The 72,089-nt window shown below is 41.6% G+C and overlaps 1 protein-coding gene and 1 long non-coding RNA gene across 4 annotated transcripts; one reads left to right on the top strand and one right to left on the bottom strand.

Annotated features, from left to right (window-relative positions):
• Positions 1 to 13,654: 13,654 nt before the first annotated feature.
• LOC120445414 (lipase 3) lies at positions 13,655 to 70,380 on the bottom strand. Of its 3 annotated transcripts, none has more exons than XM_039625828.2 (3): positions 69,795 to 70,380; positions 14,403 to 15,125; positions 13,655 to 14,342 (listed from the first exon to the last, which is right to left on the bottom strand). In XM_039625828.2, the coding sequence occupies exons 1-3, from the start codon at positions 69,960 to 69,962 to the stop codon at positions 13,956 to 13,958; spliced, it is 1,278 nt and encodes a 425-aa protein (XP_039481762.1). In that variant the 5' UTR covers positions 69,963 to 70,380; the 3' UTR covers positions 13,655 to 13,955. The 3 variants fall into 3 exon arrangements, with proteins under 3 accessions (XP_039481762.1, XP_039481764.1, XP_039481763.1); XM_039625830.2 differs by lacking the exon at positions 69,795 to 70,380 and adding an exon at positions 16,051 to 16,462; XM_039625829.2 differs by lacking the exon at positions 69,795 to 70,380 and adding an exon at positions 16,363 to 16,428.
• On the top strand, positions 63,441 to 65,194 carry LOC120445415. The gene is made up of 3 exons (XR_005615744.2): positions 63,441 to 63,604; positions 63,696 to 63,799; positions 63,857 to 65,194. It is a non-coding gene; the product is annotated as an uncharacterized LOC120445415 (long non-coding RNA).
• Positions 70,381 to 72,089: the final 1,709 nt, after the last annotated feature.

Here is a 72,089-nt window from a genome sequence, read left to right as displayed (position 1 = left end):
CTGGCTTAGTTAGAAGAAGGTAATATAGCCAACACACACTTTAAAATACAAGTGGGGCTCCTTCGTTAGATGCTAGCCAGAGTACCGAAAACCGTAGTTCTAATAGACACCATCGTGGTAGGACCCGTTCAGGTAGACCATTAGGTAGTCCGAACCATCGATACGCGTCGAACTCAATCGGTGGATTTCAATACAATTCAGGATATGATATAGCAAACCTTTAACAGGGTTTTATCGTGTTTATCGATCCACAATCTGCCAGCACAAAGCAACTTCCAAAGGCGTGTCATAGTACGGGATCAAGCCTCTTTTAGTTCGTCCTCAATAAGTTCTCGGCACACTGTCGACTGTCATGCAAAAATGTGGAGTACATTTCGATAGATCTACTGACAGACTTATTTATTTATAGAATAAATAAATATTAAGAACTTTCATGTATTGTTTACCCGTTACGCTACCCTGCATTTCCATTCATCAACCTTACATAAGTGTATCATAAATAATAAAAATTTTGATCGCTTAATCACCGCTCAATTTTTTTTAAATGCTTTTAACATTGGCATATTTTGGGAAATCATCACTAAGAAAAACATCACATAAACACCGCTAAAAGAGCGCAAAATCATCTGTATTAATTTCCGCTTTTGATGCACATTTTAACTGGCAAATCATCCCTATTTTATTACCGTTTAACCGTCTTTTCTACGGTGTTCTTCACTCATTCATCGCTCCTTTAGGGATTTCTAATGACCTTTTTTAACGTTTCATTAATGAAACATTAAATATTATTGTATTTTATTTTTAATTTGACCTATTATTTTAATTATGCATAGGAATTAAGTGTAAACAAAAATACGTATAAATTGTCTATAAAATTCCGGAGTCTTGAGCATCTTCTTGTCGTACTGAGTTCTAGTTTTAGTTGCGATGGGACTACATGTTCAATTAACCTTAAAATAAAAGCCACGAATTTGGGTCTCTCTTGGGATCGTATACCTAATCATTTGATGTTCTTATTTGGTGTTCTGCAGACAACATCGACCCCATATAGGCGCTCTGTATTACCCATAATTGCGAAGTTTTACGATCTCTTAGGGCTGGTTCGGCCTGTAATCTTAAAGTGTAAAATCATTCTGGGAAATTTATCCTGGGAGCTGCACCAGCTTGTCGCGTTGAATTCCCGCGTTTTGTTTTGGACTAAAATCCAAATAAGAACAGCGTTGAATTAACCTTAAAATAAAAGCCACGAATTTGGGTCTCTCTTGGGATCGTATACCTAATCATTTGATGTTCTTATTTGGTGTTCTGCAGACAACATCGACCCCATATAGGCGCTCTGTATTACCCATAATTGCGAAGTTTTACGATCTCTTAGGGCTGGTTCGGCCTGTAATCTTAAAGTGTAAAATCATTCTGGGAAATTTATCCTGGGAGCTGCACCAGCTTGTCGCGTTGAATTCCCGCGTTTTGTTTTGGACTAAAATCCAAATAAGAACAGCGTTCCAGCCAGTTACTTTGCTCAAAATCTCGTGTTGCTCCATTAAAGACCATTGCTGTTCCTAAGCTAGAACTTTGTGGTGCAGATCTCTTAGCTAGACTAGAAAAATAGCTAGAAAATATTTAACGGCCATATCACTGTTGGAATGACTCGACTGTGGCGTTGTCCTAGATTCGTAGCGAACCCTTGAGATTCAATGTTTGCTGACTACTTCCATGGTTTGGAACTATGATCCGACATTCTCTCCAAGGGTGCTTTTCCCTCTGTGCTATGCAAGTTCCTGGTCTTGATACCGTCCTTTCTAATAGGGTCAATAGGACGAGCACAAAGAGGACGCACCGTGAATTAACGAGACATGGGTTGGAGCGCCGTGCGCCGTGCGCAAAAGGGGAAATTCCCGCGAGGGTGCAATCGCTGCTCGGGGCAGTCACAGAGAACACGCGAAGAGCTATACCGGGGTGTCAACAAGAAATCCGCACGTGAGATCGGATAAGTGAACGATAAGTGAGCAGTCAGCGATAACGCGCAGGAGGACGACGCGGTACGACGGAAGAAGGACGACGAAGGAGCGACGCCGCGCATCCGACAACGAGGACCATTGTCGAAGTGATATTGGTATTAAATAATGCTATTCCTATCGGAAAATCTTTCTTGTCTTTGGTCGGGACGAACAAACAAACTCTCTAAGCTAGCCGTTGCAATTCTTTGCGGGCAGGAACTAGAAAAGCAGTTTGTTACATCTGACGCCCAACCGTGATTGTCCTGGCCAAAAGAACAGAGAAGATGATGGGGAAGTCGTGGCTATACAGCCTGATGATGTCTTTTCTGCCATAGCAAGTGCCCTAGGGATAAAGCTGGAGAGTTTGGTCGAGGAAATGAGGAAAACGCTGTCATTCATCGAACAGACCACAGACGAGCCCGAAATGGTCGGCATAATAGAGGCGATACAGAGAGAGTGTACGGAAGGAGACCGGCCGGAAGTGGGGGAACCAAGACCTTACCAGCATGTCGGAGGCCAGTGGAAGCAGATCCGAAGCCCAGGAGTTCGGACATGAACGGCGGGAAGGCAGCCGCAAGAGGAGGGAGGGCACAAAGCCGCAAGAACTGTTAACGGCTAACACACACAGTTGCGTGGGAGGCACGTACAAGGTGGAAGGAGAGAGCACGAGAGCTTGGCTCGACTGCAGGAGGAAGAGGACACCGCCGCCACCACGCACGCCGACACCACCACCACCACGGTCACCACCGCACCAGGCTGGGGAGTGGCCCCGGTCCGAGCGGCAGCAATCCAGGGAAGTGGACCCGGCGCACGTCGCGCATGAAAGCAGGAGTCGCTTGACGAGCAGCTGTGGAGGGAGCTGCCACAGGAGGAGTGACCGCTCCCAGTGGTCGAGGAGGCCGAGAAGCAGACGAGACAAGGACCACTGGGACAAGCGACGGCCAGCGGTACCGCTGCAGGCCCATCCATGAAAAGGTGGAGCTGAAAGGCGAAAAAAAAGGATAAATTAATACTGCGAAAATTTTCGTCAAAAACCGCAAAATTTACCTTCATTAAGCTGCAACACCGGAACTACATGTGTGACATATCGGGATGTGGGCGCTGCGATAGCGGTGTTCGATCGATAGTGAGAACAATAGGTATCAATAATAAACGAGGAAGCTGCCTATGCGAGGAGCGCCGTGAATAGTCAATCCGAGAGTGATAGACGCGCACCAGTCGAAAGGTTACCGGTCAGTAAGAAGGCGCAGGACGCAGAATGATATCAGTCAGCAAGTGTTGAACTGAGCAACGCAGAGATCCACGGCAAAAGCGATCACAAGAAGTTCTTGTCAAGGACAAGAATCTACCCCCAATGAGGTGGCAACTAGGTAGAGTGATTCAGCTGATACCCGGTATATATGGTGTCTCTCGAGCTGCCGTGCTGACGTGCAGCAAACAAGCTGTCCCTGCTGCCCCTTAAGGACACTGTTGAAGCCTGCCTTCCAACGGGGGAGTATGCTCATTTATCTGTTTTTTTATCTAAACAAACGTATACAAACGTATACATTCTTATGTTTAAGCTCATCTTTGTAGCGTTCGGAGAGCCTAACGCATGTTTAATCTCAGTCGTCTACATACTCCACTTGCATACAAACGTTATAGCGTTGGTTTGTCCCTTTTGCTGTCTAATAAACTACAATAAACCAAGAATATTATTTAATCAATAAGTGTTATTAATTCAAAAGTTATTGAAAAAGCTCATTGGCTAAACGTGGATTTTCTAAACTATCAGATACCCATTCAAAAATTTGTCTATGGCAAATCGATGAAATAGGCAAGAAAAATATTAAAATGAAAATAAGTCAAACAACATTTTAATAGTGTGGGCGTGGCCAAAATGTTTTCGCTATTCCTATAAAAATTTGCAAGACTAATAATAAAACTCAACGTTCGCAAACAAACTTCCACAGAGTGGGCGTCACTAGACTCCGCAAGCTAAAATTCGACTTTAACTTTAATTGATCTGTTGATCATGATCAGAAATATATAAAGTTTATAGGGTCGGAAAAGCTATATATCACTTGTTTCATATTTTTCAACGAATCTGGTATACTTTTTCATATTATCCAGCACGAATGAGTCTTTATATTAACCATTGTTACAGCTAAAAATATTTATTACCCATAAAAAAAATTGGAATCAATTTATAGGTTAATTGTATTCTCAATATCAAAAGTTATCATATTAAACATAACTACTTACATCATATTTACCTATAGGACCCTAGCAAACAAAAAAGAAGATTTTGTTAAATTAAAATCTTCTTAAAGAGGGTCGAGTGACGAATTCCCAAATTGGCTTTACAAGCTCAGCCAACTCCTATTATTCCATTTGTCAATAACATAATTCGAATCCCAATTAGTTAAACAAAATATGCAGCCTTAAAACCTTTTCATGAGACCAAAGTATTGACCAATCGAAATTCTCTGAGCACAAACCACTTTCACTGCTTACGTCGCTGTATATGATAAAAGAATAGAACGTAGCTTAAAGAAAAAGAGAGAACGCTATAGTCGAGTATCTGATACCTGTTACTCAGCTAGTGGAAGAGCGAAGGAGAGTCTTAAACACTGACAGTTTTTGGCGGTTTGTGGGAGTTAGAGTGGGCGTGGTAAAAAGTTATTTTGCAAATCGATAGTAATCAAAAAACTGGAAAAATATTAAAATATTTTTTTTAAAGTGTGGGCGTGGCAGTTTGCGCTGCGTCTATGTCTCTGGATTCTGCATGCTTAATCTCAATTTTTCTAGCTTTTATAGTTCCTGAGATCTTAACGTTCATACGGACGAACAGACGGACGGACATGGCCAGATCAACTCGGCTATTGATCCTGATTAAGAATATATATACTTTTTAACGCTGGCTCTAGAGCTCTCCGCTCTGTGGCTTTTGAACAATGTTTAGCTATTGAGCTTTTTCAATAGCTGTTGCGAATAATAAGTAGCCGAAGAAAGTTTGTTTATTTTTCGATGCTGTTTATTTTGCGAATTGTTTACGGCAGCTAGGGCCGACAAAGAGCGATTTCAAATGCACAAGTTGAGTCTTTGCCGAAAAACGAAGAAGTGAAAATTGGCGGGACAGACAGCCGAAATGCAGCGCCCAAGCTTAACGTAGGTAGATAACAAAGAGAACAAGGAATGAGCGCCGTACAGATAAATGCGTGCGAGAACAGCGGTTTGCACTATGGGCATCGCAACTGCGACCACTGACTACTTCGGCTTACAATATTAAAGAGTATGAGATTAGTCTACTGCACAGTTTTGGCGGCTGCGTGACCCAACATCCTCCCCCCGTTGGAAGCTTGGCTTCCAACAGAGTCCTCAAGGGGAAGCAAACACAGCTTGTTCACTGCCCGCCTTATTACTCCAGACGCGGTCCTCAATTCTGTAACTCGAGCGACGCCGTCTCTGCCAGGAATCAACTGCATGACTCTCGCCAAAGGCCATCTCATTGGGGGTAGATTCTCATTCTTAACAAGAACGACGTTGTCCACGGCTACGCCAGGCTTTCGGGTGCGCCACTTGGAGCGCTGCTGGAGCAACGTCAAGTACTCTTCCTTCCATCGCGACCAAAATATTTGCTGAAGAAAGGAGATGCGCTGCCAAGAGTCAAGCCGATTATAGTTTAGGCCCGTTATATCTGGCTCGTCAAACGACGAAGGCGGACCACCATTGAGAAAATGCGCCGGAGTGAGGACGTCCAGATCGGCAGGGTTCTCTGAAATGGGAACTAAAGGTCTGGAGTTAATAACTGCCGAGATGTGGCACACCAGCGTCCTCAGCTCGTCGAAGGTCAGAACCGCCGTACCCACAGCGCGGTAGAAATGATGTTTGGCCGTTTTCACCGCTGCTTCCCAAAGTCCACCGAAATGGGGCGACCGTGGAGGGATGAACCGCCAGTCAATCGTCTCCGAAAGGCAAAAATTCTGAACGGAGCCTTGATGCTCGCTGCTGAGAAATAACCTTCGAAGTTCTAGAAGTTCATTTTTGGCGCCGACAAAGTTGGTGGCGTTGTCTGACCAAATTTGCTTCGGTTTCCGCCGGGTGCATATGAACCTCTTGAGTCCGCACAGAAACGCAACTGTCGAGAGATCCTTGATCAGCTCCAGGTGCACTGGTGCACAGGTGCACACAGGACGCAGACGTAGCATTTAACCGCGGGCTTGTTGCGAGTATCCGACTTGTGAAAGAAGGGTCCACAGAAGTCTATACCAGCAACCTCAAAAGCGTGAGATCCTTCCAAGCGCTCCTTGGGACGGTCCGCCATTATCAGCCGCGGCTTAATCCGAAAACATCTGATGCATCTGTTCACGGCCTTGGTAACCGTCTTCCTCCCCCCAATAGGCCAATATTGGGATCGAATTGCACCCAGAAGAGCTCGAGGTCCGGCATGAAGATTGCTTTCATGGTAATGCGAAATAATTGCCAGAGTCACCGGATGGGACCTTGGAAGGATTTTCGGGTGGCGGCCATCAAAGTCCAATGACGAATTCCGGAGGCGACCGCCTACTCTAAGAAGTCCAAATTGATCCAGGAACGGCGAGAGCGAAGATATGGGACTAGACGAGGAAACTCTTCCCAGCGTTTTTAGGGACTGCATGTCCTCCCATAACTGCGCGCGCTGCACCAACCGCAGCATCATCTGAGTACCCTCTTGAATGTGTGCGACGGTGAGCCCAGGATGACGAATTCCATTACAAAATTTGTAAATGTATGCAAACACTCGTTGCAGTGAGGGGTAAGAATTTGCAAATTTGGAGCTAGCAATTACATCCACGTACGGCGACTTTACGATGAACACACTTCGACGAAGCTCAAGCACCGGTTTGTCAGGACAAACAGCTGTTGGCCAATCTCTTTCAGGCTCCGTAAGATAGGCGGGTCCATGCGCCCAGAGTGACGATTCGCTAAGCTCAGACGGCAGGGATCCTCTGGATAAGATGTCAGCCGGATTTAAAGCTGTCGGAACATAACGCCAAGCCGTGACATCTGTCAGCTCCTGAATGACAGCAACCCTATTTGCCACAAATATTTTGAACCTGGCGGGCTCATCTCGGATCCAGGAAAGTGCCACCGTCGAGTCGCACCAACAATAGTAGCGTCCTTTAAATACTTTCAAGCCAACTATTTCCCTCATAATTTTAGCCAGAAGATCAGCACCACAAAGCTCCAGCTTTGGTACTGTTATGGTCTTCAACGGAGCTATGCGCGACTTCAAACAAAGCAAATGGCTAAAACTTTGATTCCCTTTAGAAACCACATAAACGCAGTCTCCATAGTCATCAATGCTTGCATCACAAAAACCATGCACCTTAAGACCAGACTCTGCGCTAAGCACGAACCGAGGGAAACTAACATGACTTATTATTTCAAAACTGCGACATATATCAAGCCATTTCGTGTTATGAGTTTCCGGGAGGCTTTCATCCCAGGACAGCTTTTCCTTGCAAAGCTGCTGCAAAAAGATTTTACACCTTGTGATTACCGGACCGACCAGGCCGAGAGGATCGTAAAATGTAGCAATCGCAGACAAAACAGAGCGTCTGCAGGGTCTCAATGGCGACTGAAAGGCAGAGAACGAAAACAATAGCTGGTCGGAGGCGGGATCCCAAGCGAGACCTAAAGTTTTGGTGAAATCGCTACCATCTTCAAACTTCATGAATGACTCCTTGCCCTCGGCGGGCACACCCTCCAGCACAAGCGGAATGTTAGAGCACCATTTCCTTAGCTTGAGCTTGCCCTTCGCAAGAATGCCAGCCGTCTGCTGCATTATGCTGATAGCATCCTTTACCGTGCCTGAGCCGGAGATAAGATCATCCACGTAAAAATCGCGCCGAAGGATTTCTGATCCAATTGGAAACGATGCCTGCTCATCGATTGACAACTGCTGCATAGCCCTTACGGACAAGAAGGAGGCTGGTTTGGTGCCGTAGGTAACTGTGTCGAGTTTGTATACTTGAAGGTCATCGATCGGGGAGTCCCTCCATACAATGCACTGCAAATAGCTATCTTCTTGCGAGACCCTTACACATCGGTACATTTTACATATGTCTTCTGTAACGGCAACTGGGTGTGAGCGAAATCGAATTAGGATGTGAAATAGCTTGGGCTGGATGACCGGGCCGGCCATTAACACATCGTTAAGCGAGTAACCAGTGGAAGTGGCAGCTGATCCGTCAAAGACAACGCGAAGCTTTGTGGTAGTGCTAAAAAATATGGTAAAAAATATCGGCACGAGCTGACCTCGGAGGCAGGCAAAGGCGACATATGTCCCAGATCACGATATTCCTTCATGAACGCCGCATATTTAACCCTCAAGCCAGGGTGCTTTGTAAGCTTCCATTCCAGCGACAGGAATCTCCGCAAAGCCTGAGGATAGGAATCTCCTAAAGAGTCCAAATGGAGTTTTAGCGGCAACCGTACCGAGTAATCGCCAGCTGGCAGTCGGGTGTAATTTTTAACAAAGTGGGCCTCACAATCCAGCTCCTCCTTAGTGGCTTAAACTATTGGGCCGGGACAATTTTCTACCTCCCAAAAGCGCTGCAAAAGTGAATTAAGTTCAACATCAATGCTGTTTTCCTTGCTGGCTGAAGAAGGAACGCGTGAAGCTATTAAGGCGCTACCGCAAGGGCGCGCGCAGCCTCCAGACACAACCCAGCCCAGACGAGTTTTTTGAAGCAGTGGCAGTCCTGGCAACAACTTTATCTGACCTACGCACAGCAGCTCATAAAACAGGCTAGCTCCTATTAACAGGTCAACACGCTGAACTTTATGAAATTCCGGGTCGGCAAGCTGCAGGTTTTCTGGAATCTTCCAGTTCCCAATGTCCACATTAAAACTTGGCTGGCGATCCGTGATATTGGGAGCGATAACTGCTGTTATGCTCGTTGAGAAATCCGAAGTGACAGACCGCATCGCAATTCCTACCGAGAATCCATCAGTCGCGAAATTGGAATCCCCGATTCCAGTGACGGAGCCGGACGACCTCGACCTCTTAAGTTGCAGTTGATTTGCAAACCGAGAGGTGACCAAGTGCAGTTGAGAGCCAGAATCTAACAAGGCCCTGCAGGGAACGAACAGTCTCGACCGATTCTGCACTAGAACGGTTGCAGTGGCTAGCAGCACAAGGTCACTACCGAGATCCTGGGCAATTAGAGTAGAAGAAGTCGAAAGCGGGGCAGAAGGCTCAGTGTGGGAGCTTGAAGACACCGGAACATGTGGCTGCGAGGAAGGCGGACCATCTAGATGAAGCAGCGTATGATGCCTGATTCCACAGGTGCGGCAGCGGCTCGAGCTGCATTGCCGTAGCTGATGACCTGCCTTTAGGCAATTTAGGCAAAGTGCTAGCATCTTTGCCTCGCGCAGACGATCTACTGGCGCTAAGTCTCTAAATTGCGGGCAATAATATATGGCATGCTCTGCACTATGGCAAAACATGCAACCAAGAGAATTTTGGGTGGTAGCAACTAGCGTCGGACGATTTCTGCCCACCTGAACGCCTGTCGCATAGGTTGCCATGGCGCAATCCACGGCCTCCAAAGTCCTACATCGCTGCTCCAGGAATGCAGCCATCGATTCCCACGACGGAATAAGGTTGACAAAGACCGGATCCTCCAAGCGCTCCTCCCACTTAGCTTGGCTCGCCGCATCCAGCTTTTGCAGCAGCACTTGCACTATGATGTAGCCAGCAATTTGCTCAGTGGTGCCCAAACCCTTCAACGCACGAATGTGCGCGCTAAACTTGTCCGACAATTCCCGAAGCGATGCCACTGAACCATTCCGTACTACCTTTAAACCCAGAGTCTCGGTGATGTGCGCCTGAAAAACGAGACGCCGATTATCAAACCTTTTTTGAAGCAACTCTAAAGCCGCTTCGTAATTGCTGTTTGAGATCTCCAATGATCGGATAGTTTCCAGCGCTGAATCCCTCAAACATGACCGCAGATGTTGAAATTTCTCAATGTTGGAGAGGTCCGGAACACGTGAACACGGAGTAAAAATCCGCCCAGTTTGCGTAGCCTCCGCCAAAGGTTGGCAGCTGCACAGGCGGCAACGGCATTGGCCTCGGCCGCGGCTGCGTTTGAGGACCACTACACTGGTGGGGCACAACACCTTCCGCAAGCGTTGAGTGCGGCGCGAAATGCACATTGCGTTTGGCTACTTCCGCGCGCACACTAGCCTTGAATTCAACCATGAATTCATCGAAACTCTCGCTCATTTCACTGCCAATTTCGTCGAAATCCAATTCCTCAAGTTCTGTATGCAGAACATTGAAGGCACTTTGCAGCTCATCAATCTGCTCCAGCCTCACCGTAAGAGTGGGTTCGTCGTATCCGCTTAGCGTCTCATTAGACAGCGACGTTTGTAGCCTCTGCAACCTGCTGAACAGCGCATTGGCTTTGCGCTTTAAAAAGGTCACCCTGTTTTTGTCACTTTCAGCGGGCATAGCAACAAATCGCTTTTAATTTGGTTCAGCGGGAAGATGAGCACAAAAGAAATGCCGAAAATGCAAGCGGAGTCAATGCACGTAACGATATATGTAGCAATGTATGTACGTATATATGTAATGCTAGCTCGCTTAAACACAGCCACTATCACCGAAATCCCCACTCACTTGTCCAACCGATTGCGATTTAATGTATTTATATTAATTTAATATTATTTATATTAACGGGATAAGTGCATTAATTAATGCATGCAAATTAACACTATCACGTCGGGGTCACCAATGTTTAGCTATTGAGCTTTTTCAATAGCTGTTGCGAATAATAAGTAGCCGAAGAAAGTTTGTTTATTTTTCGATGCTGTTTATTTTGCGAATTGTTTACGGCAGCTAGGGCCGACAAAGAGCGATTTCAAATGCACAAGTTGAGTCTTTGCCGAAAAACGAAGAAGTGACAATTGGCGGGACAGACAGCCGAAATGCAGCGCCCAAGCTTAACGTAGGTAGATAACAAAGAGAACAAGGAATGAGCGCCGCACAGATAAATGCGTGCGAGAACAGCGGTTTGCACTATGGGCATCGCAACTGCGACAACTGACTACTTCGGCTTACAATATTAAAGAGTATGAGATTAGTCTACTGCACAGTTTTGGCGGCTGCGTGACCCAACAAACAACATTTCAAGAGAGCCTGGAGCCATCTCTGGAACCAGCACAAAAAAATTGTGTGTATAAAAATCGTATGGCGTTACGCATCTTGTTATTTTAATGTATTCGAAAAGAGGATATACTAGATTCGTTGAAAAGTATGTAACAGGCAGAAGGAAGCGTTTCCGACCATATAAAGTATATATATTCTTGATCAGGACCAATAGCCGAGTCGATATGACCAAGTCCGTCTGTCCGTCTGTCTGTCCGTCCGTATGAACGCTGTGATCTCAGGAACTACAAAAGCTAGAAAGTTGAGATTAAGCATACAGACTCCAGAGACAGCGGAAGTTTGTCGATTCATATTGCCACGCCCCATCTAACGCCCACAAGCCGCCCAAAACTGCCAGTGTTGAAGACTCTCCTTCGCACTTTCACTAGCTAGTCGATAGTCAGATAGTCGGGGAACTCGACTATAGCGTTCTCTCTTGTTTTATAATCTTAATATTGTAAGCCGAAATAGTCATTAATAGCAGTTGCGATGCCCATAGTGCATCGCACTCTCTCTCTCTTTGTTATCTACCTACATTAAGCTCGGGCGCTGCATTTCGGCAGTCTGTCCCGCCAATTGTCACTTCTTCGTGAGTCTTCAAAGACTCAACTTGTGAATTTGATATAGCTCTTGGTTGGCCCTAGCTGCCAGTATAATAAACAAAACAAACAGTATCGGAAAATATTCGGCTATTTATTATTCGCAACAGCTATTGAAAAAGCTCAATAGCTAAACACCGTGCTAAATTCTTTTCCTTTTGAGATCCGGTAGAGTGCACATCGTTGCAGTTGCTGATAAGAGCCAGAATAATCACATAGTGCCAGTGTCCACGCGGATTGTGAAAATCTGTTTGCGGGGAAAAGTGTTCGGCGAAAGCTTAACCAAACTCAAGTGAGTAAAGCCGTGTTTATTTGCATACAGATGCATAACCGTTTAATGCCCAGGTCACGGAAGGAGTGTCAACGGAGACAACCAGGCGGCGGACTGGCAGCCAGTGCCAAAGGTCGGAATTTTCCATCTGGAAAACCCTTATCTTTCATCGGGGCTCAACCAGCGGATCGAGCCCAGCAAGCCGTGTTTGCGTCCCTGTCCCGAGGAGCACCCCTGGGAGGGGCATGTAGGAGTACTAAGGAATCAGCAGCAGAAGCACTGGGAGAATGATCAACAAATAATATCGAGTGCTGTTTCACTGGCCAACAGCGCGCATGTTCAATATTCTTTAGTGGCCAGCGTTGGCGATTTATGGAACTTCCAATGGGAAATTGGCAGTGCTAAAAGTGTCCCAATAATTTTGACCCTAGTTAACCCCATCACTCATGTGGGATTAACCTAAACAAATTTAGAAAGTGAAAGTAACCCCAAGGGGTAGTGTAGATCAGTGCTATTCGTGCGGAATAAAGCATCCGATGTCCGACTGTAAATTTTCTTGTGCGTTAAATCAAAACCATTAAAACCAGTTCTGAGGAATTACATTTCTTGTCATTTGCGCCACAAATTGGTCATAACCTGCATCGAGTTACATAACCTTTACGATACGTCTGAAATGCTTTGTGAATCGGATTGCTATTACTAGAAGCCATGAATATTTGATGAACTACTTTTAATTACTTTAACTACTATTAACTGCTTTATGTTTATTAAATTTAATGTCTAATCAAAGCATGAGCAAATAAACATTTCCCCTACCGACTCTACTGATGACTTCACGGTCGTAAGGTTTCAAGGGATCATCGGAGGTATGCTCCTGCGGAAGATGATCATAGGTTGGGTGGGCCTAAAGCGAGCACAGCAACATCCGTGTCTTCGCAAATGATAGTTTTCTCTCTGTCCTTTCCACTACCTTTCTTCCTTTCTTCTAACTTTCCCTTTCTAGAATTTATTAATTTATTTTCTTCCAGTTTAGTTCTAGCTCCTATTTTTTTTGTCGCAAGCACGTTCAATTCTTGTCTTTATTAATAGAGATGTGTAGTCCGTGTCCGAGACCTGGGTGAGCAAGACCACCACACCAGCGACGAGCTAGAGCTGGAATCTAAAGTTAATTTTAAATTTAAATTAAATATAAATATATATATAAATTATATATATATATAAATTATATATATTATAAAAAAATATATAATTAATTAAAAACGAGGCAAAATATTGAAAAGAAGTAGAAGTAGTAATGTTAAAAATTAAAACATTTAAAGTAGACTCGAAGGTCATATAAATATGTATAATATACAATTATAATGGCCTCCCCGTGGTGTTTCCTGAGTACCGATTATGTAATAATCATACATATTATTAATTATCAATATAATTATAAATATGTAACCGGTAGCTAATTCGAGCAGAGATTTTATCAAACGAATAAAAAAATAAACTCTTTTTTAAAAAAAATAGTTACGATATCAATTTTTCAATAATATTTTATTATAACAAAATTGACCAAAACTCTAAATATTCTAAGATCAAAATTGATTTCGGCCCGAAAATCCTCTTCCAGCACAAGCACGCACTCATACACACCATCGCGTTTAATGTTTTTACTCATACAAGCAAGCAAATTATATTTATAGATTTTTACGCTCTCCATTTTAGACTAGCGAAAAAAGAGCAGTTTTGGCCGTCACCAATGCTTTTGTAAAATCAGATTCTCAGTTGAAAAACCTTACCAATTAAACTCAGCTTAAATATATGAAAATAAAAATTGTTTTTTTAATATGTCCCGAAGCGAAAAAAGTAATTTATATATATATTCAGAAACTCTCACGATGATACTAAAGACCTACACCCTATACATCTTCATCATATTTAAGCATCTTTTTAATTATCTTGTTGTTTATTACCTCCTTTACATTGTTGGACCACAAAAAATCGTAATGGTTCCAGTCCACGAATGGAATGCGATATAGTTGTACGCATGGTAGGAGTGAAGCCAGATACTTCACATCCTCAACAGCAGACATATAGTCATTTTCGCTGTAGTACATATCCACACAGCTCTTAATGTATTGGACCTTGTAAGATGGAGGCGTTGGCTGCTGGTAAATGATTTCGTTTAGCTCCCGTCCATGATCATACTGTCGGAAGTCGCCAGACCTGTAAAGCTGTAGGTAGTGGATTACTTGTCTGGAAGATGCACCTGCTGGATGTGTTGCACAAACGTCCGGCAGCAGAGTCTAAGGAAATCAAGACTATTTAGCATGTTACGATCTCTTAAGATCCAGAGGGCCACTAACCTGGTTCAAGTGCCGTGTTCCCCATCCGCCGATGAAGTCCAGCAGCCCAGAGCACAGGAATTTAAACATGGAATTTCTTGCGCAGATATGCTCACATATCAGTTTCTGTAAATTAGTAATAGGCAGCAACTCCATACTTCCTAATACCCAGCTAAGTAAGGAAGGCGATCCCAGAAAAATGCCACCCAACTTGGAGAGAATGAAAGAGTGGTATCGCATGTAAGCTATAGGCGCCAAAAGGTGAACGGAACGCATCTTCTCGTTGTACAAAGGCAGAGAAGACATAAGTACGAAAAACGTCGTGGTGCCTTGCGAATGTGCAACAAAATGCAAAGAGTTTGACTGACTCTCCGCTAGCGCATAGTCCAGCATTGCCGCGAGGTCATAGACACCTATCTCATGCCAGCTGAACCGCCAGAATTCGGACGTGTCTGGATGGATATGCTTGTGCTGGCGTGAGTACGTGTTGCCACGTGCATTGCCCAGCCAGACATCATAGCCGGCGTCTGCCAGCATGTAGGCCAGAGATGTCTCGGGTCCGTTAATAACCCAGTCGTCGGAAGCACTCAGGATTCCATGTTGCAAAAAGACTACGGTCCCTGCTCGGTTCGGATGCCTTCGGTTTGGAGACGATGGGATGCGGTAAATAGTAAGGATGTAATCATCATATGTGATTACTGTATGCTCTTCTACCGGGTAATTGTGTTTGGAAATGGACATAGCCTGTAATAGATTAGAAAAAGTTGATGGTCACCAAATGAGATAGTTCACACCATGCAGTTATTCAATGTATATTAAAACAAGAGAGAACGCTATAGTCGAGTTCCCCGACTATCTGATACCCGTTACTCAAGTGCGAAGGAGTGTCTTCAACTCTGACAGTTTTTGGCGGTTTGTGGGCGTTGGAGTGGGCGTGGCAAATTTTTTTTTGGCAAATTGATAGAAATTTACAAGACTAATACAAAAATGAAAAAATATCAAAAAATTTTTCTAAAGTGTGGGCGTGGCAGCTTTGGGCGGTTTGTGGGCGTTAGAGTGGGCGTGGCAACATGAATCGTCAAAATTGCGCTGCTTCTATGTCTCTGGAGTCTGTATGCTTAATCTCACCTTTCTAGCTTTTGTAGTTCCTGAGATCTCGACGTTCATACGGACGGACAGACGGACAGAAGGACGGACAGACGGACAGACGGACGGACAGACGGACGGACAGACGGACATGGCCAGATCGACTCGGCTATTGATCCTGATCAAGAATATATATACTTTATATGGTCGGAAACGCTTCCTTCTGCCTGTTACATACTTTTCAACGAATCTAGTATACCCTTTTACTCTACGAGTAACGGGTATAAACATGAGAAAACCCTATAATTGAAAAATTTTCTGCTACATAACACTGGAGTTTTGATTCAGGTTGTAACGAACTTCAGTGTTCATCACACGAAATTTAAATTAAACGTGATCACCATTGATAGATTGGCTGTTGGGTAGCCGATCCTAAAGTATAGGAACCAAGTACTGGGCTTTCCAGGCAGACACCGAGCTAAACGCAACCTTCTGTCCGTGGCTCTGTCCTGGCCGGTCCCGCCAGAGGCTTGTTTAGTTTCCACTAACGCTCCAAGCAATCGGTATGTTTACGTCGCAGTACCTGTAGAAAGACGACTAGTGAAAGACGTATGTTTCACCCTTTCCTCAAGCTGGTGCGGTCATAAATGGATGGAGTTGCTCTACAGTCTCATATCCGATGTCCTGCTCTCTCGTCGTCCAGGATGGTGTGATCTCCGCTGCTAAGTGCTAGACACTTGGCTTCGAATTGTTATCGTATGCGGACTCAAAGTAGCTAACGGCTGCGTCTTCCAGGCAACCGCCGTGCGAAACAATAACACGTTAACCCCACGTTTGCTCTGGAAGCGCCAGTACCACGCCTGCTCGGTTCTTACGAACGCTCCAGGCAACATACCGGTCTGAATTCTGAAATCTCCGAAAAAAACGACCGGGTCATTAACACAATCCCGCTGCACGCGGGTCCTTGCCAGGATTGGGACCGATAGGTTTGGTAACTATGACAACTAAGAGAAAAGTTCTATTTGTTCTAATGTCAATCGAATGAATGAAAAAACACTGGCCAGCTTAAAAAAGGTTTACCATAACGAATGTTTAATCTTTATCAATAGTATGTCAACATTCTTTAGTCTTCCGAAAATATCGCAACTGTCCGCTTCATCTATTTCGTATATTTATTTTCTCTGTTATCGATAGAAGACGATACAAAAATTTCGAATGCTATGTTGATTTATTACGTATTAAATAGAGTCGACCCAGAGAGGAAACTAAAATGGGAGGAACAGTTCGATTATAAGACTCTGCCGCTTTGGTCCGATTTCAAAATGCAAGCCACACAATCGTATCTCATTTTCGTTTTCCTCCTCTAACAACAACTTTACACTTAGAGCCATTTAAGTTTAATACGTTATCACGGCACCAGGTTTGAAAGCTATCTAGATCGGATTGTAAGTCAAAATTGCGAGAAATGTCCTTATACTGCAGGTATAATTTTATATCATCAGCGTACATAAGTACACGCGAATCTTTTATTATTAAGGGAAAGTCGTTAATAAATAAGGTAAATAGGAGCGGATCTAGGTGGCTCCCTTGTGGGACACCGGATGTGACTCGGATTTTTAAAGAGGACCCGTTGCGTCCTGCCATTCAGATAACATAGAATCCAATTTAGAAGTTTAACAGGAAACCTAATAAATGAAGTTTGTTTAATGAATGTTAGTGAATGCTTAACAGAGTCGAGTGCTTTACTAAAATCCGTATAGATGACATCTGGTTGAAGATTATTTTTGAAGCCCTGTACTACGAAGGAGGTTAGCTGCAGAAGGTTAGTAGTTGTTGATCTGCGCTTCATGAACCCCTGCTGACATGGTGATAATTGACCTACAAAGGTGCTGCAAATGAGGAGTAATAACGTTTTCAAAAAGCTTAGGGATAGCAGACAATTTGGAGATTCCTCTGTAATTGTTGGCAACCGATTTGCTACCTTTTTTATGGAGAGGGATCACAAAGGACTCCTTATATATATGGGGGAACTGTGAAGATTCCAGAGATAAGTTAAACAGTTTCAGTAGAGGTTTGCACAAGGCTTCCGCACAGAGTCTAAGCACACAGCCAGGATTTTCGTCGGGATCTGGCGAATAGACAGGCTTAACACGCTTTCCTTTAGAGTGGGACAAAATAATAAATTTGATTTTGATACCGCGTAAGAGTAAGGCTGTTCGGCAACTTGCCAAATAGATCGGCTATTGTCTGATCCGATGTTACCGTAGTATTTTCAAGAAATAGCAAGGAAGGGTAAATGTGTTAACGAAATTATAAAACTGTTTGGAATCCTGTGCGAACTGGAACTTACAACGGTTTAAATAATTCTTATAACACTGAACAAAAAAATAGAAAATATAGATTGAGAACCGGTATTTTTAAATTTTATATAAAGTATGGACTTAACATTTCTTAGATGTGTCAACTCTTTATTAAACAAAGGAGGTTTGTTAGAGTTAGACGGATAGTACATCGAAACAAAAGAGTTAAAAAATTATTTTATTGCAGTATTAAAAATATTTTTGGTATCGGCCATTATTTTGCAAGAATAAAGATCGGACCAATTAAAGCCAGATATAAAAAGATATAGCCTGCGAAAGTTTGCCCTACGAAAACAATGAATTCGTTTGGTTGACTCATTTGGCCTCTCTTTTATTACGGTACCTGTGTCGATTGTCACCTCGAAAGTTGGATGGTATGGATATTCTGCTTGACTAAGAGGTGCTACTCTAGTCAGATACAAACTTTCATGACTTGTAACAAAGCATAGATCCAATAAACGACCAAGAGAATTTCGAATATAATTTACTTGCGACAACGATATGTCGAGCAAGCCGTCAATAAAGTCATGCTGTGCTGTAGGCAGAAGAATGTTCGACTGTTCTTCTGTGGACCACTTAGTGCCTGGTATATTAAAGTCACCTAGTGTTGCGTACACACTTTTTTGGAAGATCGTGAGACTTTAAAGATTCAAAGCCGGAATCTAAAAGCAGGGGAAGGGCTACCATCACCCCGTTGACTCAGTTGGATTGCGACAAAGAAAATGCAAGTCGATAGTAAACGAGTGTCCGATGACCCGGTCAGCGGCCGCAATAGATTGCAGAAATTAAAGAAAATCAACACCAGTTCCGGGCACACTTCACCGAAGGGGGTGTTGACCCCCAAAATAGGGGAAAGTGAGAAATATGATTCCTAGGTGGGAACACTTGGCATAGAAGACCAATAGATCAGAAAAAAGCTCTGTGCCGGTATAAAAAGACCATGGCTCACCGATGAAAGGGCAGGCAGATAGAGAGTCAGTACCCGGGTAAACACCCGTCGTCCGTCGGTACCCGGGAAAACATCCGTACGTCAGATACCCGGGCAATCATCCTTTTGTCCATCGAGGAGAAGACTCAGGGATAACTCCAGTCTCAAAGAAAAACGTCAAGGAGCAAGGACACTAGCATCCTTTAAAGGAAATAACAGGACTAATAAGGAACACACCATGAAGGAAGACCATAGTTCCACGAAATTCTCAGGATGGGCGGCAAAGAGTCTAAGGCCTCCGACAACACAGCAAATGTGATAAACACCGTGGAGGTTGTCGACCACAAACAGGAAATAGAAGGAGTACAACATACCCTGGAATTCATCGCTGCTATACTGATCTTCCTGGCTCTGTTAAAGATCGTAAAAATGTACAAGAGATCCGTACAGCGAAGGGGGGACCATCACCATATCCTGGACAGAATTGTCTCCGGAGTCCCGAAAAGTGCTTAATTAAAAATACAAAATGAAAAACAATTAAAAAGGTCAAGTGAACCGGTGCAGGCCGTTAATGTGAACATCAGAGAAACCAAACAACAGCAAGTGCTCGCTCCAAGTAACCCGAGAGCCCGAATAGCAGCCAAAGCGTGCTACAAAAGAACAGAAACCCAACTCATTCATACGTTTATAGTTATATAAGTTATGAACCCTCTTCCCATTCCCTTTGTCTTACCCCCTCCCACCAGCCTGCCTAACACGCGCTTCCTCCTCTTGCGTCGCTTGACGGTCACTCAACTCAGCTATGCTTACTTCAAAACGCTGACTTCGCCCCCTCCCTCATCCAGCAACGCAACAGTGTATTCAATGGCCCGCCGGCTGCGATGCGCTGCGTCGGCAGGCAACACTTAGCTACAATCGCGCTGACTGCTACGCCAGCCAGCGACACTTCTTGTTGTTGGTCGCGATCGCGCTGCCGAAAAACTACTGCATCTGCAATTGTTGGTCGCGAACACTTCCCACGACTCTGGAGCCGTAGCTCTAGTGCGAACCAGGCCCAGCGGCAGAAGTCAGTCTTTTCCTGACAGCAGAACGGAGCCGACAGCAAGCCAGCAATTATAAAATCGAGTTACCTCTAAGAATATTATAATAAAGCGAATTTATAACGTTAAAATCCATCGTCTCGTCTATTTCTGAGGATCGCCACCTTCACCGTTGGTAGAATGACAAGGGTGTTGATTACACTCACTAGGTGAGCTATTCGGTGACAAGAGCCTGTCACACCCCCTAGCAACCATGGGTTGCATAACTGACGCCCGAACCAAAAGAATAAATAAAACAAATAAATGGAATTAAAACAAAAAAAGAAAAAATGGAATGTGGAAAAATTTAAAAAATTTGAAAAATTAGAGTGACAGTGATGTGATGTGACAGTGAACAATCAAACAATAAAAACGACCACCCGCCGCGGTGAGAATGCCCCTACAGTCTGTAGCGGGAACAACATTCTGCACGGGCGTCAAAAGTCGCACATAACTAACTGAAAAGACCACCCGCCACAGCGTTAATACTGTCTCCATCCAGGAGCAATATACGCGGGCGCAAAAGCGTCTTTATAAAAAATAATAATGAAGGCCTATGTAATGACCCACTGCGGCGATTTGCTTACACTCTCTGTAACCTATTCGCGAGTGCAATGTACATAGTGCCGAAGAGGGAAAAAAAGGAATAAATAAAATGAAAAGATGAAATAATCACCAGTTAAACTCTAACTAAAATGTGTGGTAATCTACTGGATAGGCTGAGTGGTGTGGAAGCACCCGGGGAAGCTGCCCAGTAGATTGTGTGGCAACCGTACCATTAGTAGGCCCAGGCCAAAAAGGAAGAATACGTACCACCGCACCCAGTTCAACTGTTCACTAAATTCACTCGTCACTGTCCAAAAAATCAAAACCACATGAAAGAAAGAAATAAGAAAAAATGAAACATAAACGAATATAAAAAAAAACGATATTTGCCCACAATTACTACTAGAATTTTCTAAAAGAAACATCTTTATCTTTCCTCAGATTTTAAGAAGAACACAACAGACAACAACACACCTCAACACGCATAAAACAATTGTCAAGGGTGAGTGAAACCATATCTACATCCAGTTGCGCTTCTCTATAATAAGAAATAAAATACGTTCTAAATATTGACTCTCTATAATAAAAAATAAAATACGTCCTAAATATTGACTTTCTAAAATAAAAAAAAAAATACGCCCTTAATATTGACTCTCAAAAAAAATTAAAAATACGTTCTGAATATTCACTTTCAAAAATAAAAAATAAAACAAGAGAGAACGCTATAGTCGAGTTCCCCGACTATCTGATACCCGTTACTCAGCTAGTGGAAGGGAAAAGGAGAGTCTTAAACACAGTTTTTGGCAGTTTGTAGGCGTTATAGTGGGCGTGGCAGAACGTTTCTTGGCAAATCGATAGAAATTCACAAGACCAATATAAAAATGAAAAAATATCAAAACATTTTTCAAAAGTGTGGGCGTATCAGCTTTGGGCGGTTTGTGGGCGTTAGAGTGGGCGTGGCAACATGAATCGATAAACTTGCGCTGCTTCTATGCTTAATCTGAACTTTCTAGCTTTAGTAGTTCCTGAGATCTCGACGTTCATACGGACGGACAGACGGACGGACAGACGGACATGGCCAGATCGACTCGGCTATTGATCCTGATCAAGAATATATATACTTTATATGGTCGGAAACGCTTCCTTCTGCCTGTTACATACTTTTCAACGAATCTAGTATACCCTTTTACTCTACGAGTAACGGGTATAAATACGTTCTAAGTATCAAGTGAACGAACCCTTGGTTAACCGTCTGCCTGTCCGATCCCATCCTTCCGTTACCCCCACGCTCGTAATAATGGAAGAAATTAAAGAATCCCTTAACGCGCTCCTTGCTCAGTTGACCGGGTTGCAGGATGATATGAGAAAGATAAATGGTAGGCTCAGTACGCTAGAAACCGAAAACGAAGGTCGTAATCCGGTGGTCACGCCTCCGGTGCCATTGGCGCGTGCGCGCAATGAATACGAATTGAAGGAAGTCTTTACGCTTCCAGATTGCGTCAAAGAACTTCAGACATTCGAAGGTCAAGCCGAGAGATACGTTTCTTGGGTGAACCGTGCGCAGGCAATTCTAAACGATTACGAAGTTATTAAAGGGAGACCTCTGTTCCGCGCCATAGTCTGTCACATTAGGCAAAAAAATAAGAGGTGAGGCTGAGGAAGCTCTTGACTCTAGACGACGACTGGCCGGAAATTAAGAGAGTTCTGGCACTGCACTACGCGGACAAGCGCAATGTGCGTACGCTGGAATATCAGCTTGGCCAACTGACCCAGGGGAATAAAACTCTAGAGGAATACTATTTGGAGGTGAATAAGCACCTTTCCCTTATCCTCAACGGATTGAAGGCTATGGGTTATCCAATGGAGGCAGTTAGGGCCCTCTCAGAACACTCGAGGGACAAGGCTCTTGACGTTTTTATCCGGGGAGTCGGCAATGATGCCTCTAGGCTACTGGTCATGCGCAGACCAAAAGATTTGCAAGAAGCATACTTCTTTTGCAAGGAGTTACAGGCTGTTGCCCCAAGAGGGGGTCACTTTACCCAGCCCTCCGCGCCAGTTTCGTACCAAATACCCGGTTCTACCGACCGCCAAACGCTCCTCGCTTTTCTTCCCCCTATCAGGGAAATAGTAGACCTTCATCAGGCTCTGGATATGGTTGGCCCCGAAGCAATAACCGCTTCCTGGGCCCGAGACCAGCCATTAAGATGGAGTCGAACCGGTCGGGCCAATCCTACGCTCAGATTATAGGACCCCCCCGAACGAGGGTTCTGGAATAAAGCGAACATCGAACGAATACCAGAACCCGTTCCAAAGGGCAACAAAGCTATACCACATGGAGCCCATACCCGACCCTTCTATTGCAATTCCTGTTGAGCATAGCGGGGTCCTTCCAACTGACCCCTACTACGATCAGCTTGGTACTGAGGACGCTAGGATGCCTCGCCAGGAGGTTGTGGAAGAGAGGAACGACCCTGAAATGGGAACTGAGGGCCCAAATTTTATGACCGAGGCCTCTCCAGCGTCCCATACCTAGAATACGAAGGGAAAGATGGGGCTAAATTACAATTTCTGATCGATACCGGCGCAAACAAAAATTTCACCATCCCCAGAATCGCCGCCGGGTCGACTGTCCTTCCTATCCCCTTCCGCGTCCAATCGGCTACGGGCTCCGTTGCAATAACGCGCTGCGTAGCCGGGAAGTTTTTTAAGAAATTAGGAAACAACTTGACCCTTACCTTCTTTGTCCTCCCGGACTGAATACCTTTGATGGTATCATAGGGAACGACACCCTCAAAGATATAAAGGCCTTAGTAGACAGGAAGAACAACTGCCTGGTCATATCCCCTGGGATAAAGATCCCCCTTCTTGCTAAAAAGTCCCCCAACGTCAATGCTTTAATAGACCCAACACATCCGGATGGTGTAAAACAGACCTTAAAGGCCTTAATTGATGAGTATTCGGAGCTCTTCGACCCCTTGTCACCGGGCGAGGCCGTCGATACTTGCGTAAAGCCAGAAATCCGCACAAGCACTTCAGACCCAATTTACGCGAAAAGCTACCCCCATCCAGGTCTGAAGTGGATAGGCAAATCAGAGAACTCCTGAGTGAGGGTATCATACGTCCGTCTAAAAGTCCGTATAACTCTCCGGTGTAAATTCATGCCATGTGCAGTCAGCGAATTGTGTGAAATATTTCATTTTTTAAATATAACATTTTTAAAGTATTTTCTGCGTGTACTATTATCTGCTGGGTGCTATCAACGACCCATCGCCAGTTCCATGCATGAATGCAGCGCATAAGTGAGTAAAACCATGTGCTGGATGAAGTTAGAAGTTCCGTGAGCAGTCCTTCTATTTGGAACCCTAACCCCAGGGTTGCTCCTTGGCGGGCTTTGCATTCAAACTGTCTGTGATAAGATTGCCTGTATTTGGGTCCGATAAGTCAGGGAATGGTGATAGTAGTAACGAGTCAGAAAATGAGGACGAGAACGAGGACTCAGTCAACATGCGCTTCCTTCCGGCTGTTTTCGCGGCTGGTTTTTTGCTGCCCTCGGGGGCAAACAGAAGGCTCGTGCAACTGACACGCGTTTCGCATAGTTTGGCTAACAATGCCGAGGGTTGGAGGACACCCAGCTATATCGAAGATGTCTGCGCAGCAGTCCTACGATATCTCATTTTTATAATTAAAACACTTGGGCCCAGGACATGTGCACTGCCCCCGGTTTCACTTCAGCAGCATTCCGTTTGGCATTCCTTGGAAGCGCCCTACCGAAGCCAAGGCGCTCTCTCTTTCTGCCCCATTTGGCCGTCTCTTTCGCCGAGTGTGATATTTATCAGCTGGCAGGCGAGTGTGTGGTCCTGCTGGCCCGTATACTGGTATCCTGGCCAACAATCTACGAACTGCAAATGTTGCGTCGAAAGACAAGGAATACATACAATGCGAATTGTCCTTGAGAAAATGCTTAATTTTTAAATAAATACTTCATAATTGTAATTTTTAATAACATTAAACAAATATATTAGTTCAAAAGATTTATAGATTATTGTTTGAAGGTAGGCGCTTCAAAATATTCCTCTTTCGATAAGGAAAGAAAACAAATTTTTAATATTTGAATTTATTAATTCGTTAAATAATGTCTCTTTAATAATACACACTCGATTATTATTAATATACGAAATACACGAATATTGGTAGAATTTTAATTACCCATAGATTGTATTTGATTAATTGAACAACCAGAGTCATAAATTAGGTAGTTTATTATTTTTCCATAAATCAATAGTTTGGTTAAAAATTATAATTAATAAATCACTGCTTTTATCTACTCTCGTTTCAGGTGAGCTCTGTTCACAAGTATCTGCCACTAATGATTTGCCAAGCAATTAGCAAAATATATATATATTTAGAAATAAATAAAAAACGAATGCAGGCTGAGAAGAAAAAGTTTTTTGCGACCCAACAAAAAAAGTGCACGTCAGAAAACTTTGCCATCAAAAAAGAATTTATGAACGCAGTTAATTGGTAAGTTTGAGCCTCCTTTGGGCCAACAGCAAAAGCGACTGGGCAGAAGCCAAAAGCCAACGGCAAACTAAGGCAAACCAACTTGTTCTTAGGCCAAAGCGAACGTCAGCCGACCGACCGAGTTTATTAATTTAAAAAGGAAATTCTCGTTTAGTCACCTTTTGATTTAAGTTCGTACAATGGCAAAGTGCAGTTGCACCTGGAAGGCTTAAAAGGGGTGAAAAGGAAGGGGCTTTATAGCTTGGCTAGTAGGTTGTCCTCACTAAAAAGGATATATATGCATATGGGAATGAAACGGGAAAGTCCTAAAGCTAACGGGTGAATTTAACGTTTTTGCTCTTGTTATGCACAGTAATTAAAGACTTTGGCTTATATATTAATTAAATATTAATTATATAATTAATTATATATTAAATAAAAAGAGGTTGTCATAAAATAATTCATAAATGCATTGAATTATCATGAGTTTGTTTTGTCTTTTGTAGAATTAAGCACCAGTAAAAATATTTTCACAGTCATGATTTTCTCTAGTATCTATTTGGAATTGTACATTTTTTCTACATTTTTTTCAATTCTGTATTGGCAATCAAAGATATTAGCTTTCTTTTACAAGAAATTAACTATTTGTATGGCACTGTGGCCCTCTGTTTCTTTCCATTCGGGTGCATATACTTTCAAAAATACACCCAAGCATGTATATTTTTGTAAACCCCCCATTTTTTTTTATAATTCCTCCTGAAAACCTCCTCTGTTTCGGTTGCGTTGAAAATGAAATATTCTCGATTTTGTTGCTGGTGACGATGTCCAGAGAAGAGGGAAGTGAAAAACTCTGCCGCAACGTGGGCCCCAGTCCCAGCCAAAGAGTTTTGTTTTGTTTTGGTTTGTGCTGTGTTGTGTTGTGTTGGGTTGCTGGTGTTTTGGTTTTGTATTTTTTCCGTGCAGCGAGTTCATTCAAACTCATTCAGTCACTCGTGCAGTTTTCTGGCTGCCAGACCAGAGCCATTTAAATATGCAAAAAGTTCGCACTGAATGCAGGGGCGTTGGGTGGTAGTTCGGTGGTAGTTCGGTGGTAGTTCGGTGGTAGTTCGGTGGCAGTTGGGAAAAGTTGTTGCACCCCCGCAGATTGCATGCAAATTGGTTAAAGTGTGAATTTATGTGAGAAATATTGTTTGCTCTTGTTTGCGCACATTTGCACTAACACTCGAAAGAAGTCAACTGGCTGACTGACATTTGATTCAAACAAGTTATTATTTGTGGTTGAGTTGTGCGACGCATTTGCCTTTTCAAAAAGTAATTATGATTTTAAAAATAATTAAAGGCTTTGGCGGCAGTCGTAAATCTCTCACATTTAATATGCTTTTATATTTATGCGCTTAAAAATGCCATATCAAATGCATATTTTCGCTTGTGTGTGCAGTGCCATAAAAACTCAATTAACGATTTTTAAAAATAATTTTTCATACATTTCTGCACTCTGCACTCCTGCACTCTGCATTTCCTCATTTTCCACACGCTGTTTTTTTCTTGCCACGGCCAAATTAACAGAAAATAAAACGAGAATGGAAATTTTGTGCAGTTCACTTCACGCCGCTCTGCTTTTCCCGCTGCCCCTGTACATTTCTGTGTGCGGAAAATGAGTTTAATTTATGGCCCGGTCCTGGTCCGAGGACTCGAACCTGAGGACTCGAACTCCTCTCTGCTAAATGCGTGTGTCCGAAAAATTGCCGATTCCCAACTTACACGGTGTGTCATCGACTTTAAACGGTTGAATGTGGTCTCAATTTCCGACACCTACCCGATCCCGGACATAAATTCCACACTAGCTAGCCTTGGCGGAGCCAAATATTTTACAACACTTGACCTTACTTCGGGGTTTTACCAAATACACATGAAACCATCCGACTCCTCCGCCTTCCCTTCGGCTTAAAAAACGCCCCGGCTATCTTCCAACGCATGATCGATGATGTCCTTCGGGAACACATCGGCAAAATTTGTTACGTATATATTGACGACATCATCGTCTTTAGTAACGACTATGATAGCCACTGGAAAAACCTTCGCCTGGTCTTTGAATGCCTTAAAAAGGACCGGCTTCAGGTTAATCTGACCAAAACTCAATTCTTGTCCACCCAGGTTGAGTTTCTCGGCTATATCGTCAGTCATGACGGTATCAGAGCGGACATTAAAAAGGTCGAAGCCATATCAAAAATGAAACCCCCCTGCAATATCAAGGAACTGAAAAGCTTCCTTGGGATGACATCCTACTATAGAAAGTTTATTCGCGATTATGCAAAAATCGCCAAGCCCCTGACCAATTTGACCCGCGGGGAATCTGCTCGCGTTAAGGCGAACCAATCTAAAAGAGTCCCGGTCGAGCTCGATGACACAGCCCTACAGGCTTTTGACGACCTCAAAGCAACCCTATCGTCTTCAGAAGTGCTTGCCTTCCCAGACTTTGGCAAGCCATTCAATTTGACCACAGATGCGTCTAACTATGCTCTGGGAGCTGTATTGTCGCAAGACATTGAGGGAAAAGACCGCCCCATAGCTTACATCTCGCGCACTCTGTCCAAAACTGAAGAAAACTATGCCACCATATAAAAGGAGATGCTTGCTATAATATGGGCACTGGACAACCTCAGATCCTATTTATATGGCGCTGCATCTGTTAAGGTTTATACAGACCACCAACCTTTGACGTTTGCGCTAGGGAGTAGAAATTTCAATGCCAAATTGAAACGTTGGAAGGCGAGAATTGAGGAGTACAACTGCGTACTCATTTACAAGCCTGGTAAATCCAACGTCATTGCTGACGCCTTGTCCCGTATACTTCAGATGAACCATTACCTAGATGAGCGCCGTTCGGACACCGCATCGGCTACTGAAGGGGACTCCCCCATTCATAGCGCGGACGAAGACTCGTCTCACCTACTCCCCTATGTAGAAGTTCCCATTAATGTATACCGCAACCAATTAGTTTTCGATCCCAACCGATCGGAATATTTGTGCGAACAACCGCACAGTGGCTTCGTGCGTCATCTCATTCCGGTTGGAGTTGGTCTTTTATCCGATTTGGTCGTTACCCTGGTAAAAAACCTCAAGCCATCGGTGATCAACGGGGTTAAGATTCCGGAAATTTACCTGTCATCATTCCAACATCAATGCTTAGAGAATTTTGCCTCGTTCAAAAGGTTGGAGACAAAGGTTGGAGACAGATTTGTCGGATCCCGAGGAGGTTTGCGAAGTTATTGAAAAAGAACATCGCAGAGCTCACAGGGGCGCTAGGGAGGCGCTTGCAAATTTTGGAGAAATTTTATTTCGCTCAGATGGCCAGCACCATCCGCAAGCAACTCTCGTCGTGCGAGTGTTGCAAACTCTACAAGTACGAGAGACACCCCAATAAACCACTCCTTCAATCGACATTTTCACCTTAGAAAAGAAAGTCTACCTGAGCTGTATAGACAAGTTCACCAAATTTGCCAAGCTCTTCCCGTTAGAATCAAAATCTTCGATTCATCTACGAGAAAGACTAGTAGAGGTGCTTCATTATTTCACCGTCCCGAAGGTATTGGTCTCAGACAACGAGAGAGGCCTCTTGTGCCCGACGGTACTGAACTATTTGCGTACGCTGGGGATTGCGCTCTACAATACTCCAACCCAAAAAAGCGAAGTCAAAGGTCAAATCGAGAGGTTTCACTCCATCTTCCTTGAGATTTACCGATGTTTGAAAGGTGAACACCCTGACTTCAAGTTCAACGAATTGGTCGCTATAGCAGTGGACAGATACAACAATTCTGTTCACTCGGTGACTGGGAATAAGCCGGCGGACCTGTTCTTCGACCGCTCGGCCAGGATCAAGTATCAGGGTCTGACTAACTTCAGGACAAAGGTCCTAGAGGATGTTAGAGGCTTAATAGAGTATAGGCAGAAACTCACAAACGCGGCCCATAATAAGACCCGTTCTGAACCCGTGTCTTACGATCAGGGAGACAGGGTATTTGTCGCCAATAAACAAATTAAGACCAAAGAAAAGCCGCGCTTCAGGGCCGAAGAGGTTGCTGAGGATAGGAACGTGACGATTAAAACCAAGACAGGCAAAATTTTTCATAAGTCCGATTTGCGGAAATAATAAAAAAATCATAAAAATAATAATAATAAAAAAAATATAAAATAAGGTATAAATAAAAAGCGCTGGACAGTACATGTGTGTTTCACAAACTTTCTTTACACTCACACACTTTGTGCCCTTCCCTTACTACACATAGCCCTAAGCACATAACACAATAAGGAATCAAACACCTACCCCAAAAAATTTTTTACTTAATACTGCAAGCTACATTTTTTAATTGCAAGCATCATCGTGGCCCAAATGGTGGGAGCTGCGGACATTTTCAAGTATGAAGCTCCGGTTGTGCCGCTGCAGGAGGGCACAGTCTGGCGGGTCAACGGTCAATTCAAACTGGCGCATGTAATCGACTTGGCAAGGCTCGAGGCACTGGTTCAGGAGGTTCAACGCGAGGCTGCGCTACTAATGGATCCCAGTATTGAAGCGCTAGTAACGCACTACCTGGAAGAATCGCGGGAGGGCCTGTCAAGGCTGATGGGCACGCGGCGCGGACGTCGTTCACTGGACTGGATTGGGTCCGCGTGGAAGTGGATTGCGGGTTCTCCGGACGCATCGGATTGGGACGCCATACTTCGTGCGCAGGAAAACGTCGTCAAAACGGCCGACCAGCAAGTAAGGATAAACGCTGGCCTGTTTGACGCCTCACATGAGTCCCTGAGACAATTGAACGAAGTAGCTGCGAGGGTCAATGCCATCGATGGAGATGTACACACGGCAACGACACTACTGCACAAGGCCCTGATCATCGATAGTCAGGTCGGCGAGCTGACTTAAGCTTGCCAATTGGCTAAGACAGGAATTGTAAACTCCCGCTTACTTGACCACAAACAATTTTGACCGAGGTCAGGAACTTGCCGTACCAGAATACAGTAGAAGAACTGGAATTTTCCCGCCCGTCTGGGCTAACAAATGGAACGGCGCTGCTATACATTTTGTCTATGCCCAAGGTCGCACCCAAGGACTACCGCCTTTTTCTTCTTCTTCCAGCAACGCATGGAGGGAAACAAGTCATGGTCAAACATGACAAAGTCGCCGTAACCACCGAAGAGACCTACGCCGTAGTAGACGACTGCCTCTCCATGGGGAACACGACTGTTTTCCCGGAGAAGAGTCTTCTGAAGCTAGACGAGAACGGATGCATCCCCAAGCTGTTAAAGGGCGGTCAGGCTAAAGGCGAACTTCTCAGGAACAACGAGGCGCGCATAGAACTGGTCGAAGATGGGACAATGTTCCTGTCTAATTTCAACGGGACGATGGAAGTCGGATCCAGGACCCACCACTTGGCCGGAACTAACATAGTCCAGTTCGCAAATGAGACAATCAGTGTGGCCGGAAGAACTTACACGAGCTACTCCTCTACGCACTTTACAGTCATGCCGGCAGTACTCATACGCGCCTTCACTGCACTACGTCAACGCCTTTAATATGGAGAACCTGAAGAGACTCTCCGGTATGTCCGAGAAGGTCTCTTTCTCCTTCCTGGTGGAAGCATTGGTCGCCTTGGTTGTCGGAGTGGCCCTATACACCGTATGGAGGAATTTAACATCGACCAAGGGGATCCCAATCATAAGAGACGGCACATTGGACCTGGAGGTACAAGAAGCTAACAGGGCACCCAAGGCCGAATAATCTGCGGGACGCAGATTTTGAGGGGGGAGGAGTTATGAACCCTCTTCCCTTTCCCTTTGTCTTACCCCCTCCCACCAGCCTGCCTAACACGCGCTTCCTCCTCTTGCGTCGCTTGACGGTCACTCACTTCGCCCCCTCCCTCATCCAGCAACGCAACAGTGTATTCAATGGCCCGGCGGCTGCGATGCGCTGCGTCGGCAGGCAACACTTAGCTACAATCGCGCTGACTGCTACGCCAGCCAGCGACACTTCTTGTTGTTGGTCGCGATCGCGCTGCCGAAAAACTGCTGCATCTGCAATTGTTGTTGCGGAGCGGCAGAACCGCCGGACGTTGAATAAGCGACCGCCGACTTGGCATGGCTCAAATTACGGCCGCTTACCCAACTGCTTGGGGAGTCGCCCCTCACCCCGCACCGGACGCTCTAGTGCGAACCAGGCCCAGCGGCAGAAGTCAGTCTTTTCCTGACAGCAGAACGGAGCCGACAGCAAGCCAGCAATTATAAAATCGAGTTACCTCTAAGAATATTATAATAAAGCGAATTTAAAACGTTGAAATCCATCGTCTCGTCTATTTCTGAGGATCGCCACCTTCCCCGTTGGTAGAATAACAAGGATGTTGATTACGCTCACTAGGTGAGCTATTCGGTGACAAGAGCCTGTCACACCCCCGAGCAACCATGGGTTGCATAACTTATATGCATACTCCACTTAGTGTATTTTTTTTTTTATTTTGTGTTTGTGTATATCTTAGTATTGTTCGGTTACAATTAAGTGGTGCACGAAAGTATATGTATGTATAACGCCATCACTATATATGTATATAGAAAAACCCAGGATCCAACGCGTCGAGATCTCATCGCTCCGGATTAAAGTGTGTTAAGTTTGACGGAACCCTGTTCCCAAGTTTCTTTATATTCATATATATACATATATTCCCGTGCTCATTTTATTTGTACACCATTACTACATATAAATATTTTTGTGTTAGGCTTAAAGAAAAATATCTTATCGTCAGCCTCTTCCACGCAATTTATTTCATTAATAGGAGTTAAATATTTTGTGTTCCATATTGTTTTAAATTAATAAAAATTACTTTTCAGCGACGAGTATCCGCCTTGTTTTTGTTATGCAAATTCAAGAGCCCTCAGAGCGACGTTTGTAGTCGTGAATAGCCAACAATTTTTGTTGACGTGCGCACCTTTGCTTGGTGATGAATTCGATACTCCTCGCTAACAACAGTTATAGCCAACTTATCATAAATTTTGTATGCTAGCTTTTTAATTCTTGTTTGTATTACATGGCACTAGCCAACAATCTATTACTCAATAAAATTATGCTATTATTGTAACTACAACAAAATCAGTAGGTAAACATTTCTAGAAGGGGTGCTGACGCGCGAAGTGGAGTAGGTCAAAAACGATGTCATAACGTTTGACGGACAACCTTGACAAAAGGGGATCGTATTGCGCGGCCCGCGATGATCCATCAGGCATGCGGAAGCATGAAGGGGAGGGAACGGGAGGAAACATTGCCCGATCGTTTTACGATCAAGCTACCGCTTGTGGGGCAGTGAGGACTGTTGACTGACGAACGGTACGAACTTTTTCAGGCACTACTAATATTTATTCTCGTTATGTTGGGGAGGTTAGGGGCTTACCAAGATCCCACGACCCAAAATCGACGAGCTTACGCCGGCATCCTGGTGCCTGAACATCGGATGCCCCTCCCTCGGCCTGAGTCCTTTCACAGGACACAGGCACGAATACACCGACGTAACACTAGAACAACTAGTTGGTCCCTATCGGACAGTCCATTTAAAACGGATTGGATAGCGGACAAATGGTTAATATATTCAAAGAATGTAAGAGCTGATGTCTACCGTCAAATCGCTGGCGATACGAAATCCACAATCTTGAACGGGCCTTCGAACATCGGAGCCAATTTGGCAGCAAAGCCCTCAGTTGCTTTCGACAAATGGTGCTTTTTAACCCACACTACTTCCCCAACCCTTGGCTTCTACTGCCTTCTTAGCAGGTTGTAATGTCTTGTCTGGTCTTGGGACACTCATTCTAGGTTTCTCCGCACTATTTCGAAAATCTCTTTTATCTTCTCGGCGTTTCCTTCCGGCGACTCTGGTTCCTTCCTGTACCTAGCCTTTCTCTCTCGTATAGTGCGTTCGGTAGCTTTGGCTAACGGCCTTGTGTCAAAAACGCCGGTGAGTAGCCCGTAGATTCTGATTTACTGGAATTCACAGCCAGCATAATTGCACTTAGTGTCCTGTGTGAGGATCGAGCCTATCCCGTAGTCACTGAAGTCCGTTGGCAGGATGAACATTTTTCTGAAGTCGGGGCACGCCAAGGCTGGGTCGGTGACTAATATGGCTTTCAACTCATCGAAGGCTTGCTGGTGATCCAGTGACCAAGTCCACTTGGTACCCTTTCGGAGCAGGTCGTTGAGTGGCCTTACTATGTGTGCGAAGTAGGCACGAAGCGTCGGTAATAAGATGCGACGCCAAGGTATTGTCTCAGCTCGCGGACCGATGATGTTTGTTCTAGCTGGGCTATGGCTGCTACCTTCTCTGAGTCCGTACCTATCCCTTGGCTTGTGACGCGATGCCCTAGGTACAGTAGTTCTTGCTTAACGAATTGGCATAATCTGAATTTATTATACCCGTTACTCGTAGAGTAAAAGGGTATACTAGATTCGTTGAAAAGTATGTAACAGGCAGAAGGAAGCGTTTCCGACCATATAAAGTATATAAGTTAACACGAGCAAGTCAGAGGGGTGCGACGACCCGCCGAAATTCCATCCAAGACCGGATGGACCAACAATAACATCGGCGACGCTGAGCCAGCCCAGTAACGCATTTCGCTTTAGCGAAAGCGATGTGCAAGGGTCAGCGTAATGCGAGGCGGGCATGTGCGCGCTGGGTGACCGTCGAAGGCACGGAACTCCAGACGGCACGAGGCGCTGACTATGCGCTCTGCTGGGACCGCTGCCTCCAACCGAAGACTTGGCGGCCTTAATAAATTTGATTTGCATTTAGTTCGTAAGATACCAGAATTCAGAGCAGTTGGCTCTAATAAAAAGAACCATTCAATACAAACGTATTTGGTTTAGTTGACGCCCAACGCGCTTAAGTGTCGTAAAACCGTAAAATCCGTAGTAAAAAGATCTAGAAATAAAGGTCTCGTAATCGGGTTTTCTTTGAAAACACTTCGGACTCGCGCGCTGCACAATAATAGTGAACAGCAACAAACAAACAAAATTATCTAATACAAAAACAAAACAACGCTGCACAAGCAACAGTGAAAACCGCTGCATATCAACAGTAATCAGCTAAATCAACGACAGCCAGAGGATAAACGGATCAACCAGCTACCGTCTTCGATGCATTTTTATTATACCAGTATACCAATATAACATGTAAGTGAGATCTTTATTTTCAATTTACCTCTTTTAACGTCAACCAGACATGTGTGCCAATTTTTGAAAAAAAAACACATAATAAGTAACGAAATAAAACAAAAAAAAGAGTGATTGCAATTAAAAGTTCAGGTATAGCGATTTTCATTTACAAATTTTTAAAAAAAAAACAAATGATGAATAAGGAAAATTAAGCTCTTTCTCATACAAATTATAAAAAAAAAAAATTTTAAAAGTATCATTGTCCGATGTATAGAAACAGTAACGAAAACAATGACAGTGACGAAGACTTAATACAGAGCTATAAAGACATAAGAAATAATAGCCATCAAGGGGGTTACATTGACGGTACTGAGACCGACGAAGATATAGAATTAAGTAACTTAATTGACGGCTTTACAGACAAAGTAAAAATGGTTAACGACCAGGAATTTCAAAATCAACATCAGGACCTTCAACAGGAGGCAACAGCAACACAAGAACAGGCGAAAACCTCAGGTACCATTAGTAATAAAGATGTAATTAGACTCATGGAAGCGGCCGTAAATGGCGCACTAGAGCATCAACAAAAAATATTTTCAGAAAAGCTTAAAGAGGTTGAGAATAGGCAGAGAGTAAATGAGGGTGGACCCCTAGTGGTATACGAGCAAATACCACATAACTCAGCTATCTCTTGTAATGAACCGCTAGACTTAGTAAAGTCCATACCAAGTTTTGACGGAAAACAAGATGAGTATGTGGCATGGCGAACCGCAGCAGTTAACGCCTACGAAATCTACAAACCATATTTGGGTAGCTCTAGAACCTACCAGGCCGTAGGAATCATACGTAACAAGGTAATAGCCCCCGCGGGAGTAATGCTTACGTCACATAATACAGTACTAAATTTTGATGCTATAATAGCTAGAATGGACTGCGCTTATGCAGAACAAACTCCAATCGAGGTAACGCAACAACAAATGGTTACTATGCGTCAGGGAGAACTTCCCCTAATGACTTTTTATAATGAGATTGAGAGAAAGCTAACTCTTATTATTAGTAAGACTTTGTTGTCTTATGACACAAATACTGCCGCTATCTTAAATAATAGATCACGGCAGGACGCTTTGACCGCTTTTGTGACCGGGTTAAAAAAATCAGTCCGACATGTAGTTCTCTCAGCTGCGCCCAAAGATTTGCCATCAGCATTGGCTGTGGCTCAACGGGCAGAGTCTTGCAATGAACGAGCCTGGTTCGTTGCAAGCTTTAATAAAAATTTAGAGGACAAATCTTACAATTCAGAAAACCGTCGCCAGGGTAACCGTTTTCATAACACCCCACAAGGTAATAACCACAACAACTCCCAGGGTGTTTTCCAGAGAAATCAAAACAATAATGCACCGGGCACTAGTAAACAAACTAGAGGCTCTCAATTTTCTAAAAACCAAGGACATAAAGGCCAAACGCAACAGAACAGTGAATCAAATAATTCTCGTAAAAGCTATTCTCAAAATCTAGGTCCTGAACCAATGGACGTTGATCCCACATCACGTTCTAAATTTAGGGGCGAGCAGACAGCTCGCAGTCGTCAATGGTTGAACCATACGACCCAAGAGCAGTCAAATGACCAGGAGTATAGGGTAAAGTCATCCTACGAAGCAGCGGAAATCGAGGCAGATAACACGTCCGATTCCGAATCATGTAATTTTTTAGGGGAACGTCCCTGCTCCCGTACATAATTCGTACGATAGCGGGGCGGGAAATCAGGTTACTGTTAGATACAGGAGCCTCCAAAAATTACATAAAACCTTTATCTGAATTAAAACACTTCAAACCGGTGGAAACACCATTTGAAGTTACATCAATCCATGGGCACACAAAAATAAAACAAAAGTGTCTGATCCATCTATTCAATGTTAAGTCATACTTTTTCTTGTTAAACAACCTGAACGGATATGACGGAATTGTTGGACTAGATGTACTAAAAAGGGTCAATGCAAAAATTGATTTAACAAAAAACATCATTGAGCATGATCATGGTACAGAGCAGATTTTTTACTCAAAATGCAGAAATGTAAACTTTATTAACATCAATGACGTGGACGTGCCAAACGCCGTCAACGAAGATTTTAAAAAGATGATCAAAAACAGATCAAAAGCCTTTGCGGACCCAAACGAGTCCCTCCCCTTTAATATAAATACGGTCGCCACGATCCGCACTGACGGGGAACCTGTATATTCAAAACTTTACCCATATCCGATGGGTGTAGCCGATTTCGTCAATTCGGAAGTTAAACAACTTCTAGCAGACGGAATAATAAGACCATCCCGGTCGCCTTACAATAACCCAATTTGGGTTGTTGATAAGAAGGGTTTTGACGAAGAAGGTCATAGGAAGAAACGTCTCGTTATTGACTTCAGAAAACTGAATCAGAAAACAATTGATGACAAGTATCCTATACCATCCATATCGACCATACTGTCGAACATTGGAAAAGCCCAGTACTTCACGACTCTTGATCTGAAGTCGGGCTTCCATCAAATTGAGCTCGCGGAGCGCGATCGAGAAAAGACAGCTTTTTCGGTCAACAACGGGAAGTATGAATTCTGCAGACTTCCCTTTGGTTTAAAAAATGCCCCTAGTATTTTCCAACGGGCCATAGATGATGTTCTGAGAGATCACATCGGTAAAACTTGCTATGTCTACGTCGATGACGTAATCATTTTCTCCCAAACAATGGAGAGTCATGTCAACGATATAAACACGGTCCTAAAAACTTTGTGCGATGCAGGCATGAGAGTGTCTGTAAAAAAATCTATGTTCTTTAAGGAGAACGTAGAATATTTGGGATTCATAGTGTCCCGAGGGGGAATTAAAGCTTCGCCTGAAAAGGTTAAGGCTATAAAAGAATTTCAACCTCCATCAACACTGTTCAGTCTCAGGTCATTTCTGGGACTGGCCAGTTATTATAGATGTTTCATAAAGGGGTTTGCTAGCATCGCAAGACCTCTGACGAATATTCTAAAAGGTGACAATGGAAAAATTGGTGCAAACCACTCAAAGAAAGTCAAACTAGAGCTGACCAACGAGCAGCGAAAATCATTTGAAAAACTTAGAAACATCCTGGAGTCTGAGGATGTCATGTTGGCATACCCAGATTTCACTCAGCCATTTGACTTGACCACTGACGCCTCTGGAAGCGGCCTAGGGGCTGTTCTTTCAGAGAAAGGTCGTCCAATCACCATGATCTCTCGTACGTTACGCGGAACCGAGATTTCAATGGCAACAAATGAACGAGAACTACTAGCAATAGTATGGGCACTCCAAAATCTCAGAAGCTATTTATATGGCGTAAAGAAGTTAAACATCTTCACCGACCATCAACCACTGACCGGTTCAATGTCGGATAAAAATCCGAATCCCAGGCTCAAAAGGTGGAAAGCGTTTGTTGATGAACATAACGCACAAGTGTTCTACAAGCCGGGTAAAGAAAACCACGTAGCCGACGCCTTGTCGCGGCAAAACGTAAATGCTTTAGATAACGATACACACTCCGACATCGCTACTATCCACAGCGAGGAGTCGTTGACCTACACTATAGAGTCAACGGAAAAACCTGTAAACTGTTTCAGGAACCAAATAGTGATCGAACAGGCAGATTTCCCGTCTATAAAATCAATCATCCTTTTTAAATCAAAACGCGTCACATTGTGCGATTTACAGACCGCACAACACTGCTTCGCTCACTAGAAGATTTAGTAAAAATAGATGTCGTCAATGCAATCCACTGCGAGCTACCTATACTCGCCTTCATTCAGCACGATTTAATCGTCGCTTTTCCCTCGACGACATTTAGACATTGTAAGAGCTTGGTCACCGATATAACAAACAGTACCTAGCAAAGGGAAATTATGACCACGGAACACAATAGGGCCCATAGAGCAGGACAGGAAAACGTAAAACAGGTCCTTCGTAACTACTTTTTTCCCAAAATGGGCCAGCTAGCGGCAGAAATCACCGCAAATTGCAGAACATGTTCCAAAGCAAAATACAATCGTCACCCAGTGCAACAAACCATCCCGGTTATACTGGGGAAATTATCCACATAGATATATTTTCAACTGATCAAAAGCATTTTCTAACTTGTATCGACAAATTTTCAAAATTCGCTATAGTCCAACCAATCGATTCAAGAGCAATCGTAGATATCAAAACTCCGATACTACAACTAATAAACCTGTTCCCTAAAATAAAAACAGTTTACTGCGACAATGAAAGGTCTATCAACTCACAAACCATACGAACCATCCTAGAAAATAGGTATGGTATACAGGTCTCAAATGCGCCCCCCTTGCACAGCACGTCTAATGGCCAAGTTGAGAGATTTCATAGCACCCTAGCAGAAATCGCACGGTGCATCAAGATAGATCAAAACATAACCGAGACGACCGACCTCATTCTATTTACAACAATAGAATATAACAGAACTGTCCACTCGGTTACAAATAAAAAGCCTCATGAAATAGTTCACGCTATTCCACCAGATTTTGCGGGCACAATAAGAGACAAGATCAAAGAGGCTCAAGAGAAAACACTTAGGTACTCAAATGAACACAAAGACAATAAACAGTACCAAGTAGGCGAAAAAGTCTGGTTAAAAACCAACAGACGCCTGGGTACCAAATTAACGCCACTCTGCTCAGAAGAGGTCATTGAGGCTGATCTGGGCACGACAGTGCTTATTAAAGGGAGGGTGGTCCATAAGGACAACCTTCGTTAAGAGGGTGCCCAATTTAATTTAAAATTTTTTACATTTTTTTATACTATCACTTTTTTATACTTTAGTGACGTTTGTTACTCTCTATATTTTATATTTTTCGCACTTAGGTTAGGAAACTTGCTACTCCCGTTAGTCCTACTGACAACTCCCTCTTGGACCATAAAACTAAACGAATACTCACACGCTAACCACATACCAATAATGGACGGAGATATTACTTTATGGGACGAGTACGGTTACATGGGACATACAACGAACGTTACATCGTACGAGACTTACGCAGACGAGACGAAACACGCAATGGACTTCTTCGTGAAGGAGCACATGAGACGGGTACTTGAAACGGACTTGGAACGAATAGAGACTCTTCTGGACACACTAAAGGTACGTCACCGACATGCCCGTAGTCTTAATTTCATAGGGACTGCTTTGAAAGCAATAGCGGGGACACCTGACTCTGACGACTGGGACCAGGTGAGGCTTAGACAGGGACAGCTAACGGACTCGGTAAATGAACAGATAGAAATAAACGACAAAATACAATTGCAATTAAACACACTGACCTCATCCATGAACTCTATTTTAAAATCGGACAACTTAGACACAGAACATTTGCACGAGACAATTTTGGCAAAAACCGTGTTGTAATTCAAGAACTTGAAAATTTAATACTTGCAATCACCCTTTCCAAATTAAACGTAATAAGTCCAATAATCCTGAATGACGTTGACGTAAAGGAGATTGAAAGTAAACATCCCACAAACGTTAGCGTGTCAGATATTTTAGAGGTAGCTAGCATAAAAACTTTTCAAAATCGAGACCTATTGTACTTTTTAATAAAATTTCCGAAGCCTTTGTTAACTTGTAGAAAAATAAGAATATTCCCAGTACAGCATGAAAATAGAATCTTAGATTTCGAGGACGGTAGCACGGTCGCGGATTGCGGTACGGAAACCTTCGCGGTCAAGGACTGCAATGTATCAGCGGGCACCACCTTCTGCAGGAGATCGAAAGCGCCAACTTGCGCACAACAACTCATCTCTGGCATGGTCGCCCATTGCAACACCCAGCCTGGACACTTGGACCCAGTCACCATGATCGACGAGGGAATGCTCATCACCAACGATGTAACGATAAATATCACCGACGAAAAGGGAATAAGCCGGATGATATCAGGAACTTACCTGGTATCATATACCGAAAAAATTAAAATAAACGGCACCCTTTACGTCAACAATATCGGAACATCAAAGAAGAAAGCCGCAGTTTCAGCCATGGCTCAAGTAAACGTTCTGAGGCACCTAGAGCGCCTTAGTCTGTCATCAATTCACGGAATGAGCGTTAAAAATCTGCAGCACATCAACCACCTCCAATCCCGACTGCCATCAGGCAACACCTGGATCTTTTGCTCTGTCTCCTCCACAGCCTCAATAACCCTGGTCATCATCTTTCTTATCTACCGTCTGAAAGCCAAACGTCAACAACCATCTAAGACCATTGAATCCGGGGACGACTTCATCTTAAGACAAGGAGGAGTTAACACGAGCAAGTCAGAGGGGTGCGACGACCCGCCGAAATGCCATCCAAGACCGGATGGACCAACAATAACATCGGCGACGCTGAGCCAGCCCAGTAACGCATTTCGCTTTAGCGAAAGCGATGTGCAAGGGTCAGCGTAATGCGAGGCGGGCATGTGCGCGCTGGGTGACCGTCGAAGGCACGGAACTCCAGACGGCACGAGGCGCTGACTATGCGCTCTGCTGGGACCGCTGCCTCCAACCGAAGACTTGGCGGCCTTAATAAATTTGATTTGCATTTAGTTCGTAAGATACCAGAATTCAGAGCAGTTGGCTCTAATAAAAAGAACCATTCAATACAAACGTATTTGGTTTAATTTATATATTCTTGATCAGGATCAATAGTCGAGTCGATCTGGTCATGTCCGTCTGTCCGTCCGTCTGTCTGTCCGTCTGTCTGTCTGTCCGTCCGTATGAACGCTGAGATCTCAGGAACTACAAAAGCTAGAGATTAGGCATACAGACTCCAGAGACATAGACGCAGCCCAAGTTTGTCGATTTATGTTGCCACGCCCACTCTAACGCCCACAAACCGCCCAAAGCTGCCACGCCCACAATTTTGAAAAATGTTTAGATATTTTTTCATTTTTGTATTAGTCTTGTAAATTTCTATCAATTTGCCAAAAAACTTTTTGCCACGCCCACTCCAACGCCCACAAACCGCCAAAAACTGTCAGAGTTGAAGACACTCCTTCGCATTTCCACTAGCTGAGTAACGGGTATCAGATAGTCGGGGAACTCGATTATAGCGTTCTCTCTTGTTTTTATGTTCGCGTTCTTCAAGCAGCGGAACACTTCCCTGGATTTCTTTTGTGTTCGTCTAGGGTGCGGATAAACAGGATGATGTCATCTTGATTCGCAAAGGCATGTGGCGACATTTCCGGTCCATTCACCTGACGATGCAGTGCTCGTTGAAATGTGGCCAACGCGGAGTGTAATCCAAACGGCATCGCTCTCCAGAACAGCCCTTTCCCTGCAACCGTGAAAGCCGTGAAGCTCCGGCTTGATTCTTCCATTCCGGCACCAATGCATCCACTACTCCTGGTAGTATTAGCAGGCTCATGTAGAATGCAGTCTCTGTTGCCGAATTCGACTCCTATCTCGAGCATTGATTTTGCCGCACCTTCCACCTGCTGTCGTATCCTTGTAATCGTTCCACGGGAAGCAAGCTTGTCCGGCAGTTATTCGCTTACGAAACTTGCTGTCGCCCCGGTGTCGATCGTGGCCTTGAACGTGTCCCCACCGATCGCTACCCCTGCGGAATACTGCTGCTCCCGTTCTCTGGCAGCATTTCGTACTTCGGATTCCTACTCTTCCGCACATCCAGCAGAACAGCAGCCATTGGTTTCGGATTGGCAACATGGATTGGGTTCTGACTCGAGTTGCCCCCAGATGTCGTTCCATTGTGTCTCTGGGTGGTGACTGGCGGCCTCTATAGGGTTGTGTCTGGACCGAGGTAGATTGCGCCCACTGTTCCCGGGTCCGTGTACCTAGATGGCCTGCGTCCTCACACCTTCTACACGTGACCTTGCGGCCGCGGCTTTGTTGCGGATTTATTTTTACTGTTCCGCGAAGACTTTCCGATTCTTATGCAGCTCCTCGTACTCGTCTGCCAGGATCATGAGTGCCTCTAGGTCGTCCACATGGTAGGATCTCAACGCTATTCGGAGGTCTGGCGTGCAGTTCTCCTTGATGACCTCTAACGTTTCCTTTTTCCCGTACCCCAGGGGTTTTATTAGAGTTTGCATCTCGACCATGAAGTCCTTGAATGCTTCCCTAAATCCTTGCTTCCTTTGTCTCACCTTGTCCGCGAGTTTCGCAAAGTATCTCCTAGGCAGGAAGTAATCTCTCTATGAATTCAGCTTAAGTCCTCCAGTGTTTGTTATTAGATATGAGCCATTTTAAAGCCTTTCCCTGCATCAATTTCAGTATCCAACTTCTACCCATTATGCTTTTTTTGTTTACTGCCGGGATAATAACGTTTATGGGCGCCAGATGTATCGAACTGATTTTATTTGTCTGCTCGCCACGAGATACGTGCGGCTAGCTCAGAAGAATTTGTGTGTTCGTTCCACCAAATGTATAAGAAACGTGATCACCCGGTTACCAGTAACAACACTTATCAGTTCTCGTTTCCTTGATATTTATTCTTGACAAGACTTACTCTGTGATTTGATTCCCCGGTGTCCGCTCTTCTGTCGCCGACGTAGACCCTCACCCGATACTGCCGCGGCCACGCGTGATTGGGGACGAGGGGAAAGGCTGTGGGCTTAGGGCTTAGGGAAGCGACACCGTTCCCAGACTGAATAAGTGAATAAGTGCTGGGCTCTCAAGGCGTACGCCTTGCTAGCCGCAACCTGCTTGCTCTATCCCGGCCGGTCCCGCTATCACGGCTGTAGCTGCCTTGCTGACGTCTTTGCTTTACGTTGTTTACTTCTTCTCCTTCACTGTCCAGCTTCCAAAGTTCGGCCTGTTTATATAGGCCTCCTTTAACGGCTTTCCTTGCTGTCTCCAGTCTCCGGATCCGGTTTTACCATTGATCCGGTCCAAAGTCCAGCTCGGTCTGGTCCAAAGTCCAGCGTATACCGTTTTTCTCATTACCCTAGCACGTCGACGCGTACTGTTATCTTGCTTTCCTGCTCCAATTCGTTTCGCATTTGCTTGTAACTGAGAAGTTTAGCCGACTAACTAAGTCAACTTTACCACAAAGAAGCTTACAAATAAAGTGTATTCCAAGCATTGTTCTACGGTTAGCTAAGGTAAATTCATTAACATTTGTCTATTGGCATAGGCAGGTAATATAAGGTTTGCATCCCCATTTAGGCGCCGTTAGGCAAGCCGTATGAAGTTTTTTTGAACAGATTCAATGATGTCCGAGTGAAGTACGTATTGTAGACTCCAAGCAGGGTATCCATGCTTCAAGACTAGTGAAATTAGTAAAAATGAGTGAAATGAGTTTTGGTCATGTAAGGATCATAAAATTCTATTGACCACCTTATCATAAAGCACACCCGTGGCATTATTGACTACAGACGCAATATATATAAAACCCACTTTAAAAGATGAACAGTGAATGTTTTAAGCATTCTGTTAAGAGGGTCGTTTACCTTCGCACTCAAATTTCGGGCCTCTTATTCAAGGGTGGATTGCAAAAAAACTACACATGATATTTGAACAACATTTTTTTTATTTCGTTAATAAATGCTTAAACTCAAAGAAAATAAATATAATCGAATAAATTGAGTACATCATTGCCGGTGCAACGAGGTCAAACGGTCTTAATGATATTTCAGCTTCAGAAACTTGAAACAAAAAAAAGTTTTTTTAACTTAATTTTAAGAATGTTGACTATGGCATGACAAGCTTTTTTCAAAATTTGAAAATTTCACACAGTGGCAGCGATTTGAAAAAAATTTCACTTTTTGACCATGTTTTCCAATGTAAAAGTTGTTTCAAAAAAAGGTTGTGTCATGCCATAGCCAGATGTTTTGTGAATAAGTAACGCTTTACAGATTTAGGATATCTTCAATAGTTTCGTAGAAATCTGGACGACCGTTTTGAAAAACACTACTTTTGGGAAAACGCGTTTAAAGATAAATTATACGCTTCTGAGCGATGCACTATGGGAAATTTGACCACTTTTTCTGGCCTAAATTTATAACTACAGAACGGGGAGAGATATTTAGCTTGTGTTCTTTGTATGAGGTAACACTAGTCCATATCTTTAATGGTACCAAAAATTGTGGACGTGGCACCTTCCCATATATTAATATTATTTATTTTCGTAAAGACTTTCTATAATTTTTTATGCTTTTTCCAATCTTAGCAAAAAACAACTAATTTCGTGATAGTGTTTATATACTAAACTATTTTACAGAAGTTAACAACAATAGTACTAATAAAAATAAAAAACAATTCAGCAACCGCCTTGTTTAACTCTCGTTTAGCATGAGATATTACACTGAATTTGGAAAAGTAGGGTTAAGTCTAAAATCTCAGAATTAAATAAGCTACAAAATGAGGTACACTTCATTGATGGACTCTGCTGGACTCACTTTAAATCTCTATTCAAAGTTAGGTCATTATCAAAATAATGCCTATGTAGGGCAACTTACATTTTTATTAAATTACGGGTACAGCACTAGTTTTTTTTGAGGTTGGCAAACACTTAATAGGAGGCCCACTGATTTAAATAAATTTTTCAGAATGGAAATTAACGCTTTGGTTCCAAAAATACTAAAACTTTTGTAAAGGAAGAACAACTTAACGTAGCAGATTGTTGTTTTTTGTACGCACAACAGCTGATTTCTTTGTTGTGGCGCCATCTATTACAATTTCTAGTATGCAGCACTAAAGATTGGTCGATTATGAATGCGTACACTTAATATTATAGTTATATTCTGCCTTTCAGAAAATGGGTTTTGGCCAGAAAAATGGGTCAAATTTCCCTTAGTGCGATTTAAATAGGCATTACAGGGCCATGTTTGAGGTTCGATATCTCCTAAACCAGTATGTTTTCTATCAAATCCTTCACAGGGCATGTTTTTAGTTATGCCTACTTTAGAAATATGCAAAAACAAAAACATTTTTTTCAAACCGCGAAGGTAGACGAACCCCTTAAGGTATTTGCATGATCGATTGTATGCAGTCTTGACACTCCGGCGTCTGCTGATCTGCCAGAACCTCCTTAGTCTTCTCCACTGTCTTACTATTGTAGCTAAATCTGTTTACCAGAAATAGTTATTTCTGCGGGCTATATGATTTGCCGCTCTGATGACTTCTACCCTTGGTGTTGCAATGCTCGCTGCCAAGTGAATCATTCTAGTGAGACTCTCTTCCGTATTATCAATTTCCTCCGGAATTTGGATACCCGGCTGAGGATCTACGTGTTCTTCCAGCTAGCTTTTGTAATTGCTGATATATGTGTTGCGCCTTATGAGCATCACGGCGAATCAGGTCCTTATACACAATTTTTTTAAGGGGATCTTGACCATGCTAGCCACAATCCTTGGGTTCCAAGTTGTTCAACTGCGAGGACAGATCGGAAAAGCTAATTGTATACCGTGGCGGCCAGTATGCTGCTGCGATACAAATCTTGCCTGATTCCATCAACAAATAAATCCTGGCACTTTGATACCAGTCCAGCTGAACAGCCTCCAGCTCCTCATATTTTATACTACTCATCACAATTACTGAGGCTTCTCCTTTGATCCTGGCAGCGGAGTGCATTTATTAGGTCATATTCGTATACTTTAGTCTCCGAAACCAGCATTATATCCAGCTGGTTAGTTTTGAGATAGTGTTAAGCCAAGGAGGTTTGTTAGAAATTGCCGGATAGTACAACGGAACACAAGAGTTAAAAAATGATTTAATAGCGGTGTACAAAATATTTATTTATTTATTATTAATGCCAGATATAAAATTATTGAGTCTCAGAAAGTTTGCCTTGCGAAAACAATGAATTCGTTTGGATGACTTCTCTGATTTTTCTTTTATTACGGTACCAATGTCGATTGTCACCTCGAAAGTAGGATGAAATGGATCTTCAGGTTAAGTAAGAGTTGCAACTCTGGACAAAAACACACTTTCACGACTTAACACAAGACATAGATCCAATATTCAACCCAGAGAGTTTCAAATATAATTAACTTCCGACAACGATAAGTCGAACAAGCCGTCAATAAAGTCATGTTGTGCTATAGGGACCACATAGTGCCAGGTATATTCAAATCACCTAGAACTTCGAATTGGTCCCTATCGGACAGTTTATTTGAGAAGACTTGGATAGCGGACAAATGATTTAGATATTGAAAGAGCACGTAATATAAACAGGGCTATCTGAAAATAACAGATTTAAGCACATGAATTCTATGTGTGTAATGTGTACAAATATGAGAAATCTTCAGAGAAGTATCTCTGAATGCAGTGGAAAGGCTTTCAGAATACAATTTAGTTAGATTGCTACGCATAGCTCTTGCGTTTTAATAAGAGATAGTAAGACTAGATGTTAGTTTTCTGAAGAAAATGAAGAAGTAAAAGAGGTGGGTGGAAGTTTAATTCCCACGGGCCCCTTTTTCTTATTTCTTCGTAGAGTAAAAGCAAAGACATTATAATAACAAGATGCGTAACGCCATACGATTTTTTTGCACACGATTTTTTCGTTGTGGCTTTTCAAGTGGCTCCAGGCTTTCTCGAAATTTTGTTCAAATGCCAGAGAGCGGAGAGCTCTAGAGCCATTAGCTCTCTTGTACGCATACAGCGACAGCTGACCACTGTATTGGTGCACACGTATGCACATGCATTGTAAAAATGACAAAATATGCCCTTCATTTTAAAAGTTCTTAGACTTTAAATCTATATTATTTTTTATAAATTGCCACCACTTAAAAACTCTAGTTTTGCATTGCCTTAACATAAAAATTATTTAAATTCAACATAGAAATAATAATAGCACAATCTATGTACATAATAATGCATAATAATTTTCAAATATGATTTTATATTAGAATAGTTTTCATTAGAGTATTCAGCGTGCGACGTGTGAAAAATATAATATAAGAAGACAATGATTCCTCGGTGCTTATGTGCGCACTTCGTGCATCAAGAAATCAATTTTGCAATGAACAGCTTCCAAATTTTTATTTATTTTATAAATAATTTTTTACTTTATGAATTATTTTTATGAAATATTTATTTTTTAAATGTAATTTCTTTTTTTTTGAAAATTCTTTGTTTTAAATTACAGTAGTTTTTAAAATTTACTTTGTATATGTTTTTATTATTTATTATAGTTATTTAGTCAAATTACTGGTATAAAAATTACAAATTTTCAATATTTAAAATGCAAATAAGATTCAGATAATTAATTTTTTTTTTATTTTGTTTTGATGTTTTTAAAAAAGCGCGCAATTATGGGTGGGATGAAAAGCGCGCCAATTTTTTTGTTTTTCCTTTTAATACGTTTTCTTTTTCTCTTAATACGTTTGCTTAAAGCTGACTATACGTAGAGCTCCTCGATTTGTGTTAACTGAATTAAACTTAATTTCGTAATTTTACGCGCTAATACTACGTGCTGCTGCTACTGCTGCTTTTTGAAAAAGGTTAGAGCTAAAATTTATTATTTTTAATATAAAAATATTTTATTGGCCAATTGGAATTGCGTGGCTATGGCCGAAAAGAAAAGGAGAAACATAAGTGGGAACAAGTGCAGTTTACCACACTGCCAAAAATCTAGGCGCGATTTCCCCACCCTTAAATTGTTTAGGTTTCCTGAAAAGGATCCAACAATTTTAATGAAATAGGCGGAAAAGTGCCAATTTACGGAGGATTTTGTGGCAAGCACTTCATCACTGTTTTTATGCCACGATCATTTCTCCCCAGATGATATTGGGGTAAGATATCTGAGGAAAGGAACAATTCCAGATCGAAACCTAATGACATAATAATAATGATGAAATTAATTTTAATGCTGTAAGGTCGCCTGCGCAAAAAAGATATCGCTCACAGTCCCCTGTTGCAATATGTCGTCAGTGTCGTCAAAGATATATTTAAGAACCACACGGACCACTTTTTCTTTTTAACAAGTAGAGTTAACCAGGATCCCCTTGAAAATATATTTGCGTGCGTTCGAGCAAAAGGTGGTAACTGCAGAAATCCTTCAGTTAATGAATTTAATATAATAATTGCCAAGCTTATATCCCTACACATTTTTAAATTTTCCCAAAACTCTAATTGCGAATCAGATGATGATGTGATGTTGCCAATAGAGTTCGATTCGATTATATATCAGCCTTGCATTGAAAAAAAAGAAATACAGCAGCAAGAATACTCAGTATCATTTTCTGAAATTGTAGAAGGCAATGAGAGGTACTTTGACCAAAATATAGATAATTTTTTGTGCAATGATATACCCATTGAATTAACTTCGAGTAGATATTTTGTTGGATATATTGCAAAGGGATCCAGTTGCGATAAATGCAGATCGGTAATTTTAAAAGAAACCGAGCATTTAACAGCTCCATCAGAGCTTTTTATACATGAGAAAAACTACTCGACAGAATCGGACTTTGGAAAACTAAAGGCACCATCTGATCCATTTTTTAATATTTGTAAAATACACATTAAAGTTTTTGAAAATATTTTTAAAAATAATAAAAAACAAATGTGTATACAAAAATTTATTGTAGACCAATGCATTAAGTGCACAAATGAGAGTAGTGATTTCTCATTATGGTTTCATGTAGAAAATGAATGTTATGAGCATAAAATAGATCTTTTAAAAAAACTTATAAAAGTTTTGCTTTTTAAGCATTGCAAATGGACTGTTATTGCTAATAGACAAAAAAGTCAAGCTAAACTCAGCATTTTATCTCATAAGTGAAAAAAATATAAACATTCAAATAATTGACGACTTTAAAAATTAAATTATATAATTAAAAAAAGAGGCGATATATAATAAAAAGCAATAGTTAGAAAACTAGCTTAGTTGGGGAACATGGAAATGTTTTAATGTTGAACATTTAAACATTTCAAGTCGACTCGAAGGTCATATAAATATAAGACCCCATTACAATTGTAATGGCCTCCCCGTGGTGTTCCCTGGGTACCGATTATAAGATATATTACATATTATTAATTAACAATATAAATATAAATATCTGAACGGTAGCTAATTCGAGCGGCGCTTTTATCAAACGAATATTAAAAAAAATTCTTTCAAACCATAATAGTTACGAATCGAAATTGACCAAAACATTAATCAAATTTGTTTCTTAGATCAAAATTGATTTCGGCCCGAAAATCGTCTTCTAGCACAAGCACGCACACATACACACTATCTCCTTTATTGTTTTTACTCACACAAACAAGTCAATTCTATTTTTAGATTTTTACGCTCTCAATTTTTGGCGAGCGAAAAGAGAGCAATTTCGGCCGTCACCAAAAAAGTGGCTGCATAGTGCAAAACCAATGTATGGCCGTTACGCATCTTGTTATTATAATGTCTTTGGTAAAAGGGTATACTAGATTCGTTGTAAAGTATGTAACAGGCAGAAGGAAGCGTTTCCGACCATATAAAGTATATACATTCTTGATCAGGATCAATAGCCGAGTCGATATGGCCATGTCCGTCTGTCTGTTCATCCGTATGAACGCTGAGATCTTAGGAACTGCAAAAGCTAGAAAGTTGAGACTAAGCATACAGACCCCAGAGACATAGACGCAGCGCAATTTGTTGATTCATGTTGCCACGCCCACAAACCGCCCAAAACGGCCACACCCACACTTTTGAAAATTGTTTTATTTTCTCATTTTTGTATTAGTCTTGTAAATTTCTATCGATTTACCAAAAAACTTTTTGCCACGCCCACAAACCGCCCAAAGCTGCCACGACCACACTTTTTAAAAATATTTTGATATTTTTTCATATTTGTATTAGTCTTGTAAATTTCTATCGATTTGCCAAAAACTTTTTGCCACGCCCACTCTAACGCCCACAAACCGGCCAAAGCTGCCACGCCCACACTTTTGAAAAATGATTTGATATTTTTTCATTTTTGTATTAGTCCTGTAAATTTCTATCGATTTGCCAAAAAACTTTTTGCCCCGCCCACTCTAACGCCCACAAACCGCCAAAAAATGTCAGTGTTGAAGACTCTACTTCGCCCTTCCACTAACTGAGTAACGGGTATCAGATAGTCGACTATAGCGTTCTCTCTTGTTTTTAGTTTTAGCTTCGAACTCCGGCCAAAAATCACCAGAACATACGGTCGAAAATAGCTCATTAGGGACCGTTATCTTGAAAGATGAAATTGCTTAAGAAAAATTAATTTTTCCAGTTTTATATTGTTTTTGTATCGGCTTTTGTTTTGCTTGTATATACTACAAGACAACACATCAGATGATGTATGATCAGGGAATGGTCGAGAAACGAAAATTTTCTTTAGTGGAACCACCGTGAGGGGTTTTGGTACTGCAGATTATATGTTGATTATTTGCCAGTGGCTGCGGGGTGTTCCCCTTAGGCAGCCTATCACCAGCGGATTTATTGCGCTTAGGAGATTTTTCTTATAGTTTAAGGCTAATCATTTAATCTAGCGCAGAACGGAGATCACCAGCTCTACAAAAAGTATCTCTATACCAAAACTACAGATCAGTTCTTGCAAATCTTTGAATGTACCGCAGCGGAGTGCGCTTAGAACTTTAGATTTTGTGTGGGAGAGTGAGCGAGTGGATGAGCGGGTGCAGACAAAAATGCTCAAATTTAGTTAATTTGTTTAAACTAGTGCACAAATCAAAAGAGAATATTTATGTTTGCAAAATATAATTATTAGGAATTTATTAAAACCCGATGACAAACGCAAAAATAAGTAAACACGACCGTTCGCTTTAAAGCTAATAATTATAATTTCACACACAGCTAAAGACGTTGCTCAATGAAGACCCGAGACAAACACTTCTTGAGTAATTAAATGTTAACATAATTTTGTTTGCTTATCAAGATTTTCTGAATTCTTTGACGTGAATTTTATGTTCGAAAAGATATTACTGCACATTGCTGTTAATTACTCTCTTAGAAAATCCACATTATTTTAATTTTTGTTTTACTTGTTTATATAAATTAGTCTAACATTGTATAATGGCGATGTTCCTTGTCATGTGGTTTTAAGCAACAACATTTAATAATGCCATTTGCTTATCGATCGCGAATCAATACATATACTTTTACATAACTTATCAACTTCACTTATCAATCATATATTTGACGGAGCGCTATAAGTTGTTCTATGATTGTGTAGCGAGTCCCTTGATAGTTTTTCCAATTGTTCTTCCGCTGCTTGTGTGTTTCTTCTTAACTTTTTCCTTAGAAGAACAACCACGCTAAACCAGGGCCACACTCGATCTTTTTGTATGTCAAGATCAGTGTTTGAAAAGCTGCAGTCGAATTAGCAGAAGTCGCAATATTTTTGTTTTTCACTGCTTCTGCTGCGAGCGATATCAGAAAGCGAACAATTGCTTCTGCTTCTGCTTCTAAAAAATCAGCAGCAGTCGCCGTTTTTCGTTTTTTCGCTTTCTGCCTTGCTGTTGCTTTTCATCGTAGACGTTCGTCGCTGCTGCAGCTACCGACGACTTTCGGAAGTCGTCGGCAGTCGCAGCAGCAGAAGTCGGCGCCTTCGTCTGTTTGCTGCTTCTGATTTTCGTTGCTATTGCTGCTGACCAACAGTCGCAGCAGCGTAAGTCGGTGCTTTCGACTGTTTGCTGCTTCTGATTTTTGCTGCCGAGCACCATAAGGCGACAGACGCATGAGGCGACAAATTCATTCAGTAGCCGCGACTTTTATTTAATTACGAATGACTAAATTTTTTGGAAATTACTTATAGCGTACTTCTTGTACTTTTTTATTTTTTGGACTTTCTTTTTGTATAATGCTTATAAAATAATATTTTGTTAGGTATTTAATTATGTCCAATGATTTATTTACATCGAGGGCAACCAGCTGTGCTGTATGTGCAGCACAACGATATCAATATTTCCTATTAAAACTTTGGGAATTTTTTCTATTAAGTCTATTTTATCCAAATAATCGTCGTTGGTGCACTCGTAATCGTTCTCTTCATTATTTTGTTCAGACACAAATGACAAAATATTAGTTGCCTTAAGCATATTTGCCCCGTTGTCAGAAGTAATAGATACGATTTGATTTAAATTTATATTATATTTATTAAGCACTTTGATCACTTCGGCTGCAAGATTTTTGGCTCCACTTGATCCTGCACCTTTCAGCTCAATCATTCCTAATATTATAGATTTTATTTGAGCCGAATTTATATACTGTGCACTTATTCTAAAAATATTTCTGGACATACGCGTTGCACTGTCTATTTTCAAAGATAATAACGTGTTTTTAAGTTCAGCTGTTATATGTGTTCTTATATTATTTGCCACTATTTCCAATGTATTTTTACAGTTTACTGCGTTTAATTTCATCATTTTTCCTTCTGCTGTTTTTAGACCTTCACAAATTGGATCAAGTATGTTTCTCATATTCTGTGAATTTAGAACATTGAAGGGAATGCTATCTTCGGTTACCAAACCTATATATGATCTTATTAGTTGTTTTTTATTTACTTCAATTTTTTTTTTTTTCTTGTTATTTTAGAAGAACTTGTTGATGAAGTTTCAAGATTTTCTAAACTAATGACATTAACATCAATTTTGTGTTGTTTTTGTAAATGTGCTTTTAAATTTGAAATTCTGTTATTTTTTAGAGAGCTTTTACATATATTACATACAGCTAAGCCCTCGACTGCCTTATTTTCAAAATATTTCCAAACTTCACTTGGTGCCATGGTTAGCAGAAATATGCAAGTGAGCGTACGTGTCAATCAAGCAGCAAACGTTTTACAAGTAAAATTAATATGAGGAAATAAACGCTGCGACGGCTGCGGTCGCTGCGGATGACTTCCAAAATTTGTCGCCTCATGCGTCTGTCGCCTTATGCTGCTTGGCAGCAAAAATCAGAAGCAGCAAACAGTCGAAAGCACCGACTTACGCTGCTGCGACTGTTGGTCAGCAGCAATAGCAACGAAAATCAGAAGCAGCAAACAGTCGAAGGCGCCGACTTCTGCTGCTGCGACTGTTGGTCAGCAGCAATAGCAACGAAAATCAAAAGCAGCAAACAGTCGAAGGCACCGACTTATGCTGCTGCGACTGCCGACGACTTCCGAAAGTCGTCGGTAGTTGCAGCAGCGACGAACGTCTACGATGAAAAGCAACAGCAAAGCAGAAAGCGAAAAAACGAAAAACGGCGACTGCTGCTGATTTTTGATATTCGTCGCTGCGGGATTTTTACTTATGCTTTGACTGCGACTTCTGATTTTTCAGAAGCAGAAGCAAAATCATGTGAAATGAAACTTATGGCAGTTTTTTAAACGCTGGTCAAGATCTCACAACCAAATACAAACCGTCCTATCGATTAGTATCGTAAGCAAGTTAACCATCGATAAGGCGCTCATTTCAAAATAACATTTTCTCTCCGACACGGCCATTCTGATAAATTACACGCCCTCGTGTATGAGCTACGTCCTGACATAAATCAGAGATTCACACACTGCATTCAGACTTCAGTTCTAATTTTAATATGACAATCAACTTAGTCTTAGTCTTAGTCATTAACATCGTTGTTTTCCTTTAACATAATCTTTAGTTTACATTAACCAACGTTAGACTTCATCATATGTCCTTATACTTCAAGTTTTTAACTATTTCGTTCTACATCTTTCTATTTAAATCCTTCGTTAAAGATCTTTTTTAATTTTTTTTTTTATATTTCAAATCAAAGTATTCCTTAACTTTTTGCTTTAAATTTTTTCAACTAATTTGAATTCAATTCACTTCATTCGTTTCATTTCTTACTTAATTTCTCTCTTCTTTTATCTAAACTTTTAATCACTCTCTTTTTTTTTTGTATTATCTTTCCAAACAATAACATCATTATACGAGGGTCGTTTGATAAGTCCGTGACTTTTTGAATAAAATATATTTTTTTCGTCAAAGAAGCGTTTTATTTCTCAACATAATCTCCTTTTAGCTCTATACATTTAGTCCAGCGTTTTTCCAATTTTTTTATTCCTTCCAAATAATAGGTTTTCTCAAGGCCCTCAAAATAGTCGTTTGTTTCTGTGATGACCTCTTCATTTGACCCGAATCTCTTACCGCCGAGCCATTTCTTCATGTTTGGAAACAAAAAATAGTCACAGGGGGCTAAATCTGGAGAATATGCTGGATGGGGTAGCAGTTCGTAGCCCAATTTATGAAATTTTGCCATGCTGACTACACACGTGTGCACCCGTGCATTGTCCTGATGGAACAGCACTTTTTTTTTCGCCAAATGCGGTCGTTTCTGCTTCAAATCAATATCGAATCTGTCCAAAAGCTCTGAATAATATTCGCCGGTGATCGTTTTACCCTTTTCAAGGTAATCGATGTGAATGATACCTTGTGCATCCCAAAAAACTGTGGCCATGACCTTGTTGGCCGACAGACCCACCTTGGCCTTCTTTGGTGCACGTTCACCCGGAGAAACCCACTGTCTTGATTGTTCTTTGGTCTCTGGTGTGGTGTGGTGGATCCATGTTTCGTCTACGGTAACGAAACGGCGCAAAAATTCGTTTGGATTGCGGTTGAACATCGCCAAACACTCCTTTGAAATGGTCACACGGTTGCGCTTATGGTCGTGTGTGAGCAATCGCGGCACCCATCGCGCGGAAAGCTTTTTCATGTCCAAATATTCATGTAAAATGTGATGTACCCGTTCAGTTGAGATGCCTACAGCCTCAGCTACCTCACGCACTTTCATTCTCCGATCATCCAATATCATTCCATGGATTTTGTCGACGATTTCTGGCATGACGACCTCTTTTGGGCGACCTGAACGTTCGGCATCACTTGTACTGGTACGACCACAACGGAACTCAGTAAACCATTTCTTAACCATTGAAATTGATGGTGCAGAGTCCCCATAATATTTATCAAGTCTTTCCTTGGTTTCGGTGATGGATTTTTTACGCAAAAAATAATGCTTAATTAGCACACGAAATTCACTTTTTTCCATTTTCGTTAAAATTCACGAGATCGTCTGCTTTCAATGCCTATAAAACGCAAACCAAAAAACGCAGCTTTCTCAAAATTTTACAGTCAGCTGTTAATCGATAACTGCTGACAGGAGCAGTGTTGTATTTAGAGCAGGTGCGCGGCAAATACAAAAAGTCACGGACTTATCAAACGACCCTCGTAATACCACTCTAGGGTCAGGTACAGCCACGTAGCCATCGACAACTGTGTACTTCCATACACCTTACGCCATTCTACTCTCTATTTCAACATCTCCATTCACTTTCCCTTTCATCAACTTTCCATACCGTCTCTTTCAACGGCTTCACTACTGTCTCTTTCAACAGCTTCCATACCGTCTCTTTCAACGGCTTAACTACTGTCTCTTTCAACAGCTTCCATACCGTCTCTTTCAACGGCTTCACTACTGTCTCTTTCAACAGCTTCCTCTGACGGGTTAACATCGATCTCCAGCTCGCTTGGCACCCATTTGGCAATCTTCTCAATCTTTCATGCGCATACTTATAACGTCTATTACCCTTCATACTCTTTAAGGTATATCTGTCATTATCCAATACTTCTGTAATCTCAAATGGACCTCTTTATTTAGCATCTAATTTAGTCTGGTTTCTCTCACTATTATTAAGCAAAACAAAATCTCCAACACTAAATTTTACTACCTTAGCTCTGCCTTTATCCTTCTCATACTTTGCCGATCTTTCTATATTATCTAAAGCTTGAGTTCTTATCTTGGTCAGATCTTTTTCTGTTTCTGGATCATGATGGAACCAGAACTAAAAACGAGCAACCTTTCCTATTAATAATTATAACGGGCTCGCTTTGGTTATCTTATTAGCAGTACAATTAATAGCTAACTGCACGTCACCCAATGCCTCTTGCCAAGATCTAGAACTTGTTTCAAAAGCTGTAAATAATTTTTTTAAGGTACTCATAACCCTCTCAACCAGGCCATTACCTCGGCTTGCTGCTATTGCTATCAAATGTATTTTTATGTTTTGGGAAGAGCAAAATTCAACAAACTTGGCGCCTGTGAAACTTCTTCCCTGATCAGCCACAATACGAATAGGGACTCCAAACAAAGAAATTGATGATTTCAACGCCATTACACAACTTTCTGCACTTAATGTGAAAGTGGGGTAAAGATAAACGTACTTGGTAAATGCCTCGATCTGTACAATTACATATTCCTGACGATCGCTTTTACCACTATGCTTGCCTGTTATGTCTATGTGGATAGTATGCCATGGAACGTTTATTTTGGGAATAGGATGTAATTCCATTTGTACTTTCCCAGAGGATGATTTGGAAACTCTGCACGTTATGAAATTTTCAACAAATCTTCGAACGTATTTAGCCATGCCCTCAACCAATAGTAATCGTATACCTTGTCGAGTGTTTTCTCCCAGCCCAGATGCATTATGGATTCATGTGCTTGGTTTATAACCGACCATCTAAATCCGCGAGGCACTACTGGCAAACACATCGTCTTGCCATTTCTTTGTATCACTCCATACAAAACTCCACCTCTCAAATCATATGTCTTAGACCACTCGAATGGTAATGCATCATCGTTCAACTTGGTAATGATTTCTACAATATCTTGATCTTTCTGTTGCTCTGCACGAATCCAATCCTCAGATACTTCAGTTAATTCGATTCGCTTTTCAACGACCTTTGCATATTCAGGGGAATTTTCCGGAGGAAGTGGATTTCTGGAAAAGAAATCAGCATGGGCCATACGCTTGCCTTCCCTATACTGTATATCAAAATCGAAGGTCTGCAAATAAGCCCACCAACGATAGACTCTAGGCAACAACTCAATCTTATTTCGTGATGATTTTAACGAATTACAGTCAGTGAATATTACAAACTTTCTGCCATGTAAGTAGTGCCGAAAATGCTTAACAGCATTAACCACGGCAAGTGTTTCCAACTCATATGAGGTATATTTGGATTCACATACACTTGTTGTCTTGCTATAGCATTACGGTTTATTTTCAATTCTGTGTAAGAGTATAGCACCATATCCGATTGCACTGGCATCGGTATGCAATTCGATTGGATACTGCGGGTGAGGGGGCAAAGCATTCAAAGATTCTACCCTGCGAGTATTTCGGCTAATCTCCCCTGCTCTTACTTCAAATCCTAAATATTGGACAGAAGTCCGTAAAAAGAAACATTTTTCAACATTAAATGAGAATCCAGCCCTTGTTAAAATATCCAAAATAATTTTTAGTCTTTCAAGTGCCGATTCCTTGGTTGCAGCTACAGTCATTATGTCGTCCATATACACAATGACATACGAATAGGCGAGATCACCCAAGGCCTTTATGACTGCTCTTTGAAAAACTGACGATGCATTCTTGAGTCCGAATGGCATCGACAGGAACTCGTACTGTCCATCAGGGGTGACGAATGCCGTATATTCGACAGAGTTCGGATGCATAGGAACTTGGTAATATCCACTTGCCATGTCAGTTAATTACTTTGCGGTTAGCAAGGTAAAAAAATAATAAAACAAGAGAGAACGCTATAGTCGAGTTCCCCGACTATCTGATACCCGTTACTCAGCTAGTAGAAGTGCAGGTTTGTGGGCGTTAGAGTGGGCGTGGCAAAAAGTTTTTTGGCAAATCGATAGAAATTTAGACGACTAATACAAAAATGAAAAAATATCTAAACATTTTTCAAAAGTGTGGGCGTGGCAGCTTTGGGCGGTTTGTGGGCGTTAGAGTGGGCGTGGCAAAACGGTTTTTGGCAAATTGATAGAAATTTACAAGACCAATACAAAAATGAAAAAATATCAAAACATTTTTCAAAAGTGTGGGCGTGGCAGTATTGGGCGGTTTGTGGGCGTTAGAGTGGGCGTGGCAACATGAATCGACAAACTTGCGCTGCGTCTATGTCTCTGGAGTCTGTATGCCCAATCTAAACTTTCTAGCTTTTGTAGTTCCTGAGATCTCAGCGTTCATACGGACGGACAGACAGACAGACGGACAGACGGACAGACGGACAGACGGACAGACAGACGGACGGACAGACGGACATGGCCAGATCGACTCGACTATTGATCCTGATCAAGAATATATATACTTTATATGGTCGGAAACGCTTCCAGACGCTGAGCTTGCAGATTGAAGCTTGCTTATTGGGGTTCATTGTTCTGGATTTAAACATTTTTGTTGTTAACTTGTCTAAGCAGGTGAAAAACTTTGCACCGCGCAGCCTGGCTATCTGATCAGATATTAAAGGCAAGGGAAACTGGTTGGCAACTGTATTGGAATTCAATTCTCTATAATCCACGCAAAGTCTGGCTGATCCATTATTTTTCTTCACCAATAGAACAGGGCTCGCAAAAGGGGAGCTACTCGGTCTGATAACCTTGCAATCTATCAATTCTTGAACTTTGCGTCGAACTACATCTCTCTCGCTGGGACTCAATCTATATGGTCTTCTTTGTACCGTTTTGGTCTGATCAATGAATCGAATTTGCATTTCACCAGAATTGACGCGAGTCTGATACGTTCCCTGTATAAAAGAATCTGAGTAGGATTTTAACAATGTTATTATTTCGTTTTTGTTTTCTCCATATACATTGCTTTCTATTATATCAAATGAGTTGTCTATGAATTTAGAGCACGTATTAACAGTTTTTGTTTCATCCTTAATTATTTCAACCCCTTTACAAGATACTACTGCAGCATATCCCTGAGCCAACACTTCTCGTCCCAGTACAATATTATTTGACATACAGTCATCGGGTACAACATGTGAGGCTATATGACCTTGCTCCTGGCAACGATAGCAAGTTATATTGCCTTTAAAATGCTGCTGAAATGGTTGGCTTCCTCGTTGATCCTGTCTCGACATGCCGGCGCTCTGCTTCTTGTTTAGGAAATCAATCATTTTGTGCCCCATCTTTCCGCAAAGATGGCACTTCAGTGACGCAAACTTAGCTCGCTTTGCTCCAGATTCCTCATTTCCAGAATGATGTGTGCGCTTGTCAAAAGCGAAGACCTGCAACTCAGCCTGTAGGTCACGTCTATTTTTGATCTCGGCAGTGTATGCAATTCTTTGCACTCGGCGGTCACAGTTGGCCAAATGTCCCAAAACCACGGACACCGCAATCCTCTCAGCATCCAAGCCCTTCCACTTGCTAACAAGCGAAGTCACCTTGCGACTAGCGTATATCGCAAGGCATTCACTGTTGCCGGGGCGACTGTTTAATAACTGCAAAAACCGGGCGGCTGGCGTTTCAGTATTTGCATAGCGTTGTTGAAATAACTGTTTTAATTCCGGCCAAGTCACGCCTGCATAGCACACTTCAGAAATCCATTGGGTCGCGCTTCCCTCCAACGATTTTGTTAAGGCCAATATTAGAGCACTGCCTTCCAGCGGTTTTTCAACCAAAATAATGTCAACCGTAGCACACCATTGAGTAGCGTCGGCGCCAGGAATGTCGGCGTTAAATTTCGGCAATGTGACGACGCAAGTTTGTGCCTGTTCTCGTTCCGACGCTTGCAGAGTTTTTGCCAATTCCAAGAAACTTTGGCTTTGGTGCTCCATCAAGATGCGCAGTTGGTCTTCCATGGTTAGTAGACGAAAGTACTATCCCACTTCTGATGACGGAGCGCTATAAGTTGTTCTATGATTGTGTAGCGAGTCCCTTGATAGTTTTTCCAATTGTTCTTCCGCTGCTTGTGTGTTTCTTCTCAACTTTTTCCTTAGAAGAACAACCACGCTAAACCAGGGCCACACTCGATCTTTTTGTATGTCAAGATCTCACAACCAAATACAAACCGTCCTATCGATTAGTATCGTAAGCAAGTTAACCATCGATAAGGCGCTCATTTCAAAATAACATTTCCTTCTGCGACATATTTAAAAAACAAAGATACGTATGAGATCACTAATCAAACATATAAATGATTGCATTTGCTCTATGTTTTACTATTTTGATGTAAACAAGAAAAACCAACAAAAACTCAAGCATAGGGTAGACAACCGAATGCTAACCCGCAGAGATCAATGTTGGTGTAGTGGTTAAATTTGAATTCAAAAGAGGAACAGAGCCATCTGGACCATTTTTTTGTAACAACAGGTCAGATGTTAACTCAAGATCTGAGCGCACGCAAGATAATAGTCCGGCTCGGCTCGTCGGATGTCAGGCAAGGCATGCGCGTCACTGGTCACTGGTCTTGGTTCGCTGGCTTTTCTCTGGGAACACATGGCTGCTGTCTGGGCCGTGTGTTTAGTTTCACGTTTTTTTGACACTATAGGAGTTTGGTGCTCCACAACCATAGCAAAATATGTTTCTCTTCTGCTCACAATCGTGATACCGATGTCCCTCTTTCCTACAGTTTTAGCACACCAACGCAAATCATCTACCTCCAAGAAACCCTCTCTGCGCCGACAGATATCACGAAGTTTTTGGACGGAATCTATGCTTACGTTTAAAAGCTCATGCCTAATTTCCGGACGCAAATTTCGCGAAGAGTTTCTATAAGATCTTTTTCCGGCATTGGAACCTCTAGACAATTCGTTATGACAATGGCATCATAGAAACAATCAAAGCTCTCTCTCTCTCTTTCTGCTTCCGGTCCCTAATTGACTCTCTTAGATCCACATCCGTGCGCGTATCGCGAAACTGCTTGCGTAAAGCTTCTGTAAGCTATCCGAACTATCGGATACTTTGTGAAAACGCCAATAAAATTCTCGTGCTTTTCTATCGAAGAGCACGCTAGCGTTCCCGCAGACCAAATCAAATCAGGAATTGAGCGCCTGCCGGGTTAACGCCTCCACTCGATACAAGAAATTATCCACACCAAGACCGTCATGAGCCCCATTGAAGCTGCTTCCAGCTGCTGATGATCTGTCCTACCTTATCCGGACGGCTGCTCAAATCTGAGCTTGTAAAGGCTGAAACTGGTCTATTCGGTAGCTCAATATCCCCCAATTCAGACGGACCTCCAAAGTTTTGGACCGATTCGGCTGATCTTGGCGGCTCCTGTATCTGTGCCGCTAAATTTTTCTAATTTATTTGCCCCATCTGTTCTGTTAGCTTGGTTAGCGCCTTTATTTGTTGCGATACTATGTTGCTGATCGCTTCTGCTGCCAACTGAGCTTTCCTGAAGCCTGCAACCCGGACAGCTGCCCTTTGACTTCATCAGAGTGTCCATGCATTCCTTGTGGAATTAACGAATTAACGAATACTAGCACGCTCTCCAATAAACGAGAAAAAATAAATAATAATAAAACCGAAAAAATACACCTCCTAAAAATTATAACTTAAGATAAACGTTCCTAAAAATAACAAGAGAGAACGCTATAGTCGAGTTCCCCAACTATCTGATACCCGTTACTCATCTAGTGGAAGTGCAAAGGAGAGTCTTCAACGGTCCTGGCGGTTTGTGGGCGTTAGAGTGGGCGTGGAAAAACTTTTTTGGCAAATCTATAGAAAATTACAAAACTATTACAAAAATGAAAAAATATCAAAACATTTTTCAAAATTTTGGGCATGGCAGTTTTGGGCGGTTTGTGGGCGTTAAAGTGGGCGTGGCAACATGAATTGACAAACTTGCGCTGCGTCTATATCTCTGGAGTCTGTATGCTTAATCTCAACTTTCTAGCTTTTGTAGTTCCTGAGATCTCGACGTTCATACGGACGGACAGACGTACAGACGGACATGGCCATATCGACTCGGCTATTTATCCTGATCAAGAATATATATACTTTATATGGTCGGAAACGCTTCATTCTGCCTGTTACATACTTTTCAACGAATCTAGTATACCCCTTTACTCTACGAGTAACGGGTATATTTATATAAATATAAGAAAATATAAGTTGAAAATTATATAAATATAAATATAAAAAATATAAGTTGAAAATGATATAAATATAAAAAAAATATAAGTCGATAAAATCAATCAAAACTTCATTTCGCAAATCAAATATAAATCTAAAGCAATAACAATAACAATAGTCTGGCCAGAAAGCATGGCAATGCTTGCAATTAAGAATGCACTTATGTATATGCAAACAAAAGGCTTCAGCACAAAAGCGAAATTAAGAAAAAACTGACGAGCGTTGTCTATGGCTAATCAGCGAAAACAACAACATTAAACGTTTGCCGTGGTCAGACACGTTTTTGATGGGCCTATGCCTTTCGCTATTACCCGTTGCCTGAGTTTCTCTTCTGAAAGATAAACGCTCAGTAATCCTATTCAAATAATAGCAAAATAATTATTCCCCCAATAAGATTTGTTGAGCCCCTTTGTCTATGCCTAACATCCGTGATCAGCTGCACGCTTCTAAAAGCAATTGCACCTGCTACTCCTATGCGTTTGCAATGCACTGACTCGGGCAGCACTGTGTAGAGTATACAAAAGTCTGTCTACTTCCTATTCCTCTGTTGTCTGCTGTGCCCGGATAGGCGCTTCAAAACTAAGTCATCTTCTTTCGTGTTTCTAAGCTTCCGAACAACTGTGAGTGGAAATAATCGATGATTTTCTAACAGCTGGAGCAACCGTGGCTAAACGACTACCTGTTACCCTGGTCTTAACCCACCTCTTGGCTGATAGAAAAATAGAACAATTATTTTTGTGTGTGTGTGTGAGTCACATAAAACCTATATGTGGCCAAACGTTAGGGCGCCAATCATTGTTATAAAATTATTACTAATAATTATATTATTTATAAATGTAACGAACCGCCAGATGTTACCTCGAGATCTGAGCGCACGCAAGATAATGGTCCGGCTTGGCTCGTTGACGACGGGGGTGATGATCTTGGTCAGATCTCGGAATGCCTATACATAATTTTAATAAAAGATAGTTGCGAGCGACAACAAGCTACAACCGGGATAGAGATACCCTAACACAAATAAATAAATGCTGCAAGAAGAAAAATACTTTCAAATTCGGCTGAACCCTTCTCTCACCTCCACGGATGTTATGGAGGCACTTCTCTTGCCCACCCTACCTATGTGCACTCATACCCTCAGCGCTAAATTGCCTGAGCGACCCCTTTTGCTAGCTGCGGCCACTTCAAAATTTCTTCAAAACATTATACAATTTTATTACAAGCTAAAAGAAAATAAATATCTTAGACTAAACAATAAACACATGATATAAATATAAATATATAATATATATATATATAATATGTAACGGCCTGCCGCGGCAGTTAAAATAACCGCCAATAAATATCGATATTGGTATGGTAACTGGTAATGGTGTTGCCATCCAATAGTGTTACCGGCATATTGTAATATAATATGGATAGAAATATTTAGATATCGATAGTAGTATCGATAGTCAAAAATTAGTGTTGTTAATCGTGGCTCCTGTCACTGTTTACTTTCCCACGAACTTCCGCCGGCCATTTGCCGATCTCGGCCTATTCTTTTCTTGGCGAGTTGGAATACAGACGTGTGCATCTCCGAAAGCCTAAGCCGAAGGAGTTAACAACGCCTCGTGGTCTTTTGTGGAGTCACCAGTTCCTCTGCCTGCGTGTGCAGCAGGGCATTTGAAGGAAGCGATAGCGATTAAATCGGTGAGAATCCTCTCGTTTTATAGTCAAATGGCAAAGTAACAAAATTTACTTGGCCAATCAGGAATCTTAAATTAACAGAAATTGTTCTTAGGTTGTTGTGGGAGGCTTCTCTGCCATTGTCTTCGCCAGTGGGTGGTTGTGTAAGGCAGCAGTGCTGTCGGATAGACTGCGTGAGGATCCCAGTCAAAGCCTAAAGTAACAAAATTACTTGGCAAGATTTTGAAGTGAGAATAATGTTGAAACTGTTTGCAGGTTGCTAAAGCGAGGCATTTCTGCCAGTATTCTCAGCATTGTGCCACTGGAGCGTGGTTGTGGCTGCGCAAGGCAGCGGATTTATTGTTTTGGGGAGAAACCTTGCATCGGGCGCTCGGCGATAGAGTCCCTGAGGGGTGTTCCTGTGGACGCCACCCCTGCAGGAAGACTAGAAGACCTGTAAGGAGTTTCAAGAGGATCACCATGGACGATTAAAATTGTGACCAGTTTCTTCTTCATTCGGAGTCGTCTCCTCGAGGGATCACCAACGTGCCGTGAGGAGTTTCTACTGAGGAGGTGGCTTGGTGACCCGTAGCTGATTAGTGATTGTGTGAAGAGGAACCGCAGCTCCAAAGCCGGTTTTAACCTCGTAAGGTCTTCTCGCTACCAGCCATTAGGGAGCACCCATGTCTCCGCCATAGAGTCGCGTGTGCGCCTATAACATTTGACCAGGAGATTCCTGCTAGCCACATTTTCGTTCGCTAGACTCCAGTAGAACAGGAACTTCGTTCAGCCGTTGGATGCCTTTATCCAGAAAATACAGTATTTTATTCGAGCCGTATACCTTCGATAATTTGATGATTTAAATGCCAGTGAGTCTTTAAGACTAGCAGATAAGGGCTTTCCGTATCGGTCAGCAGAGCTGTGTCTATTTAGTGGGACCTATTTAGTCGCCAGGACAACAACAAATGGACGGGAAGCCTGTCCTTAATTGAATTCCTACGTATATATATCTGCCTAAAAATTGATTAAGTTTACATTTTAGTTGCTATGATTTAAGTTGTCCGTTCAAAGTAATATCTTTAATTGCATAGGTCAAGAGTTGTTAGGGAAATTCTTATAGGATACCTTCTCGTGCTGAACAAATGGCTCGCGTGATTTCTCATTTCTTTCAGATTATACCATCGGAAGATCGATCTTCGTCGTTGGACATGAAATTGAACAATGAGTTGTTGAAACCAAAGTAAGAATTTTCTGACGTCTCTTAAAGATAACTTGCCGCGACTAACGTAACGATGATGATGAAGTTACTCCGATTAGAGTTGAACGATTTTTGTTTAAAGTATTGAATTAAAAGAGTCTACATTTTGAATATGACTTGAGTCGAAAACCTTAACAAAAGAAATTTTAGTGAATAATTATGTGGCGTGTGCCCATTAAGAATTTAAGAGTAAACTAATGAAATTGTGTAGAGTCGAAATTCTCATAAGCATTGAATTAATAGTCTAATTTTTGAATACGACTTAAGTCGATAACACTAATAAAAGGGAATTTTAGTAAATTATAATGTGGCGAGTGCCAATATCAATACGAGAATAAACATTGAAGTAAACTTTAGCCCAATTGTCCAAATTCTAGTTCTTTAATTTTATTAATTTACTGGAGGATAATGTTCCAGTCTCTCCTTATTCTAAGAATTAGTATAAAGCTTATCACCATTGGACAAAGACAACAAGAATAAATCATGGATTTTTAAATTTGAAGTGAACTGAACTCAGCTGATGTATTCGTGTGCGTAGGAAAATTCAAAGAGCCGAGCTCTAAGGCGCGTGATCATAGGATGGGAGGGCACATCGCGACCCTAATAAAAGCCGTGGGTTCGCATCTCTGAATATCTCGTCATCTTTCCTATTTCTTAAACTGTTTTCGCGAATCGTCTGTTCTCCTTTACCGGTTATGTATTGCTCATTCTTTTGTCGCAGCACGCTCAATTTTCAAACTATTTAATAATAAAGGGTGGCCGTGATTGAATCGATGTAGGCAAGAACAACACCCCCCAAGCCGACGAGCAAGGCCGGATCCTATAGCGTGCCCCCGCAAGTATCGATTCTCGGTGTCTTAGCACAGCACCCGTCGTTACACGTTACAAATATATAGTATATATATAATATATAATATAGGGTGTTTTTTTTAGAGGTATAGAACTTTAAATTGCAATAAAACAACGATGGATTATTCGATTGACATGAATTTTATTGACATGAAAGATAATCTTGTGGCATTACATTTTAAATATGATTTCTGGCATATGACCGCCACGGCTGGCTCGGATGTAGTCCAATCTGGACGTCCAATTTGCAATGACTTTTTCCAACATTTGGCCGTATATCGGCAATAACACGGCGAATGTTGTCTTCCAAATGGTTTAGCGTTTGTGGCTTATCCGCATAGACCAATGACTTTACATAGCCCCACAAAAAGTAGTCTAGCGGTGTTAAATCACAAGATCTTGGAGGCTTATGAAAAATCGGGAACAACAGCAATCTCGTTTTGGGCCCATTCGACGAATCTACGCCTTGCTTGATGATCGTTTGGTTTCAATTCTTGCACGAGTTGGATTTTGTAAGCACGCATGACGAATTGCCAAACCAAACTGAGAATAAATCACTTGACAGCTGTTAAATCGGTCGCCATCTTGAACAGTAATGCCAACTTAAAGTTCTATACCTCTAAAAAAAACACCCGTTATATAGTATAAGTATACGATAGAATATGTGATTAAAATAGAGTATAAGAAATTATTTAAATATTTTGAATTATTGAATTTTTTGGGTAATTTAATTGTTATATAAAATTGAATGGGACGGCAATTCGAAATAAGATTCAGATTTATCGGCCAAATTTTATGAATATTTAAAAAGAATATTGCCGCTGAAAGGGCATTTTTTATGCAACAACAATTACCAGTGGCAAGCATAAAAGCTTTTAGCTCGGATTAAAGGAGCTTAATTATACTGTTTTATCATCGTTACTTTTTCGTTTCTTTTATGACAAAATTTATGTTTTTATACCCGTTACTCGTAGAGTAAAAGGGTATACTAGATTCGTTGAAAAATATGTAACAGGCAGAAGGAAGCGTTTCCGACCATATAAAGTACATATATTCTTGATCAGGATCAATAGCCGAGTCGATTTGGCCATGTCCGTCCGTCTGTCTGTCCGTATGAACGTCGAGATCTCAGGAACTACAAAAGCTAGAAAGTTGAGATTAGGCATACAGACTCCAGGGACATAGACGCCGCGCCAGTTTGTCAAATCATGTTGCTACGCCCACTCTAACGCCCATAAACGACTCTCCTTCGCACTTCCACTAGCTGAGTAACGGGTATCAGATAGTCGGGGAACTCGACTATAGCGTTCTCTCTTTATTTTCTTTCGGTTCTATATGGTTTTTTATGCGTAACGTTTTGGTTCACATCTAGACGAATCTAGGCCTAATTTTGGGGCCTTTTAAAGGGTTTAATCCCGGCGAAACATAGCGCGGGCGGTTCGCGGCGGCGTCAACTCATAACTAAAACGCTCGGCACAGCGAACTATGTTCTGTTGGCTCCCAGCTCAAAAGCTTTTCTGGTATCCGGGCTGCTTCTTCGAAAATTAACTCTCTTGGGCAAAATTGGTTTTCTTTAGGGATTTTAATTGTGTTTCCTGCTGCTGCAGGCGGGTGGTTGCGACGATCGCGCCGGAAGCCATCTCGCTTTCCAAATATTTGCAGATCGGCTGCGCTGTCCCCTCAACAAATGTACCCATCTACCTGAGCGTTCGCTCCTTATCGCTTACCTTCACAGCTTCCACAGCTCTGCACTATTATAAACCAAATATTTCCCGATGACCCTTATTCAATTTCAACTTTACTAAAACAGTAGGTTTGGCTTGGACACAACCAACCTTTCTCCACGCTTGCCAAAAAGGAAATGGAAGAACATGACGCCGGAAAAGTGGAGGTAAGCCTCTACGAGAAAGTAGGGGAAATGGATACCGTTTACGTTAGCCACTGTTGCTCTCTCGCATCAATTCGTCTTTGCCTTTTTTCTTACCCTATCTTACCTTAGCGATAAAACATATTATAAAACATATAATTTTATTTTACTGAATGATTACAATATTTTTATTTGAGAAGAACACCGACCGATTATAATTAGGCCTCAAACTGAACTCTGATAATTCTTCTGATTTGATTGACGTTCAAGCCTCGTTTTCGAGCTTTTCTAATATGGACTTTAGACTTTAGGGTTCTGATTAAATGGAGAGTTAATTGTCTTTGGAGTTCTCTTGGATTCAAGTGTAATTTTGTTTATTGAAATCTAATACTTCTGCGAGTCCGAGCTTTAAACGTGGGAACGTGACGATGATGCGAGGGCTTAAGCAAAGAATGTTTAAATTAGGCAACGGATGTTTAGTCTACCAGTGGGTGACTTATCAGGTATCTGGTATCTGTTGGGTACATCCAGAGTAGTGTAGGGTGTGTTTGTGTGTACATGTTGTATGTGTTAGTGTGTAGGCATGTGCTTAAGTCTTAGGAACTTATGGATATGTCACTATATGTATGTTAGAATGTATAAAAACTTAATACTTTTTTATTTCATTCTATGTCTTGGCGATGAGACTCCGAAGCTCTAGAAACAGGGTGCGGGAAGATATTAAGATAAATATTCGTATATAGAAACATATTTACATATCTAGTACTGTTCAAGTATATAAAAGAGTATGCTGAGTGTGCATGCAATGTAAGCAATCCACATCCAAAGCAAGCGATGCCGCTCTCCCTAAGCAGCACTCTAAATCTTGTATACAATCAATATGTCAAGCGGGCGATCTCGCTCGCGAAATAATGTAAGCAAAAGGGCAGTACAAGAATAATTTGTGTCACTAAAATTTAGTCTTAAGCTGAGATCAAAGAAATAAAGACTTGAAAACTATTTATCCAAGTTTTTTTATTCTTAGCATTGTCCTTAGTCAACTGACGGGACATTAGTTCGACTCAATAAAACATAATCTTTTCACTATACATATATGTTTTTCACAATAAAATAAATAAAACATTAAACAAATAAACAAAATAAAATTTTGCGACACCCAATCTGGCCAATTTAATTATTTCCAAGAACCATAAAAAAAGCACTTAATTTGGGAATCAATACTGTATGCCATCTCCGAAGTATAAATTCTTATAAACAATTCCTTGGCAACGGCACTCAGCCATTCTTGTAGTTATGCCTGCTCTCTCTGAAGCTCTCCTCACATTACATTAACATATTGTTAAAGCAGGCTTCTCCTCAATTTTACTTACATTTGATTTTTGGTCTTAAGCTGAACGTTGAACAATAAAAAAAAATTCCAACCCGATTTCTATTATTTGATAAAACTTCAATTGCAGCGTTGGTCTTTGTCATTAAATACGGTCGTTAAATAGACTCAAAAGTAATAAAAACGTAATAAAAGAGTAATAAAACGTAACTGGTGCAGTAGGTCGTGATAGTGTTAGATTCTATTGAATCGCTATCGAAAAGAGACCACACTTATAGACACCCATGGGACGGTCTGTATCGTGTTAAGTTTTAAAAAAAAACTGTATTGGTACCTGTTACTAGAATATGGGAAGTGCGAAGGAGAAATTTCCACACTGACTTATTGGCGGTTTGTGGGCGTTAGAATTGGCGTAGCAAACAAATTTTTGACAAATCGAAAGAAATTTACAAGACTAACAAAAATATAAAAATATATCAAAACATATTTTGGTAGAGAATTTTTATTGGCAGTAAATCTAGCGAAACACCAAAATTGCAATCCTATATTAATAAATCGAATACTTCCAATGATTTTAAGAAATAATAATTTTAGGTTTTGAGCAAAAATGAGTAAAATAAATAAATATAAATTATTGCTTCATTTTCCTGACACTCTCTTTGGCTGAGTAGCGGGTATATGATAGTTGAGGAACTGAATTGTCTGAGACACTAGTTATCATATCGCTCTTAGAGATTAGATTAAAGTAACAAGATTTCGAACTAAACATTCATAATTCTTAATTCTATAATTTAATATTTTAAAGCTGTAAAGTATAGTTAAGCTCTGGTCTATGGGTATATACATATATAAAATAACTCAAGAGGACAAAAAGTTTTAAAACTAATAATGTAAAAGCAGTTAAGAATCTTACCGTAACTTTGTCGCACTCTACCAAACCAATTTTGTTATTCAGTAGCAACAGCATCAAAATATGCAGCAGGGCAGAGCCGCGGGTCTGTTCGTTATTCAACATTTGTTTACACGTCAAAATATATAAGAACTGAAACTCTTCGCCCCGTTTTGCGCGCAATTGTTGCATACCAGCTGTGATCAAATACAGCGAACTGCCAACTTTAATTTCCCGGTTGCCTAATTTGTTGTTATTAATACCGCAAATTTAAAATTGGTCAGTTATATGTACATATGTATACAAGTCCATAAATATGTTATCATTCGATTTTATAGATAGCGACAGCTATGTATAAGTCCGTCCGCTGATAACTTTATTTTCTCTCCGTCCCCAGCAGCACGTTGTACTTCGTTCAAAAGCAATTATACTGCAAAAACTACCTAGTCGAAAGTTCATGATCGCGTCGAGAAAAAAAAGTATTGTGAAGTGTTTCTTCTTCGCAGAACAACGAAAATGATCGGATACAAGCCGAAACCATGTTATGTCTACACACAGTTTCTGTAGAAATACAGCGGGTTTTTCAATTATATTTTAAGTGAACAATGTACTCTTTTTATAATTGTAAATATTAATATAAATGTTTTAACATATATATGTACATACATATATATAAAAAAAAATAAAAAACATATTGCTCAGCCCGACGCCATCACTTTGACAGCCATAGTAAGAATGCAAGCAAATTTTGAAGAAACGGTACTTACGAAAAGCAAATGACGAAAACGACAAAAGGCGACAAAGAATCACGACGCATTTTTGTTGTTTTATAGCGTTTCTGTTTAGTTGCATTTAAAATTGTTTGATTCCATAGAAATTTAGCGACGGCTTTCATATTTCGGTTCCTGTTTTAAAAGTAGTTATATGTAATCTATATATTACAGATATTTGCCTTTCCTCTTTCATGATAAATAAACTCTGCTATTGATACGAAAATATAAACAGACTTAGTTAAATAAAATAAAAATTAAATATTTATTAAGGCGGAACTTTGTTTGTTATAATCTTTGAGGACACTTCATTTTCTTTAGTTAGAATTTTTTTTTGTGATAATTTTCGTTGTGCTGTGTGATTTGTTGCACTCTACGTTACTCGTAGAGTAAAAGGGCATACTAGATTTGTTAAAAAGTATGTAACAGGCAGAAGGAAGCATTTCCGACCATATAAAGTATATATATTCTTGATCAAGTATATATATCCGTCTGTCCGTCTGTCTGTCCGTATGAACGTCGAGATCTCAGGAACTACAAAAGCTATAAAGTTTAAGCATACAAACTCCCAAGACATAGAAGCAGCGCAAGTTTATCGATTCATGTTGCCACGCCCACTCTAACGCCCACAAAACGCCCAACTGCCACGCCCACACTTTTGAAAAATGTTTTAATATTTTTTCATTTTTGTATTGGTCTTCTAAATTTCTATCGATTTGTCAAAAAACTTTTTGCCACGCCCACTCTAACGCCCACAAACCGCCCAAAGCTGCCACGCCCACACTTTTGTACCCTATAATTCTGTACTTATGCGAACATTTAAAGCACATATACATAAATGTGGAATTTTGTACTTCAGTAAAATCCATAAAGTATATTTGCAAGTACGTTAATAAGGGTAGTGATCAAGCTTCATTTACTGATGAAAATAAAAAAAATGAAGTTCAACTATATGAAAGTGGTCGTTATATTAGCAGTGCTGAAGCTGTCTGGAGAATTCTTGCATTTCCCATACATGACAGATTTCCATCCATTACTCAATTCACTGTACATTTGGAAAATGGCCAACGTGTCTGCTTTAATCCAAATAATGCAAGTCGGTTAGCTGAAAAGTTAATCAATCCACATCAAACAACATTAACAGCTTTCTTTCATCTGTGCACAGTTGACATCTTTGCTAAAACACTTCTGTATGTTGAAGTGCCATTTTATTATGTATGGCTAAATAAAAAGTTTCAAAGAAGAAAGTGCGGTATTGATTTGCTCAATTTTCTTGGAGTAAAAAAGATAGCACTTTGGGTAGAGTATATACTGTACACCCTAGAAATAGTGAATGCTATTATCTAAGACTTTTACTCCATGAAGTTCGTGGGCCAACATCATTTTTAAGTATTAAAACTGTGAATATATAAATATGACACATTTCAGTTGGCCAGTAAATCTTAAGGCTTAATAGAAGATGACATGCACTGGGATCGCACATTAGAAGAAGCGGTCCTGTGTCAAAGGCCAAATAAATTGCGCGAACTTTTCGCAATAATGTTAGTAT

The sequence above is a fragment of the Drosophila santomea genome, chromosome 2R (assembly GCF_016746245.2).
Source record: "Drosophila santomea strain STO CAGO 1482 chromosome 2R, Prin_Dsan_1.1, whole genome shotgun sequence".
In the NCBI taxonomy this organism is placed as follows: domain Eukaryota; kingdom Metazoa; phylum Arthropoda; class Insecta; order Diptera; family Drosophilidae; genus Drosophila; species Drosophila santomea.
Note: the sequence above shows the minus strand (reverse complement) of the source record. Positions and strands in the feature narration are given on the sequence as shown.

Excerpts from the sequence above, each read along its gene's own strand:
- LOC120445414 (XM_039625828.2), bottom strand. The coding sequence starts at position 69,962 with ATGCAACAATTGCGCGCAAAACGGGGCGAAGAGTTTCAGTTCTTATAT. Across the intron at positions 15,126-69,794 it reads TAGAGTGCGACAAAGTTACG|GCTATGTCCATTTCCAAACA; the intron begins GTAAGATTCTTA and ends AATCTATTACAG. Across the intron at positions 14,343-14,402 it reads GAACACGGCACTTGAACCAG|ACTCTGCTGCCGGACGTTTG; the intron begins GTTAGTGGCCCT and ends TGATTTCCTTAG.